The 72,089-nt window shown below is 42.7% G+C and overlaps 2 protein-coding genes across 6 annotated transcripts; both read left to right on the top strand.

Moving 5' to 3' along the window:
* Positions 1-10,078: 10,078 nt before the first annotated feature.
* On the top strand, positions 10,079-13,478 carry LOC121537881 (neurogenic differentiation factor 4-like). Its single transcript, XM_041845516.2, has 2 exons — positions 10,079-10,299; positions 11,475-13,478. Exon 2 carries the CDS (start codon positions 11,481-11,483, stop codon positions 12,564-12,566), a length of 1,086 nt encoding a protein of 361 aa, XP_041701450.1. The 5' UTR covers positions 10,079-10,299; positions 11,475-11,480; the 3' UTR covers positions 12,567-13,478.
* A 15,165-nt stretch (positions 13,479-28,643) lies between these two features.
* LOC121537880 (myosin light polypeptide 6) lies at positions 28,644-52,442 on the top strand. 5 transcript variants are annotated; one of them, XM_041845511.1, is made up of 7 exons: positions 28,644-28,841; positions 31,309-31,336; positions 32,714-32,857; positions 42,556-42,729; positions 47,024-47,101; positions 49,166-49,206; positions 51,613-52,442. In XM_041845511.1, exons 1-6 carry the CDS (start codon positions 28,659-28,661, stop codon positions 49,192-49,194), a joined length of 636 nt encoding a protein of 211 aa, XP_041701445.1. In that variant the 5' UTR covers positions 28,644-28,658; the 3' UTR covers positions 49,195-49,206; positions 51,613-52,442. The 5 variants fall into 5 exon arrangements, with proteins under 5 accessions (XP_041701445.1, XP_041701444.1, XP_041701449.1 ...); XM_041845514.1 differs by lacking the exons at positions 28,644-28,841; positions 31,309-31,336 and adding exons at positions 30,308-30,549; positions 31,005-31,032; XM_041845510.1 differs by lacking the exon at positions 49,166-49,206.
* The last annotated feature ends 19,647 nt before the right edge of the window (positions 52,443-72,089 follow it).

The following is a 72,089-nucleotide window of genomic DNA, read 5'->3' as shown; positions in this document are numbered from 1 at the left end:
TTCGGGGACTCCTATAAATAATGAAATTATACCAATTCCCCCAAACTGTCTTACAAAATCCCTTTCTGCCCTCCTGGTCGCACAAAATCTCCAAACACCTGATTTATTTTTAATGTTATTATACCCTCTGTCGGCTGTATCATGGTAATCATCAACTGCATGTCCCAAATGGCACCCTAATCCCTATATAGTGCACTAGCACTTACCAGAGCCCTGGTCAAAAGTAGTGCACTACATGGGGAATAGGGTACCATTTGGGATGCTTCCCAGACTTCTCCATGCAGCTGCCTCTAGATCACATTAGCCAAGCTTAATATTGACTGTGTATGCCAAGGTGCTGGGGCGAACTAAATAATGAGATGAGGGGACCGGGATCTTAGAGGGCTATGGAAGCACAGGCCCAAACAATAGTTAGACTGCCGGGATGTAGAGGAGGTGTTAAACCCACTATGCTGAAGTTCCTTATCAGGAGGATCAGTCCTCCATCATTACCTGCTGGGCACAGAAGTCGGTTCAATGTCTAGTTTTGATTTACATTGGTTGAGTTGTCAATTAATATAAATTCAACGTGAAAAAAATAATCACCATGTCATTGGATTTAGGTTAAAAGTTGGGCGAAAAAAAGACCAAATGCCCCATTGATGACTTTCTGAAAAATCCAATTTGTTGTCCATGTTGATTCAATGTCACCACAGTGATTTGTTTTAGGGGGGGGGGGAACAACGTTGATTCAACCAGTTTTTGCCCCAGTGGTTAAGCTTCTCATTCCTAGGCCTGTACATCTTTACCCACTCAGAAAGCTTCCCTCCAGACATTTTTGTCATGCTCCCCAACATCAAAACTCAGATTGACTATTCATGTCCTGAGGACTTCGGGGAAATGCCTTCAAAACCGCCCATTAGGGGCAACAGTGAGTGCTATTACCATCAAGTAGGTGTTGTGGAGGGGTGTACTCCCATGACTGGGTCAGAAGGTTGTGTGTTTGATCCCAGTCGTTGGACACTTTTTTTTTTGTTTTTTTTGTTTTTTGTTTAACCCTATCCCAAACCTGAACCCTTAACCATTTGGAATAAGTACCTAAACTTAACCCTTAACTTGATGTTTGGATAAATGGAACGATACAGAGGAGCAGGAGCAACAAAAACACTTCGAAATGTGATGTTTGGAGCAACTTCGAAATGTGCAGTTTGGAGAACGTGGATGAACGTCTATTTCTGCAGTGAGACCGAGAGCTTGTTGCAGCAACCAGCACGCGAAGCGCTGCTTCTCTTTTATGAATTGAACACACAATCACTTCTAGTTTTTACATTAGTTTAGACACTCTACAGCTGTATTTTGTGGCCATCAATAGTGGGCCAGTCCTCTTAGAAAGGGGGAAAAAAGTGCTGAAGATGGGTACTCTACATGAGTGTGATTGGGATGAGACAAACCCAATCTATTGTAGTAATTTTGTGAGGACAGAATGCCTAATTCATCAGACCGATAAAAAAATTGTTGAAAATCCACAGAAAGTAAAACCTTTATCTCAATTTCTTTCGCCGTAATTACCTTACTAACCACGTTTTTATGCAAGTAAAGTCATGCCAAAAAAAATACAAAATAATACAAAATCATGATCGCGGGAAGTTTAGGTAAATTTTGTAAATGCTGACAGGTAATTAATTGGTCGTTTGATATGGTGGGCTCTCATTGTGTAGGTAAAATGACTTCTGCGAGAGATGGCAGCGGAGACGTTGTGATATGGTGTGGTCGATTTGGGAAACCATGCAGTTTTAGGCTATTGATTAAATACATGATGATGAACTTCACAGGGTGGTGAAAGTGAACGGTGATCTTGATGCTCCTTTCCAATAAATATCGAGGGTCTTATTCTGGTGACATGATGATCGATGCTTGACTGCCGTTTGACTAATACAAATATTCTTGCCCTTATCCATAATAATCTCATGTAGACTAGCCCATTGGTTCCCAACCAGGGGTACTAGGACCCCTGGGGGTACTTGGCCTATCCACAGGGGGTACTTGAGAAGACTCATGAGACCATAGGCTTACTGGTAAAATGCACATGAGGGGATACTTCAGGGGTACTCCGGGCAGAGCGAAATTCAGTTGGTGGTACAGTAACTGAAAAAGGTTGGGAACCACCGGACTAGCCTACCCGCACTGTATCTGCAAGCTATTTGCTTGAGCGCGCGTGCCAAAACCAGAGTAATACCAGGTGCTAGTAGGAACTAGGAAACTCTGACATTTACGACTTGCTAAGTGGTTGCAGTTATACACGTGCCACGTTCAATGAATCAGCAAGTCGGAAATGTCCTAGTTCCGACTTGCATGTGAACGCGGAATAAGCCCATTTGCTATTTAACGCAACAGTTGTGACAACTATAGGTAACGTTTCCTTTATGCAGATGTTTTAATATTCACATGAAAATCTGTCACCAATTGGAAGGAAACCTAGCTATTGTTCCTATTTTCACATTAATACATTCACAATACTTTTGTTATGCATAAGTATAAATGTAATCCATGTTTTTACACAATAAAATGATCAAATCAATAGAGTAATCTAATTTGATTAAAACACACTTATGCGTTGTACTAAATTAGGCTGCTGGCTTGTCTGGATGTTGCTGTATTTGTATGGTCACACAGCGAATCAGTGGCGCCACTTGTGGGACGCTAACTAATTGCTGTTTGGAGCAGTGGAAATGTTCCTAACCACTGTTTAGTTTGAGTGACATACAGATTACAGCCCTTGATTAGTGGATGGGTGTAATCTATTCAGGCCCTTCTCTCTCTCTCTCTCTCTCTCTCTCTCTGTCTCCCCTCCCTGTTCCCTTGCTCCCAAAACGCCTTGCGATATGCCAGTCTCCCCCAGGACTACTAGCATTGCAGATGGAACCTCCTCCCACCACTCACCCACCTCCCTCTCCCAGGACTCCCAGAAACAGTGCTGACGCACGAAAATACTCCTGCCACCTTTGTTTTATAGCTCTCTACTGTTAGATGTAGAAGCCACGAGGCAGAATCTCACTTCTGTACACTGCTGGCCACTTTACTGCGATTTAAATCCATGAACTGCCTTAGAGGAATTGCAAAAGGTATGTAAATATACTAAACAAAATTATAAACACAACATGCAACAATTTCAAAGATTTTACTGAGTTACAGTTCATATAAATAATTCAGTCAATTGAAATACATTTATTAGGCCCTAATCTATGGATTTCACATGACTCGGAATCACAGATACCTTGAAAAAAAAAGTAGGGCGTGGATCAGAAAACAGGTCAGTATCTGGTGTGATCACAATTTTCCACATGCAGCGTGACACATCTCCTTCGCATAGAGTTGATCAGGCTGTTGATTGTGGCCTGTGGTATGTTTTCCCGCTCTTCAATGGCTGTGCGAAATTACTGGAACACGCTGTCATACACGTCGATCCAGAGCATCCCAAACACGCTCAATCGGTGACATATCTGAGTATGCAGGCCATGGAAGAACTGGGACATTTTCGTCTTCCAGGAATTGTGTACAGATCCTTGCAACATAGCGCCATGCATTATCATGCATGAGGTGATTGTAGCGGATGAATGGCACGACAATGGGCCTCAGGATCTCGTCACGGTATCTCTGTGCATTCAAATTGCCGTTGTCCATAGCTTAGACCTGCCCATACCATAACCCCACCGCCACCATTGGGCACTCTGTTCACAACGTTGACATCAGCAAACCGCTCGCCCACACAATACGTGGTGTCGTTACACGTGGTCTGCAGTTGTGAGGCCGGTTGGATGTACTGCCAAATTCTCTAAAACTACGTTGGAGGCGGCTTATGGTAGAGAAATGAACATTCAATTATCTGGCAAACGCTCTGGTGGACATTCCTGCAGTCAGCATGCCAATTGCACACTCCCTCAAAACTTGCGATATCTGTGGCATTGTGTTGTGTGACAAAACTGCACAGTTTAGTGGCCTTTTATTGTGCACCTGTGTAATGATCATGCTGTTTAATCGGCTTCTTGATATGCCACACCTGTCAGGTGGATGGATTATCTTGGCAAAGTTGAAATGCTCATAGGGGTGTAAATGATTTATGCACAAAATGAGAGAAATAATCTTTTTGTGCATATGGAACATTTCTGGGATCTTTTATTTCAGCTCATGAAACATGGGACCAGCACTTTACATGTTGCGTTTATATTTTTGTTCAGTGTATAAAGGCTCAGTCTGTGCCACACTTGCCCAAAATATCCTATCCAGCCAACGTTCTATAAGGAAATGCGTATGGAAAAATAGCTTGACTGCACTTGCCCAATAACTCCTTGCAACCTGTTGTCTAAAAGTTTGACTGCTGGCCTGATTAAATCTATCTAACTCTATCTAATTCATGTCTCCCGAGTGGCGCAGTGGTCTAAGGCACTGCATCGCAGTGCTAGCTGTGCCACTAGAGATCCTGGTTCGAATCCAGGCTCTGTCGTAGCCGGCCGCGACCGGGAGACCCATGGGGCGGCGCACAATTGGCCCAGCGTTGCCAGGGTAGGGGAGGGAATGGCCGGCAGGGGATGTAGCTCAGTTGGTGGAGCATGGTGTTTGCAACGCCAGGGTTGTGGGTTCGATAAAATAATGTATGCGCTAACTGTAAGTCGCTCTGGATAAGAGCGTCTGCTAAATGACTTAAATGTAAATGTAACTCTTTGTTTGAGACATCTCTATTTACAGTACAGTAGGCCTACATCCATTTGATGTCCATCACACAAGTCTCTTCTGCCGAGTTGCTGCAGTATGTATTTGGAGGGGCTGCAGGTGATATTGTGTGGAAATTGCCAATTTTACGCCTCCAATTATGCGGTATATCTCCATATACAGTGCCTTCAGAAAGTATTCACACATTCACACCCCTTGACTTTTTCCAAATTTTGTTCCAAAGTGGGACTAAAATTGATTTAATTGTCTTTTTTTTGTGAACGATCTACACAAGATACTCATTCAAAGACGGGCGGCAGGTAGCCTAGCGGTTAAGGGCATTGGGCCAGTAACCGAAACGTCGCTGGTTGGAATCCCTGAGCAACTAGGTTGATGTGCCCTAGATCAAGGCACTTAACCCTAATTGCTCTTGTAAGTCGCTCTGGATAAGAGGGTCTGCTAAACTAAAATGGAAATGTAAGAAATTCAAACATTTGTAAAATATTCATGAAAAATAAAACGCTAATATATCTTGATTAGATAAGGATTCAACCCTGAGTCAATACATGTTAGAATGACCTTTGACAGCGATTACAGCTGTGAGTCTTTCTGGGTAAGTCTCTAGAGCTTTCCTGTAACTCGGTCACTCAGGAACATTCACTGTCTTCTTAGTAAGCAACTCCAGTGTATATTCGGCCTTGTGTTTTAGGTTATTGTTCTGCTGAAAGGTGAATTCATCTCCCAGTGTCTGGTGGAGTGCAGACTGAACCAGGTTTTCCTCTAGGATTTTGCCTGTGCTTAGCTCCATTACATTTTCTTTTTTTATCCTGAAAAACTCCCCAGTCCTTAACGATTACAAGCATACCCATAACATGATGCAGCCACCACTATGCTTGAAAATATGGATAGTGGTACTCACAGTAATGTGTTGTATTGGATTTGCCCCAAACATAACACTTTGTATTCAGGACAAAAAGTTAATTGCTTTGCCACATTTCTTTGCAGTATGACTTTAGTGCCTTGTTGCAAACAGGATGCATGTTTTGGAATATTTTAATTATGTACAGGCTTCCTTCATTTTACTCTGTCAATTAGGATAGTATTGTGGAGTAACTACAAGGTTGTTGATCCATCCTCAGTTTTCTCCTATCACAGCCATTAAACTCTGTAACTGTTTTAAGCTCACCATTGGCCTCATGGTGAAATCCCTGAGCGGTTTCCTTCCTCTCTGGCAACTGAGTTAAGAAGGACGCCTGCATCTTTTTAGTGACTGGGTGTATTGATACACCATCCAAATTGTAATTAGTAACTTCACCATGCTCTAATTCAGTGTTTCTTTATTTTTAATTTATTTTTACCCATCTACCAATAGATGCCCTTCTTTGAGAGGCATTGGAAAACCTCCATGGGTCTTTGTGGTTGAATCTGTGTTTAAAATCCACTGCTCGACTACAGATAATTGTATGTGTGGGGTAGTGAGATCAGGTAGTCATTCAAAATAATTGTACACGGGCCTCCCGAGTGGCACTGCATCGCAGTGTTTGAGGCATCACTGCAGACCCGGGTTCGATCCCAGGCTGTGTCATAACCAGCCGTGACCAGAGTCTCGAAGGCGGTGCACAATTGGCCCAGCGTCGTCCTTGTTAAGGGAGGGTTTGATTTACGCAGGAGCTCTCTTATCATTTTTGCCTTTTTCGATGTCACCAAGGGGACACTGAGATTGCAATGATAACGAGCCCGTTGGGGAGTTGCAGCGATGAGACAAGGTCGTAATTGGATCGCAATGGGATTTCACGAAATTGGGGAGAAAAAGGGGGTAAAGAAAAAAACACTATTACTATTATTGCACACAGTGAGCCCATGATATGAAACTTATGTGAACTTATTTAGGCGTGCCATAACAAAGTGGTTGAATACTTGACTCAATACATTTCAGCTTAATATTTTTTATTAATTTGTAAAACATTCGAAAAATATCATTCCTGTTTGACATTTGGGGGTAGTGTGTGTAAGCCAGCGATCAAAAATCTCAATTGAATCTATTTTAAATTCAGGCTGTAACGCAACAAAATGTGGAAAAAGTCAAAGGCTGTGAAATACTTTCTGAAGGCACTGTATCATAAAGGTTTGATTTACACATGGAGAGCAGGAGGCAGGAGCTCCCGTCTCATTTGTGCCCTCACGAAGGGGACGAAGGGGACGCTGAGTTTGTAATGATAACGAGCGTGCAGAGGTCAAAAGTCCTGTACAGTACAGTGTGTCTCCCCCCTGTGTAAGGCAGATTCAGTGGGAGTTAGTATTTCCCCAGGATAGCCTGTACGTTGCTATATTCAGCCTCAGTCATTAGCTAGTTGAGAAAGCTGAGCCCTGGTTTTTATAGCACACACACAGTTCCTGTACAGAGACGGATAGACCGACAACAAAACAGTCTGACAGAGTTTTTCAAGGAAAATGTAATGGCTGTCTTCAAAGAAAATGGATTCAAAACATGCAAATAAGGCAAACTGTTCAGTTCAAAACAATCGCACAACACCCCCCCCACACACACACACACACAAAAAAACTTCCTTAACACACATCCACGCTCCCTCTATCCTTTTAGGATTACTACAAGGGGCTCAGCTTTCAGCCCGGTGGAGGGAGCATGTGTGCACGGCTTTAATTCCTATTGTATTCGTGCAGTCTGTGTGCCAGTGTGTGTTTGTGTTTTAGCGAGCGATGGAGAGGGAGGGAGCGAGACAGGAACAAGGACCCATCTGTCAGAGTAGCGTAGAACCCCCACGCCCCCTCCCTCCCTCCCCTCTAAATCCATCCCAAGGGGGAAGAGTGAGAGACAACTCACTAGTGGTAGGTTTTTTTTGTGAGGATGGGGGACGCCGATGACAACAATCATAACAACAAAAGCAGCATTTAAAAACCTAATACAAACTCAAACCATCAAAGCTCCTTTCCTTGCCCACGTAAGTGGGACATTTTGTTATTGGTGGTTTCACCTAATATTTTTTTTCTCTAGTGATATTTGCCCAACTGGATATTTTAATCACAGAATTGGAGTAGGCCGGGGGAGGACTGTGGGAAGTTAAGCAACACTACTATTCATCATTCCCAGAGCTACTGTTCCCGGAGCAGGCTGCAGGTGTGATGACTAGCATGGACGCAGGGGTTACCTGGGGGACAGAGGTTACATGTGGGCTGTGGCATTTAGTGGGACCAGAGGGGTGAACATGGCAGACATTGGGTCTGGTTGCACATAGTGTTGACACACATGCAACTTCTGGTTTCCACATGGGGAGAGCTTGGGACTATATGGTTCTATCTGCATTTCTGTCCAAATGTAATTATTGACATAGCCTCGTTCTGTCCAATGTTCTCTATCTATATAGTACTCTAAATACCCCATTTCGTGTTAAGTTCAAAATAATACAATATAAAAAATTGCTGACACCATTCAAACCAATGAGGGTTTTGAACTTAAAAGCCAATTATCTCGGAATCATCTTTTTGCAGATAAAACCTTATAGTCCCACGCTCTCGATGGGACGATGCCATGCACACACACTCACGGTGCACCCAAGCACGGGCGCACACACAGAAACCAAACCATCCCATCCCCACTCATCCATTCGCCCCCATGCGCAATGCGCTGATGAGGAATGAAAAGGGCACGCGGGTATGGACGTTATTCCATTATGTGAGTGCTGTTTCAGCACGAGATACAACCCCCCTCCCTATATCGCTTCCTATATCTGACCATCTGTTCATCCAATGATCTGGACAGTCCTATAGCCTAGCCCGGCAACTTAGTGTCATGGGATTTTAAAATTCTCATTTTACTCAATCCTGCTGCAATATGTTATCTTTACAACATCTAAAAGATCAAGCAATGTTTTAAATCTGTTGGCCTACAGTGTGGACTGTCTGCATGAGGACATGGCAAGCATAACTTGTCTGTCTATGAAAAGTGACAAATGCATAGCTTACCTTATTTACCTTTGGCATGTGGAACATAAGCTAAAGATCAAACGGAGATGTAACTGTGATGTAAAGTTTGTTTTTTAGATGAGAGGTTGAGAGTGCAAGAAAGCCGGACAGTCGACTCACAAGCACAGATGTGAGCCTCTTGCAGCTCAATGGGATCAATGCGGGGGCACGTGCGACCCGCAAGCCTGGTCTGTCAATAGCATCCGACCACAATAGAGGCCCTACTGCGTCGCGGCTCGCCACGCACGGGTACATCACATGATGCTGCGTTTGTTATGCCTCGGCATTTGTTGTTAAATTGCAAAATGAAACGGATCTCAGACTAAATGATGTTAGGAGCAGGCAGGAATGATGTGTGCAAACAGGTTTACATGTTTAAAGGACTTTTTAAATGTTTAATTAAACGTTTAAAATACCCTTTAAACTACCACTTAAAACAATTAACTTTGAAAATGCGTTTTACTCCGTCTCAAAGCATCCCCAATTAAACATTAACATTTCAGTTTGTTTGGAGATTGGCCCTATTATTTTCAGTCAGATATGATTTAGTCTTGAGTTGTATATCAAATCTACTTTGTTTTCGTTTTACAACTTTTATTTAAATATTCTTATGATATAATGAATATAATTATATATATATATATATTTTAAATGTATGATATTCCCAGAGCATTCTGGTGCACCAACCGGTTGAAATCAGATAACTTATTTGCTGCTTGACTCATCCAACTGTTCCTGCGCACAGATACGAGGGAGTAGGGTATATGTGGCTAATAAGCGGAAGAAGCAAATGAATGGACGGGTGAACAACGCATACACCTGCTCTTACCACACCAAGCTGTCAAAATCACTTACACATACCGCGATAGATGAGCGTCCCTTCTTCAGACTGTGCGTAATTAAAATATCCAAAAGGCGCGCTTTGTAACATGATTCCAACCCATGATTCGTTCATTCAAGCGTTCTAATTTAATTAATATTTAAATTATTGTGCTGAATGTACTCCACCAATTGTTTACGAAACTTATGTACAAATTGGGTTACAGAACAACCGTAGCTATAGGCCTCTCACATTTCCAAAATACATCTCAATTGAGCCCCAAATCCGCCCTTTACAATGCATTGAATTGCTAAATAAATCTCATGGTTGCCTATTTCAATCTATGAGATATGCAATATATTTTTTTAAATGGGCAAAATAATAATGTGACAATTTTGGACAACTAGTATTGTGTCAAATAATTATGGAATTGTGGACATTTGCTCAAACTCTCTCTGGCGCGCGCACGCACACACGCATACATTGGTGACGCATGTGCGGTTATTTGGACAGGACACTTTGACCACGAGCCCGCCACGCGCGGTTTGGCTCAGCTGAACATTATGGGTGAGGCGCACGTGGGAGGGGCCAGTCCATCTCCTAAAGGCTAAACTCCGACATATTCATGCCAGTCGGAGATGAAAGTCTCACGCGTACTGATGGATAATTGAGGGAACGAAAGGGAACTTGGAAAGGACTGTGACACTGTGCGCAACAGAAAGAAACGGTTGAGTTAAGTCATTTTGGTTGGTAGTAGGACTTTGGAAGTTAGCCAGACGTCTGACAAATTTGGAAGTGCGAGTTGTAAACAGGTGAGTTTTTGAATGTTATAAAATAAATGCCTTTCGTGTGGTCCTGTTCCAGATAATTTAGTATTGATCACAGAGGATTTCTACAATGGGTGCCAACAGAAACAAAAACTGTAAACTGCATTTATATTCGATTTTTTACTATTTTCTATAACAGGAAAAGCAATGAATGAAGATGGCATTCTTCATAATAGGCCTATGCCAATGCCACCAAAAAATGTCGTATCATATCAACAAGAAAGTGAGATCACTATCTTTATCGGCCTAATATAGACATCATGTTATGGTTTCTATTTTACCATATGCAATAGGCTACTATTGTCAATGTCAAATACAGTTAGCCTACAATTGTAGTAAACTGTCCCACTTTTACGCACGACTTCACAATCACTAACTAGGACAACGTAGTTTTAGAACAATAGTGTTTGTCCTTATGCAGAGATTTAGGCTATTTGGTTTTTGGTGTGTTTGAGAAAGTTCACCCGAGTCCACAATTAACGTTTTATCTCCTATGGACTCAGAAAATAATATAGTGTAGTGGCATTTTCGATAACAATGCACGCAAAATTGGATTTCAACCGGTATTGATTCCGATCAGCAAATGAAATTAAGCTGTTAATGCAGGATATATTTGTTCCCGTGTTTGTTCACTCGTCTATATACCCTCAATTTAATCTGAGGGTTTTATATACCGGCCAAATCCCGTCGTGTCCCAGATTGACAGCGTCTCCAAAACCACGACATCAACAGCAAGGAACCATCGAGTTTATCCCCTAAGTGTCTCACGTTAGATCGACTACAAACGACAGAAATTATACTGTTTACTGGAAATTAAACACATTTTCCTCAATTCGTTTTCTGTCAGAGTTGACAGAAATTCTGTATCTGCTCAAATGTTCATCCATTCCGTTGGGATGGAAAATGAGCTTTCTGGGCTAGTGTGTGCTGTCCACACAGCAGTTCTGAAATGATTCTCTCATGTCTAGGCAACCAATATACTGGGAACAGTAAATAGGTAGACTAATTTCAATAATACTTAGCCTACTACATTAGGGATGGTGGTGCCATCCCTAATTGTCCATCTCAAAATGCATGTTTGCTCATATGAGCACTGTCCTGATTTCTATGGCTAACAGGAAACAATGTGTTTGACCAAATATGTGTTTTTATTTCTTCAGATCACAATGTCTAAACGTGGAGAGGTGTCTGAGCTGGTCAGTTCCCTGGGCTGGCTAGAGGAGGACATGAGTTCCCAGGATGGAGAGGCAGGTCCAGAGATGGGGGGCCGCTACATCCTGGGCCCTGAGGGCCTCGGAAGCATTGGGCAGGGCAGCGAAGACATTGAGGATCAGGAGGAAGAAGACAATTATAATGAGGGTGTTGAGGAGGCTGGAATGGACGGCGAGAACGAGGCTCCAAAACGGAGGGGCCCCAAGAAGAAGAAGATGACCAGAGCCAGACAGGAGAGGTTCAAGGCGAGACGCAGCAAAGCCAACGCCCGCGAACGCTCCCGCATGCACGGGTTGAACGATGCGTTAGAAGTGTTACGCAAGGTCATGCCCTGCTACTCCAAGACCCAGAAACTGTCCAAGATTGAGACCCTGCGGCTGGCCCACAACTACATCTGGGCCCTGTCTGAGGTGCTGGAGAGCGGTCAGTCCCCAGAGAGCCACGGCTTCATAGAGATGCTGTGTAAAGGCCTGTCCCAGCCCACCAGCAACCTGGTGTCTGGGTGTCTCCAGCTGGGGCCTTCAGCCCCCATGATGATCAACAAGCTGGATGAGAAGCCCTGTGGCGCTCCAGGAGTCGGGGGTGGTGTAGGGGGCCAGCCTTGTGGTCATCAACCACTGAGTGGTCACTACCCCTCTCCGGGCCTGCCTAGCCCTCCCTACGGTTCACTGGAGGCCTCCCACCTCCTCCACATGAAGAGCTTCAAGGGAGCACCCTACGAGCAGCACCCCTCCCCTAACGAGTGTAGTAGCAACGGCACCCCCCCTTACGACGGGCCCCTCACTCCCCCCCTCAGCATCAGCAGCAACTTCACCCTGAAGCAGGAGCCCTCCCCCCACGAGGCTGAGAGGAACTACCCCTCCCACTACCTCTCGTCCCTTCCCCATTTTCCCCCCTCCTCCCTGGGAGGGCTGCCAGGGCCTCAAGGCTACCTCTTCCAGGCCTCACGCTACGAACTGCCCCTAGACATCCAGGCCTTCGACTCCTTCCCTCCACCACACATGGTCAACTCACAGATGGGCACCATCTACAGCGAGTGAAGGGAAAAGTGAAGCCAGGGGAGAGAACCATACAGAGCCCTGCCTCTGGTCCTGCAATCCTGCTGCCCATATGTATAGGCCCATGGCTCTATGAACGACTGTGTAGAGAGACAATGATATGACATTTACACTGTCTGCTATCCTACTCTGGGAGAGTATAGAATGCTCAGAGAGAGACTCAACTCAACCTACCTGATCATAAAGAACTACTGAAAAGATAAAGATACACCCTTAATGGTATTATTAATTTATTCTCATTGTTTATTATTTGTATTGTCATTTCTTTCTGTCTGGATAAGTCCTCCCCCAGTTCCTATTATAGGCTATGTAGCTATATTACTTGTTATTGTTTACCAAATCAGATATGCAGGTATACGCACTGACTGCACACTGTCTCAGACATCCATGACCAGTGATTTTCACTAAAGGGCTCTACACGGTCTACACAAACAGAGCCTACTGAGGTCCGTTTGCGTCGCGTTCCAAAAATTCTGCTGGATAAATGTACGTAGAACTAGGTAGAGAGCGAGACTGTGTAGACCCCTTAAAACCTAGGAGTACTTGGGTAGAAAGTCCTCTGTGTGCCTGAGAATGGAGAGAAATGGCACAATGTTGTTCTACCCTCATTTCCTATAACTTCTGCACTTAGGCCAATACTGTAGCCAGTATGCTTTTAGCCATATGTCTGTTCCTTTTTTGCATTTTCTCAGCACTGTTTTTCGTTGTACTGTCTTCTTCGTGCAGTGCATTGTCAGTCACTGGCAGCTTTACTGATGAAGTATTTAAATTATTTATTTGAAGTACCTTTTAGGTATTTCTCCGTTTTGGTGTCGATCACTACTTTGTGATACTGTTTTTGTAAATATTTTTCTGTTTCGTACTTCATTGAATAAATCTTATTATTATATACTATTTCTGTAACAACACATTGTGGTTTGTTGTCTTTTCACACAAAGAAAATGAGGACAGATCAGATATAGGCTACCAGATACAGTATATCAGTTTCAGATGCACATGGTTTACTCCATAGTGCCATTAAATATGGATAGTTATATTACCACTGAAGGTCCCATATTAGGACAGAATATGTCTATCTGTTCCTCTGTTGGTTTAACAATCCCATAATAAAATATACAAATAGGACCAACTGTTATGGATCCCAGGGCTACCTGAAAACTGACTGTTTGTGGCTTATGGTAATATAATAGATAATTTACATTACTTCCATTTACATTCAGCTGATAACCTAAAAGACGAACGCTTGTTTTGATAACGGGGTCGTGTGGTTAATGTTGATGTGTGTGATGTCATTCCTGGGCTGTGCTACAGGGTTTCTCTGCTTCTGCCAGGTCATGAAGGGGCACAGCGGGTCACTGGGCCATGGGAATACAGGTGACTGTGTCATGGAAGCCTTTCATTCTCTCTTTCTCCCCATGACGCATTCTCCTATACATCTCATGCAAAAACATTTGGACCAACACCAAGTTTAGTAAACATCTTAATCAGAACATATTACAACATTTATTTATAAGGCTAAATAAAGAACTAATTCACCTCTCCTGGATCTACTGGGTAATATTATGGTAAAACTTAAAAACAACATTAAAAAAGTAAACTGAAGCTCAACTAAAATTATTTTTCACCAGCACTTCTGCTCAAATTCAGGCAGAGTGCAAAGATGGAGTGCTGAGAGAGAGTGTGAATGTGTGTACCATTGTGGTCCTTTAGGCAAGGAAAATAAAGAGGAAGGTGCCTCTGTGGCAGTTGTCCAAAAGCACTGGCCCTCCTCCTCCCCCTCCTTAGCGCCTTCTCATCCACCTCTCCTTAGGTTTGTGTCTTTTCCAGTCATCCAGTCCCAGCAGCACGATAATAAAGCTGGGGGTGGGGGGAATGGAGTGATTGTTTTAGTGGGCGCCACTAGTCCATTGTAAGTGCAGCCTGTTCTTTCTCTTGACCCCTGACCTTTATTCTTGTTCGTGCTTCTTGTTCCGAGAGGAAAGACAGCTGGGAGAACTACAGGGGGGTGATGGACAGCTGTGGCCAAATTGGAGCGAGGGAAGTGGAGGGCGAAAGAGAGAGAGGGGAAAAAAGAGGGAGGCAGAGAAGTGTGACTTGTGAATGTTCTATCCATTCACAAGTGTTCCCCTCTCTCCTATCTCCTCTCTCCTCTCACCTCTCTCCTCTCTCCTCTCTCCTCTCTCCTCTCTCCTCTCTCCTCTCCCCTCTCTCCTCTCTCCTCTCTCCCTCTCTCTCCCTCTCTCCTCTCCCCTCTCTCCTCTCCCTCTCTCCTCCCTCTCTCCTCTCTCTCCCTCTCCCTCTCCCTCTCTCCTCTCCCTCTCTCTCCTCCTCTCCCTCTCCCTCCTCTCTCCCTCTCTCCTCTCTCCCTCTCTCCTCTCCCCTCTCTCCTCTCCTCTCTCCTCTCTCTCTCCCTCTCCTCTCTCCCCCTTCTCCTCCCTCTCTCCTCTCCCTCTCCCCCCTCTCCCTCTCTCCTCTCTCCTCTCCTCTCTCTCCTCTCTCCTCTCTCCTCCTCTCTCCCTCTCCCTCCTCTCCCCTCTCCCTCTCTCTCCTCCCCTCTCTCTCTCCCTCCTCCCCTCTCCCTCTCCTCCTCTCCTCTCTCTCCTCTCTCCTCTCTCCCTCTCCCCTCCTCTCCTCCTCCTCTCTCCTCTCTCCTCTCTCCTCCTCTCCCTCTCTCCTCTCTCCTCCTCCCTCTCCTCTCCCCTCCCCTCTCTCCTCTCTCCTCTCTCCCTCTCCCCTCTCCCTCTCCCTCTCTCCCTCTCTCCTCTCTCCTCTCTCCTCTCTCCTCTCTCCTCTCTCCTCTCTGCTTTCAGCCTGGGCATAGGAATGACACATAGCTCCACACAGACGGACGGACGGACAGAAAAATGTGCTGGAAGAGTTGCTGTCTGGTTTACTGCTGCTGTTGCTTTGCGCCATTTTCCATATGGCTATTTTGTGTGTGTAAAGTGGTGGCAGAAGGGCTTGTGGATTATCATTGAACAAATTAGAATCTGTAGGGATGAAGACGGACTTAAGCATTATGAAATATCAAACAGCAATATCCAAAACATTATAAAATGTTATAAAATATAAAAAAGTGTTACAGGTCAGAGGTGAGACCGATAAAGCAAGAGAGAGCATAAAAGGGATTCACAGTATATTTTTTAAAATGATGACGTTGTGAGAGAAATATATGCTCACGAATGCCATCTTGGCCAGTGTGCAGGCAGCAGACTGCGACCTGTGGCTAGCCAGTTAGTCCCATGGGACAGATCATATGCCATTGTCATCTGTGACACAACTCAATCCACAGACATAGACTGATACACACAGGGCCATGGCCAACTACATCTTATAAAATGCTATAGGCACTGTCAGAAATCTGCCCTATGCATGTCCATGCCCAGGTTGTTATTGTAAATAAGAATGTGTTCTCTATTGATGTGCCTGGTCAAAAAAAGGTTAGATAATAATAATAATAATAATAAGAAGAAGAAGAAGAAGAAGAAGAAGAAGAAGAAGAAGAAGAAGAAGAAGAAGAAGAAGAAGAAGAAGAAGAAGAAGAAATACATAATTGAAAATATACAACATCTGAGGTATTTTGAACAATGAAGTCACATTATCAACAACACAAACGTTGAACTTTTAATCCAGCAGACAGGATCCCATTTCAGTTGTGATTAAAAAAAGAAAAAGTGACTGGATGATGAAGGGAACAGCAAAGTGCAGTCTCACCCTCTCTCTCTTCTTTTGTCTCTCAGCACAGCATCACTAATCCACTGGTCAAACAACAGCGTCCCCCACTAAAATGAAAGGTCCTGATCCATAGGGGCCAGCTAGATGGAGGGATGGATGGAGGGAGGAATGGATGGAGGGAGGAATAGATGGAGGGATGGATGGGGGGATAAAATATTGTGATTAAGATGCTATTAAGGGGTCCATAGGAGCTGCTGGAAGGCTTTAATCAGTGTCTGCACTGGGGTTAATCCCCTAGCCTGCCTTTAATCTGGGGCTAACACTGTGATCCTCCCTCCTCCACTCCCTTCACCCTCCTCCTATTTCTCTCCTCCTCTCCTCGCCACTTGGGTTGCAGTGTCACATACAAGGCAGGGAGAAGAGAGGTAAAGAAGGAGGGGAGGAGAGAGGGAAAGAGGAGGGGAGGAGAGAGGGAAAGAGAAGGGGAGGGGAGAGAAAGAGGAGGGGAGAGGTAAAGAGAAGGGGAGGAGAGAGAAAGAGGAGGGGAGGAGAGAGGGAAAGAGGTGGGGAGGAGAGAGGGAAAGAGGAGGGGAGGAGAGAGGGAAAGAGAAGGGGAGGAGAGAGAAAGAGGAGGGAGGAAGAGGAGGAGAGAGAAAGAGGAGGGGAGGAGAGCGGGAAAGAGGAGGGGAGGAAAGAGGGAAAGAGGAGGGGAGGAGAGAGAAAGAGGAGGGGAGGAGAGAGGGAAAGAGGAGGGGAGGAGAGAGAAAGAGGATGGGAGGAGAAAGAAAGAGGGGGGGAGAGGGAAAGAGGAGGGGAGGAGAGAGAAAGAGGAGGGGAGGAGAGAGGGAAAGAGGAGGGGAGGAGAGAGGGAAAGAGGAGGGGAGGAGAGAGAAAGAGGAGGGGAGGAGAGAGAAAGAGGAGGGGAGGAGAGGTAAAGAAGGAGGGAGGAGAGGCGAGAGAAAGGAGTGCAGAGGTGGAAGAGGTGGAGCAGGTCCTGAAACTGAGACTGCTGGGACCAAGGGTAGCAGCTGGGGAGAGAAAGAAAGAGGGATAGATGGAGAGAGGAAGAGATTTTGGGGAAAGAAAGAGGCAAACAATAAAGGAACAGGGGAGGCAGGACGAGGTTGGCATGGGGAGGAGGTGTGAGGGGCAAGGAGAAGGTGTGGGGGGAGGAGAGGAGATGGTGTGAGGGGGTGGCAGAAGAGTTGAGGGCGGGAGGAGAGGTGGAGGTCTGAAGGGGGAGGAGAGGAGGTGTGAGGGGGGAGGAGGTGTGGGGAAAGGTGGAGGTGTGGGGGAGGTGTGAGAGGGAGGAGAGGAGGAGCTGTGAGGGGGGATGGGACGTGGAGGTGTGAGGGGGTGGGCGAGGAGGTCATGTGAGGGGGAGGAGAGGCGGTGGAGGGGGAGGTGAAGAGGAGGTGTGAGGGGGAGGGGAAGAGGTGCTGTGAGGGGGAGGGGATGTGGAGGTGTGAGGGGGAGATGAGGAGGTGATGTGAGGGGGAGGAAAGGAGGTGTGAGGGGGAGGTGTGAGGTGTGAGGGGGAGGAGAGGAGGTGCTGTGAGGGGGAGGGGGCGTGGAGGTGTGAGGGGGAGGGCAAGGGGGGGTGTGAGGGGGAGGAGAGGAGGAGGTGTGAGGGGTATGGGAGGAGGTGTGAGGGGGAGGGGAGGTGGAGGTCTGAAGGGGGAGGAGAGGAGGTGTGAGTTTTTTTATTTTATTTAGATGTAATAGGATCCCCATTAGCAGACGCCAATGGCGACAGCTAGTCTTACTGGTGTCCGACATATAATGAAAAATACATTACAGACAAAATACTTTACAATTTACATACATTTTAAAACATTAACATGTAGTGTGTGTGCATCCATCAGAGGCATTGTGCCGTAAGGTGTTGCTTTATTTTTAATTTTTTATCAGGTTTGCTGTTCACTTGCGCTATATGAAATGGAAGGGAGTTCCATGCACTCTCTGTATAATACTGTACATTTCCTTGAATTTGTTCTGGACCTGGGGACTGTGAAAAGACCCCTGGTGGCATGTCTGTGCTGTGTGTAAGTTGACTATGCAAACAATTTGGAATTTCCAACACATTATTGTTTCTTATTAAAAACAAGAGGTGAAGCAGTCAGTCTTTCTTCAACTCTTAGCCAAGAGAGACAGGCATGCATAGTATTAATATTAGCCCTCTGATTACAATGAAGAGCAAGACGTGCCGCTCTGCTGTGGGCCAGCTGCAGCTTAACTAGGTCTTTCTTTGCAGCACTTGACCATATGACTGGACAATAATCAAGATAAAATAAAACTGTGGTGTCAAAAAAGCAGAGCATCTCTTTATTATGGACAGACCTCTCCCCATCTTTACAACCATTGAATCTATATGTTTTGACCATGACAGTTTACAATCTAAGTTAACACCAAGTAATTTAGTCTCCTCATATTGTTCATCAGCCACACCATTCATTACCAGATTAAGCTGAGGTCGAGGATTTAGGGAATGATTTGTACCAAATACAATGTTCTTAGTTTTAGAGATGTTTAGGACCAATTCATTACTGGCCACCCATTCCAAAATGGACTGCAACTCTTTGTTAAGGGTTTCATTGACTTCATTAGCTGTGGTTGCTGACGCGTATATGGTTGAATGCTTTGGTTAATGCCAGTGGCAGGTCATTGGTAAAAAATAGAAAAGAGTAGAGGGCCTAGAGCGCTGCCCTGCAGTACACCACACTTTACATGTTTGACAGTCAGTGAAAAAAAGTATGAAAATGTATGCACTCACTACAGTAAGTCGCTCTAGATAAGAGCGTCAGCTAAATGACTAAAATGTAAAATGTAAATGACAGAGAAAATTCCATTAATGAAAACCGTCTGAGTTCTATTACATAGATAACTCTGAACCCAAGATATGTCAGAGGTTGAAAAGCCATAACACATACTGTATGTTTTCTCAACAACAGGTTATGGTCAATAATATCAAAGGCTGCACTGAAATCTAACAGTACAGCTCCCACAATCTTCTTATTATCAATTTCTTTCAACCAATCATCAGTCATTTGTGTCAGTGCAGTACATGTTGAGTGCCCTTCTCTATAAGCATGCTGAATGTCTGTAGTTCATTTGTTTACAGAGAAATAGCATTGTATTTGGTCAAACAATTTTTTTTCGAACAGTTCGCTATGAGCTGGCAGCAAGCTGATAGGTCTGCTGTTAGAACCAGTAAAGGCCGCTTTACCACTCTTGGGTAGCGGAATTACTTTGGCTTCCGTCCAGGCCTGAGGACAAATTGGCAACATCAAATGGTTTTGTGATGAATAAGCCATTTGATTTGATGAAAGATGGAGTTGAATTAATCTTTCTGCCCATAATTGAATTTAAAGTACACAAAAGTTATTTTTTCCATCGTTCTTTATATCATTGATCTTGGCTTCATAATACAGTTTCTTCTTCTTTTTGTTGAGTTTAGTCACATCATTTCTCAATTTGCAGTAAATCGCCAGTCAGATGTGCAGCCAGACTTATTAGCCACTCCTTTTGCCCCATCTCTTTCAACCATACAGTTTTTCAATTCCTCATCGATCCATGGAGCCTTAACAGTTCTAACAGTCAGTTTCCTAACAGGTGCATGTTTATCAATAATTGGAAGAAGCAATTTCATAAATGCATCAAGTGCAGCTTCTGGATGCTGCTTATTAATCACATCAGACCAACAAATATCTGTAACATCATCCACATATGAGTCACAGCAATATCTTTTGAATGATCCCTTATACACTATTTTAGGCCCAGCATTTGGAACTATGGCTTTCCTGGATAAAGCCACTATATTGTCATCACTGCATCCAATGGGTACGGATACAGCTAAACTCCATAGAGTCAGAATTAATAAGTATGTAATGAACTGGGCTTGATACCACTAAGCTCTACATTACTCATTATGCACAAGCTATTACGTCACCAAACAACTCTAACAACACTTTTGTTTCCACCGTCTAAACTCATTTCAATGAACAAGAGTCAACATTTACCACTAGACAATTCTTCCCGTAAAAAACAACCATGTTCACCATTTCAAATACAATAACATTTCTCCAAATACACCAAGCACAACATAAACAATACTCCTGCCCATATGGAGTGACACAGGAGTATTTCAGTAGGGCTAGTGAGGAGAAAAAATGGGAAAAAACTGTTAAATGGAATAATGGGCCAAAAGAAACGTCAAGAAAGAGAGTTGGTATGGGGGGTGGAAAGAGAGCAGATTGCTGGACTTAATACGTATGTGAGTGGATATAAAAGGTTATATTGTGATCTTGGGATGAGGGGGTGGGGTCCTACCCCTCCCAGAGCTCTGAGTTACTAGGGTGTCAGAGTTAAAGAGATTGTAATGGGCTCTGGGTGCTGTTCTGTTTACCCTGGCCCCCCTCCTCACGCCCACTGCTTTGGGGAAGTTGGCCAGATTTGAGGCTCCCACAATGGGGCGAGTGGAGGGACAGATGGGGGTCTCTTTGGAGCCAGGGCACAAAAAGAAGGCAAGGTAGGAGGGCCCGGAGAGAGGGGGGACTCAAAGGGAGTTTTCTCTCTATTATGCAAGGAGTCACGTAGCGTAGGCTAAGCCAAGTGTTCCCTTGGTCTGCTTGTGTTGTCCTGTCTAGTCCTGTCCGGAGCAGAGAGCTCATGGGGGTCATGGAACTGTCCTGCAGGGTCAAGGCCACTGTGTCCCTTTGAGCTTTCTTGTTACATACGCTGTTGATTCTCTGGCCAATCGATGTTGGTCGCTGATAAGTATTCCAAACGGCTGGGTGAGCTTTCTTGAGGCCCTTTATCTGCTCTACTTTACTCTGACTTAAAAGGGATAGGTAAAGTTAGTTTGAGAGAACATTCAATGGGTGAATTAAGTTGTACTCTGAACATAAGTGATTAATTCGATGTGTTTTGTGAGTGAAACCAGAGCTGTATGGGAGCAGTGCAACAGGGAACCCATGGTGATGGATGAAGAAGAGGGGAAGGAGGAGGAAAGGAGAGGAGGAGAAGCGCCGGGAGAGGGTAGAGTAGGACTGGGAGAGGGTAGAGTAGGACTGGGAGAGGGTAGAGTAGGACTGGGAGAGGGATGGTAGGAGTGATGGAGGAGGAGAATAGAAAAGGCAGGGGAGGGCAGAGGGAGGAATGAGGCACAGGAGCAACAGATGGGGTCTAATGTGGAGTTCAGCTCAGGTTGTAAACTTTCTGTTGATAACATCTGTCCGTCTGTCCATCTGCCACTTTCACAACACTGTTTACATACAGGAGAACACTAGTTAGTTTAGTAGAGCCTGGTCAATTAGAGAGGAAACCCAATAGTGGTAACTTTAAAACTACAGAAGAAGCAAATAGTGGACATTAAAAAAAACTTTTATATAGACTAGAGATCATATAATAACTGATTCAACTGTTGTGGAAAGTGCTTTGCTGTTCATATTATTTAGAAATGTAATTTCTACATTATAAATAGCTTCCTTGAACCTCTCCCGGTTATAGTGGAATTGATGAGAGTTCTCAGAGATAATATAACATCTGTGCAAAAGATCACAATGGTCATCAACTGTCGTCATTTTCTGCACACTTTAATTAATTACTGGATTGGTTTAATAACTGGAATGTTTAAGCCCTGATTAAGGTTACATTAGCCATAACTGTAAGCAAATTATATATGATCTCTATGATCTATGCATGTATCTAAATACCTAACTCCTCTCACCTATTAAACAGGGTTCATAAGTGCTGGTTGAGCAATACTGACATCTAGTAGTATGTGCAGGTAACTGCATTGTGTGCAATGGATCAAACGAACAAGCAGAAAAAAAGCAATTACATACTCTCACAATCGACAGGATGACAGTCAACTCCATGTATCATAGAAGCTACTTCCATGCGTCATATAAAATACATTTTTAGTAAATTAACTTATATCGGAATCCTACAAATACTTTTTTTCTCAAATTACTTTAAATAAGAGTCACATCAAAAGTTAAATGTTCAATTTATATTACATGATTAGGTGGCCTAAACACCTTGCTGAACACAAAATGATTAATTAGTACCATATTCATGTTTGATAAATTATCTGCTTATCCTATGGAATAATACACAGCCAGTTTCAGGATTAATCATCCACACAGGGGTGAACTTGGACTTCCACTGAGCACAGTGTTTTTGAGAGCATCTAAATTGGGCACAAATCTTTTTTTTTTTAATACCTTGTTTATTGAATTTTCAGTACCAGCATTTAGTAAATAATTGCACTTGAAAGTTATTTGGTATGAATATGGAACAACAATTTGAAGACAACGATACAGCAAAACATAGAGAGACAGACATGAAAGAAAAAATAGGCATTGAATACATAAATAAGATAAAACACAAAAAAAAAAAAAAAAAAAAGGAAAAATATCTGTTTTGATCCAGTTGTTATAGGTCAGCTAGCACAGTTATTACCGTCCTTAACATCCGAGATGTCGTATATGCACATACCAGGCTTCTTACATCACCAATATATAAATATACATCACTCTGGAACTGCAGGGAAATTTATTCTTTTAACATAAGAAAAGAAGGAGCCCACTTTGCATAGAATTTGTCTACAGACCCATTGAGTGTCTGTTTTATTTTCTCCAACTTTATGCAATTCAAAATAGATTTAATCCAAAGAGCATGAGAAGGGGCTGCAGAGGATTTCCATCTAAGTAAAATTAATCGTCTCGCTAACAACGTGACAAAGGCAATTACATCCTTATTCATTTTGGTCAATTGTATTGTGGGTAAGGAAACTCCAAATAATGCAATGAGAGGGTCTGGCTCGATCTGTGTGCCGCTTAATTCTGAGAGTGTGTTGAAGATGTCTTTCCAGAAACCAACAAGAGATGGGCAGCACCAAAACATGTGCACATGATTAGCAGGGGACTGGTTACATCGAACACAATTAGGGTTCACATCCTTGTAAATTTTTGATAGCCTTGCTTTGGTCCAGTGGGCCCTATGAATGAGTTTGCATTGGATGAGGCCGTGTCGAGCGCAAATAGAAGAGCTATGTACCCTTTTGAGTGCCCCTTCCCATAGTTCATCAGATATTTCCTCACCCAGTTCCTCCTCCCAAGAGGATTTGATATTGTTTAATGAGATGGCTTGTAGTGAGCAAATTTGTCTATAGATTATTGACAATGTGCCTTTCTGATTAGGAAGTGGGGTGAGAAATGTGTCGAACTGTGTTCCACCAGAAAGGTTGGGGAATCCTGGATCTATGCTGCGGACATAACTCCGGACTTGTAAGAACCTAAAAAATGATGTCTGGGGAGACCAAATTTAGCTGATAATTGTTGAAACGTACTAAATGTATTGTTAGTATACAGGTCTCTGAATCTTTTAATACCGAGATTAGACCATGTTGAGAAAGCACCATCAATCATAGATGGGGGAAAAGCTGGGTTTGAGGCTACCGGAGCCAAGGAAGAGGTTGTTTGAAACCCAAAGTGGCGTCTAAATTGATTCCAGATCTTCAATGTTGTTTTGACACATATATTATTGGTGAAGGAGGAGTAAGGGCCTGTAATAGAGGAGTGAGCGAGGGAAGACAATGATGCCGGTGTAGACGAGGCAGCCTCCATCTCCAGCCAAGTTGGGGGTGGGAATATCACTCTGCTCTGCAACCAGTACTGAATGATCCTAAGGTTAGCGGCCCAATAATAGAATCTGAAATCTGGTAGAGCTAGACCGCCGTCTGGTTTGGGCCTCTGCAAGAGCTGTTTTCGCATCCTAGGAGGCTTTTTGTCCCATATAAAGGGTAGAATTAGGCCGTCGATCTTTTTGAAAAATGTATTGGGTAGAAATATTGGAAGGCACTGATAGAGGTATAAGAATTTAGGGAGAGTATTCATTTTAATAGAGTTAATTCTAGCAACTAAGGAGAGGTGTAGCAAAGACCACCGTTCCAAATCGTCCTTAGTACGGGTTAAGAGAGGAGCAAAGTTGGCTTGAAAAAGGTTTTCAAACCTAATTGTGACATGTACCCCGAGATAAATAAAACTACTGTGAGCTATTTTAAATGGCAAGTTATGTAAAGGGGATTTTTTTGCAGCCATGTTAAGTGGCATCAATTCACTTTTACTGAGATTTAGTTTATACCCTGATAAGTGACCGAAGGATGCGAAAGTGGCAAGGGCAGCAGGGACAGAGACAGAAAGATTGGATGTGTATATTAATAAATCATCTGCATATAAAGACAGTTTGTGTTCGTGCCCGTATCTGACTATGCCTTTGATGAGGGGGTTGGAGCGAAGTGCTATTGCAAGTGGCTCTATGGCGAGGGCAAACAGTAAGGGACTTAAAGGGCAACCCTGACGTGTCGATCTTTGCAAAGGGAAGCGATCTGATTGAGTGTTATTAGTCCTGACAGAGGCTTGGGGGATGAGTACAGAAGTTTTATCCAGGTCATGAATTTGGAGCCAAAGCCACATTTATTTAGAGTGTAAAAAGGTATTTCCATTCCACCCGATCAAACGCTTTCTCCGCGTCCAGGGATATAATGGCTTCAGAGGTATTGTCGATAGAAGGATTGTATATAATATTAAATAATCTTCGGAGATTGAAGAATGAGTGTCTATTTTTTATAAATCCTGTTTGATCCGGAGAGATAATTGATGGGAGGACTGTTTCTAGCCGCGTTGCCAGAATTTTGGCTAGAATTTTATAGTCCACATTTAGCAAGCTAATTGGACGGTATGATGCACAGTCAAGAGGGTCTTTGTTTTTTTTAAGAATAACACAAATGGTTGCTTGAGTGAGAGTATGTGGGAGAGCACCATTTACAAATGCATCATTGTACATTTCAATTATAATAGGGGCTATTTTGGTGATAAACTTTTTATAAAACTCTGTCGGGTAGCCATCAGGCCCTGGGCTTCTCCCAGATTGAAGGGATTTGACAGCGTTAGACAGTTCTTCAACAGTGATCGGCTGCTCTAATTTTTTAACCAAATCCCGGCCGACCGAAGGCACAGAAAGTGAGTGGAAGAAATCATCCAATTCCAGTGTATCCGCTTTACTTTCAGAGGTATATAGAGACTGGTAAAATCTCTTGAACTCCTCATTGATCCCCCCAGGATCTAATGATATCCCAGATGATGTACGAATTTTTGTAATCTGAGATGATGATGATAGTTGACGTAACTTGTGAGCTAATAATTTACTGGCTTTATCTCCTTGTTCATAGTAAGTGCTCCTAGACGACAAGCATTTCAGTAACCTGGTCTGTTAATAGTGTGTCAAATTCTGCTTGCAGAGTTAAACGTTCCTTATAAATATCCGGGGATGGTGAAACGGCATAAATGTCATCTAATTGGGCAATACAGCGTGTTAACATAGATAACCTATTCCTTTTCAATTTGTTCTCATGTGCGGTGTAGGAGATAATTTCACCTCTGATATAAGCTTTCAAAGTTTCCCAGAGAGTAGACGCAGAGATGTTTGGGGGTTCTATTTGTAATCATGAAAAAGTCGATTTGACTCAAAACAAAATTGACAAAGTGTTCATTACTGAGCAGTTGAGTTTTTAGTCGCCAAGGCGGTCGCTGATTGTCTACATTTTGAAAAGCTACTTCCATAGTAACAGGGGCGAGGTCAGATACAACAATTGGGTTATATGAACATGAAGATATGGAGTGGAGGAGCCGGTCATCAACAAGGAAGTAGTCTATGCGCGTAAAAGTGTGGTGAACCGATGAGAAAAAAGAGTATGCTTTCACAGCTGGATTAGCCATTCTCCAAGGATCTGAGATTGCGAATTCAGACATAAAGGTTCGAACAACTCTAGCTGAGGTTGATAAGGTGGTAGGTTTAGTGGAGGATCGATCCAATTGTGGGTCTAACCAACAGTTAAAGTCACCTCCTAAAATCAACATATGGGTGGACATATCTGGGAGTGTAGAGAAAACCGATTTGAAAAAATCACCATTGTCCCAGTTAGGAGCATAGATATTAACAAGAAGAACCTTTGTATTGAGCAGCCTACCACTGACAATTATATATCTACCATGGGGATCTGCGATCACCTTAGAACATGTAAAAGGTACCCGATCTGTGAAGTAAAATAGCCACCCCTCTCGCCTTACTCTGAAATGAGGAATGGAACACCTGACCCACCCATCTGCACCTAAGACTTGAGTGTTGTGATACCTTCAGATGAGTTTCTTGAAGAAAGATGATGTGAGCTTTCAAATGATGAAGATGGTGTAGCACCTTACTACGTTTAACTGGGTTATTCATGCCCCTGCAGTTCCAAGTAAGAAAATTAAAGCCATTCCCTCCAGCAGTATGGGCTACACTAGGCTGAGTCATATCTTAAGAGAGAGAGAGGATGTGTAAAGGACAAGGTACAATGTAAACTGAAGATCTTAGTTGAACCTAAAAGCGCAAATGTAAAAAACAAAAACAAGCGAAGAGGCACAAAAAACATATACAAACTATATACAAATAGAGAGTGAACAAACCCTTCCCTCACACCCGCCCTTGCCGAAGCATCTCCCCAAATGAGATGCAAGCAAAACCCTAAATACAAAGAAAGTTTAGAGCTAAGCATGATAACTCTTACTCTGTGCTACCTAAGATTAGTGACCATTTAACTAGAGTAAGCCAAACATGGATAGAATGGTCCCCAACAGAGTTTAAGGAAAATTATCCTCGATTAAGAGAGGTTTAACCTCGACGCAGATGGTAAATGAACAAACTGAAACAGCCATGCAGACCCCCAGATATTGGCATTAGAGGCAGCAAACCTGGGCTGGAAATAAAGAGATAAAAAAGAGAATGACATTCATATGTCGATGAACCCAGCAAAGATGGCTTCGTTAGTCACCCATTCGGCCTGCTAACTAGCCTGCTAGGAAGACCAGCCAGCCAACCATTTGTTACACACCATGCGGTACAACAGCCGCTTTCACGTTCTTGTTGATGAAATCTGCCGCTATAGCCGGGTCCTCGAATCTGTGCATGGAGCCGTCCGGTAAAGTCAGTCTCAAAACCGCAGGGGTAGATGAGGCCGAACTTCACGCCCGGACAGGCGTGTAGTTGGCGTTTCACAGCTCCAAAGCTAGCCCGCCTCTTAGCCACAGCTGTTGTGTAGTCCGCAAATATCGAGACTCTTTTACCCTTATGTAGAAGAGGGGATGCTTCTCCCGATCTTCTCAGTATGTCGTTGCGGACGTGAAAGAAATGCACCCTGATGACAAATGGTCGTGGGGGTTCTCCATCCCTGGGTCGGCTACGCAGAGTGCGGTGAGCCCGGTCTAGCAATGGCTTCTCCTCTAGCCCGAGTAGCTCCTGAAGTAGCTGGGCCATGTACTCCGTGGGCCTTGGGCCCTCCACTCCCTCCGGTATTCCCAGTAGACGAATGTTGTTCCTCCGCATTCTACTTTCCATATCTTCGCATCTATTATCGAGGAATGCCACCCTAGTTGTCAATGAGCCGACGTTAGCCTCTAGCTCGCTAATGCGAGTGCTGTGGTCTGTAGCACCAAAATATAACATTCTGTTATTAGCTTACTGGCTGTATCAAGTCTTATTTTATACACAAATAGACACACACAAACAACATACACAAACCCCTTCAAAATATAATTAGCGGCAGGTGTATTGGTGATGTGTGTAATAATAATTGAATATTGAGCTCACTTATACAAACAAGCATACTCACTGACTCACCCACACATGCGCCTGCTTTTCTGACCCACATAAAGCATGTGCTTGGAGTCATACAGCTTGGCTTTCTCTCTCTAGCTGCACCCCCTCCTCATTCTACTCTCCCTCTTATCTCCACTCCTACGCCTCAGCCTCAGCCTCAGCCTCAGCTTCAGCCTCAGCTTCAGCTTCAGCCTCACTCACATGTTCTTCTCTTCTATACAACCACCTCTGCCGGATCTTTCCATATCTCTCTCACACTCTTGCTCTCTCTCTCTCTATAGCTCTCTTTCTCTCTCTGTCTCCATCTCTCTCCACTATCTCCCTATCTATATTGATCTCTATCTATCTATCTATCTATCTATCTATCTATCTATCTATCTATCTATCTATCTATCTATCTATCTATCTATCTATCTATCTATCTATCTATCTCTCTCTCTCTCTCTCTCTCTCTCTCTCTCTCTCTCTCTCTCTCTCTCTCTCTCTCTCTCTCTCTCTCTCTCTCTCTCTCTCTCTCTCTCTCTCTCTCTCTCTCTCTCTCTCTCTCTCTCTCTCTCTCTCTCTCTCTCTCTCTCTCTCTCTCTCTCTCTCTCTCTCTCTCTTTGTGCATCCACTCTTCTCAGCATCCACATTAGTAACCACCAGCAGAGTAAAAAACAGAGAGAGGACGATAGAAGAGCACTGTTCCGGACTCCAGGAATGGCCCCTAAAAGAGAACCGTCCATTAAGAAGTCTCCATCGCCTGTAGCCCAGCAGCCCAGACTGGGGCCTCCATTCCCCTGCCTGCCCTCAGCTAACCCTGCCCAGCCAAGGTCAGCTCCAGAGCAGAAACCCAGGATGCTGCGACCCTCTGACTCTCCATTTGACCCCAGCACCATGGAGGTGAGTGGAGGTGCTTGCCACAGCACCCAACTCTCTCTCTCTCTGTGTGTGTGTGTGTGTGTGTGTGTGTGTGTGTGTGTGTGTGTGTGTGTGTGTGTGTGTGTGTGTGTGTGTGTGTGTGTGTGTGTGTGTGTGTGTGTGTGTGTGTGTGTGTGTGTGTGTGTGTGTGTGTGCGTGTGTGTGTGCAGCATTGGCAGGGCTAATGTGGGACGCAGGCTTAAAAATACAAGACAGAATGACTAATATGGCTTTATTAGGGTGTGCTGAAAATGCTCCCATCTTATAATAGACTGAAAAGCAGGCAAAGTGATAGCCTGTATCTTGAGATGCAAACAATCAATCCATTTTGAAAATATGCACTTTATTACTATTGTTTTGTCATAGGAAATTTTTAAGCTACAAAGCATCTCAAATCATGTTTCTCAATATTATGATGTGCTTACAAAACGGATGACACAAATCCTCTTTCAAATCCTCTTCCTATTGTTTTATCAGAGACTAATAGGAACCAAATTACCAGTATCATTCTGGGATAAAGGTGAGTTGAAAACTAGGGCACCGCTATAGAAGCTGTCTGTGACTGACTGACCTCCTCTGGGAGGAGGGAGTGTGCTCATTTCTCTACAGGAGACGTTCAGATTGAACCTTCCGCATTTTCATATGTATTTCCTGAGAGGAAGATTATAAAAAGGTTTGGTTAGAAATGTAAAATCACAGATTGGTAGGGCTATATTTAGTCACCCACATTAGCACTGTCACTCTGTTGTGAAACGTCCATAGCTTCGCTCTCATCAATGCTACTTACTTTGCTATAGAATTAGTCAGTGCTTGACTTGGACTGAAACTGGTGCCGGTACTCATTTTGTTTATATTTAGGTACAGGAGCTCCACTACTTTTGAGCTAATATTCTATTAGAGGAAAATGAGCTCAAGCAGCAGAAAATGTGAGGTGCCAGTACTCAGCTCCGGTGAGATTCGGCCCAAGTCATCCACTGGAATTAGTGTTCTGCTGCATGTGTCTGTGTTGGGAGAGTTTATAAAGGGGTCAATAAACCCCTAGACTATATACACCCCTTGGCACTTCGTCCTCATTGATCAAAGAACTAGACAGATTGTGGCCCATATATCTGTTCGACTAGGTATGCAACTCAATGAGATAATCGCTGGACCTAAGGAATCCAACACCATTTTTGTCACAGGCCAAAATTAAACACAACTGTAGTGTAGCTTGGCCTATAACAGTTTCCAACAGTGTTACCATGGACAGGGGCCAGGGCACGGGCCACTGCTACCCTGCCCTGTCCATGGTTATGCGTACTGCGCAGATGCAGAAAAGAGCTATGACGCGCAAGTAAACACTTCTGGGGCTGTGCTAGTACTATGGTGCTTTCAAGACAACTGGGAACTCGGATAAATCAGATGTAAAATCATGACGTCAGTGATCTTCAGGACGGAAAGTGGGAGCGCTAGAAAGAGGCCCGAGTTCCTGACTAGGAAATCCCGAGTTAGATGACCAGTCTAAACGATTTTTCCCAGTCCAATATCGTTTGTTTCCGAGTTCACAGTTGTCATGAATGCACATGAAGTCGGAATTCAGAGATCTCCGAGTTCCCAGTTGTTTTTAACGCGGCATTAGTTGGGCTTTCCCTCACCTCCGACCAGATTCATTCCTCCACCTCCCGGTATCTTCGACACAGCCACAGATATGGTGGGTTCTTCAATAACCTGGATTAAATAGATAGCTATCTAGCTTGCTACTCGAAATGGTATTCTTATATGGGAATTGTGTGTCGAACTAGATAACAGGTTGTTAACTTTACTTGCTAGCTAGCCAGTTTGCTTGAGCAGAGCCAGCTAGCAAGTTATCGTAGCTAGATAACGTTAGTTGCTTAACAGTACTCGCCAGTACTGTATAGTAGCAACCCTAACTCCTTGATATACGTTGTCATACCAGTAACTATATTTGCCACTGTCTCCAAATGTCGCCCGGATGTTAGTCTTTTTCTTACTGACTAGTAACTAGTTCCTAGCTAGGTAAGGTGATAGAAAGTTGTCTGGCTAGTTAGCTAACATTAGTTAGCTGGGTTAACTAGCCAGCCACTGCCTGGTCCTTGCCCACAGGGTTTAACAACATCATAGCTAACTTAATCTTTCTTTGAACAGTCCGACTTCTCAGAAGATCAAATCATGGGTGAGTTACAAACTAGTTAACTAGATTAGCTAGCTAACTACTGTAGCTAGTTAATTTCCAAAAACGTTAACTATACCAACTCTTGCATGCTGCGGTCCTCAACTCAGAGACCGATGCAACTTTCCTTTTCTTCCTTGCTCGTCTGACGTTTTCCTTTTCTAGTTATCATACGCTTTATGCTTTGTCTGTCATTCCTCTATAGTAGCAAAATTACCACTCTTTTCTTTTTGTCCTTGCTTTTTTCTCACTCCATATGCAACTGGTTGTTCTTTCCAGATTGAGTTTAACCTGGATCAAATACACGGTGAGTTATTGGTGAAGGACCCTAACATTTGGCCCTTGAGTCTGGGACCTTAATTAACAGTGTTGAAAGGCATGTTGTTGGTCTGATACGGTTTCGATAGGCACACCATGGATGTTAGCCTACAAGTACAGTGTGTCACTGGTATATTTCATGACACTCAGTGAGCATAACCTATTATTTTAGCCCATTGTGTCATGTCTATTTCCTGTTTTTACTGTCAATAGTTGGGATTAAACTAGCTATAAACAGACTTTCTATCTATGTTAGTAAGCTCAGGTCTAGTATGTGAGGTAGTAATCGGCTCCTCGTGTGTGTTGGTGCATTTCTATAGACAGAGAATCCACCTTTTGCATACCATATGCAAGTTTTTTTTTTTTTTTTTTTTTTTTTTTCACCTTTATTTAACCAGGTAAGCCAGTTGAGAACAGGTTCTCATTTACAACTGCGACCTGGCCAAGATAAAGCAAAGATACAATTAGGCTAGTTAGTAGTGTGTTTGCATCAAACTGCATGCATTCCCAATTGTCCCATTCCCATGTACCATAAAAGTTTCCATGCGATCTAAACTAGCTTGTCATCTCCCCTGGAGAGTTCCCTTTCCTTTTGTGGAGTTAGAAACAGACTAGTAGATTGGTCTTCTCTGCTCCCTGGCTTGTTTAATCATTGTTGGCATAATACAGCTCTCCCTCCCACTCTCCTCCACTACCTTATATGGTGTTGGGAAATGGAACTCAGCGGGCCAGGAGTGAAGAGGGAGGCACATTCCTGAGAACAGGAAAAAGTTCCACAACAGACTAGTGTTGTCTGCCTACTAGAGTTCCGAAGGGATATCCCATAGACCTACTCTGAAGGGTTGCGATCAATCCATTTAAATTCAGTTCATTTGGGAAATAGGCTATATTGAAATGTATCACTTTTTTAAAGGGTGCCATTTAAGGTGTCAACCCCCCCAGCTAGTCCCTGAACTCAATTAAACTAAACAATAGACCCAATTATCCTGGGTAGACACATTCAGTGAGATGCCACAGCAGTGTGTGTGCTAGCTAAGCAGTTATTTTAGCAAAAAATATGTGACGTGATACACATTATCAGTTGTTGGGCTATAGACTGACTGGTGCTCATTTTTTCCCAGCAGTTTCTAGCATGTTTGCATTTTCCCCCCTTTTTTTTTTTTTTCCCCTCCTAGCATGTAACATCTTCTTTTACACACTCACTCATTTCGTTTCCCCTCCAATCCTCACCTCACTCTCATTGGAGAAGAGGATCCAATGACCCTCCATTGGCCTTCCTCCAATGAGCTGTGAGAGGGAGGTGAGGCATTGAGGAAAAAGGATGGTCAGACAGACAGTCACCCGTCCCTCTCTCTCCCTCCTCCAGAGTTTAAGGAGGCCTTCCTCCTCTTCGACAGAACCGGGGATGGGAAGATCAGCTACAGTCAGTGTGGTGATGTCATGAGGGCGTTGGGACAGAACCCTGTCAACGCTGAGGTCCTCAAGGTCCTGGGCAACCCCAAGGCTGAAGGTGAGGTTGAGATACAATTAGGCTTGGGAGGTAGACCGTGGACCGTTGAAACTATTTATTTGAAGTTTTTCAAAGCATTTAAATATTTGTAGCTAATTTTTAAGTAAATACCTGCAGTTAGGAGATAAAGCAGATTGCTTTCTCCATTTCCCCGTCACATTATTTTACCTTATGAAGCTTACCATAGTTCCCCAGAACAGTTGAGCCAGTCACGTGTTTGTTTGTAAATAGCACAACGGGAGAAAGCGGTGGCAGGTAAGTCCAGTCAAGGGTCGCTTTTATATTGAAAGTCAAGTGTTTTTTTAGCTTCAATAGAGTGATCAGGGACGTATAACTATAGTTTTCCTTCACAGAAAATGCATCAGTGCAACACATTTGGCAGAAAATATCTTAATTGTCATCAGATTACAACAGAAGTGCAACGCTATTTGGCTAGCACGTAAATGAGCTTACAATGAAAAAGCAAGGTATTTCTTTGCAAAAACGATGCATTGCCATAATATTTCTAATGTGTACCTTAGAAACTACAACTACATTTCTTAAGGTTTTGCTTAAAGTTCATCTTGCATTTTACTGGAGAAAAGTAGAATGCCCTTTGGTAAATTCTCATCCAAGTGGAGAAGTGCAACTGAAGCACAAAATGTGTCTGATGCCGAGCAGAAATTACAATAAGCATTTTACATCTACAAAACGCAGCAAGATATTTCTTATGTGTCGTATCTTTTTCCCCTGTGAAAAACGAAGAATTCTGCATTAACGCGACCTCTAAATTGAACTTGCTAGTTATCTAAGTAAGTGACTGAATTAATAAGGTGACAGGGCAACATATTGTGTTAAATTTCTGCTGTGTTTGAGAAGTCAAAGCCCTTTGGATTATTTATCTATACAGCTGCCACTGCAGCTTGATTTCCTTGCATTTTTTTCTCCTCTGTTCTCAGTGCAGACAGGCCCGTTGCCCTAGCGACTCCAGACTCCACACAGACACAGCGTGTACACATGCTGCTCCAGAACCCGTACTGTTCTTTCCTCAGACAAGCATGTGTCAGAACCTTGTTCATTTGCACAATGGCTCTCGTTCACATTGCTTGTAATTGTCCAGAATCACCAAACATGACATTCGGTAGCTCCTACCTACAGTGGGGAGAACAAGTATTTGATACACTGCCGATTTTGCAGGTTTTCCTACTTACAAAGCATGTAGAGGTCTGTCATTTTTATCATAGGTACACTTCAACTGTGAGAGACGGAATCTAAAACAAAAATCCAGAAAATCACATTGTATGATTTTTAAGTAATTAATTAGCATGTTATTGCATGACATACAGTGAGGGGAAAAAAGTATTTGATCCTCTGCTGATTTTGTACGTTTGCCCACTGACAAAGACATGATCAGTCTATAATTTTAATGGTAGGTTTATTTGAACAGTGAGAGACAGAATAACAACAAAAAAATCCAGAAAAACCCATGTCAAAAATGTCATGAATTGATTTGCATTTTAATGAGGGGAAATAAGTATTTGACCCCTCTGCAAACATGACTTAGTGGTAAAACCATTGTTGGCAATCACAGAGGTCAGACGTTTCTTGTAGTTGGTCACCATGTTTGCACACATCTCAGGAGGGATTTTGTCCCACTCCTCTTTGCAGATCTTCTCCAAGTCATTAAGGTTTCGAGGCTGACGTTTGGCAACTCGAACCTTCAGCTCCCTCCACAGATTTACTATGGGATTAAGGTCTGGAGACTGGCTAGGCCACTCCAGGACCTTAATGTGCTTCTTCCTTTGTTGCCTTGGCCGTGTGTTTTGGGTCATTGTCATGCTGGAATACCCATCCACGACCCATTTTCAATGCCCTGGCTGAGGGAAGGAGGTTCTCACCCAAGATTTGACGGTACATGGCCCCGTCCATCGTCCCTTTGATGCGGTGAAGTTGTCCTGTCCCCTTAGCAGAAAAACACCCCCAAAGCATAATGTTTCCACCTCCATGTTTGATGGTGGGGGTGGTGTTCTTGGGGTCATAGGCAGCATTCCTCCTCCTCCAAACACGGCGAGTTGAGTTGATGCCAAAGACCTCGATTTTGGTCTCATCTGACCACAACACTTTCACCCAGTTCTCCTCTGAATCATTCAGATGTTCATTGGCAAACTTTAGACGGGCCTGTATATGTGCTTTCTTGAGCAGGGGGACCTTGCGGGCGCTGCAGGATGTCAGTCCTTCACGACCTAGTGTGTTACCAATTGTTTTCTTGGTGACTATGGTCCCAGCTGCCTTGAGATCATTGACAAGATCCTCCCGTGTAGTTCTGGGCTGATTCCTCACCGTTCTCATGATCATTGCAACTCCACGAGGTGAGATCTTGCATGGAGCCCCAGGCCGAGGGAGATTGACAGTTCTTTTGTGTTTCTTCCATTTGCGAATAATCGCACCAACTGTTATCACCTTCTCACCAAGCTGCTTGGCGATGGTCTTGTAACCCATTCCAGCCTTGTGTAGGTCTACAATCTTGTCCCTGACATCTTTGGAGAGCTCTTTGGTCTTGGCCATAGTGGAGAGTTTGGAATCTGATTGATTGCTTCTGTGGACAGGTGTCTTTTTATACAGGTAACAAGCTGAGATTAGGAGCACTCCCTTTAAGAGTGTGCTCCTAATCTCAGCTTGTTACCTGTATAAAAGACACATGGGAGCCAGAAATCTTTCTGATTGAAAGGGGTCAAATGCTTATTTCCCTAATTAAAATGCTAATCAATTTATAACATTTTTGACATGTGTTTTTCTGGATTTTGTTGTTGTTATTTTGTCTCTCACTGTTCAATTAAACCTACCATAAAATTATAGACTGATCATTTCTTTGTCAGTGGGAAAATGTAAAAAATCAGCAGGGCCCTCACTGTAAGTGTTTGATCACCTACCAACCAGTAAGAATTCCGGCTCTCACAGACCTGTTAGTTTTTCTTTAATAATAATAATAATATGCCATTTAGCAGACGCTTTTATCCAAAGCGACTTACAGTCATGCGTGCATACATTTTTATGTATGGGTGGTCCCGGGGATCGAACCCACTACCTTGGCGTACAACCTCCTTCCCTCAGTAAGAGCATTGAAGATGGGTCGTGGCTGGGTCTTCCAGCATGACAACGACCCGAAACACACAGCCAGGGCAACTAAGGAGTGGCTCCGTAAGAAGCATCTCAAGGTCCTGGAGTGGCCTAGCCAGTCTCCAGACCTGAACCCAATAGAAAATCTTTGGAGGGAGCTGAAAGTCCGTATTGCCCAGTGACAGCCCCGAAACCTGAAGGATCTGGAGAAGGTCTGTATGGAGGAGTGGGCCAAAATCCCTGCTGCAGTGTGTGCAAACCTGGTCAAGACCTACAGGAAACGTATGATCTCTGTAATTGCAAACAAAGGTTTCTGTACCAAATATTAAGTTCTGCTTTTCTGATGTATCAAATACTTATGTCATGCAATAAAATGCAAATTAATTACTTAAAAATCATACAATGTGATTTTCTGGATTTTTGTTTTAGATTCCGTCTCTCACAGTTGAAGTGTACCTATGATAAAAATTACAGACCTCTACATGCTTTAAGTAGGAAAACCTGCAAAATCGGCAGTGTATCAAATACTTGTTCTCCCCACTGTATATACAGCTGTGGAAAAAATTAAGAGACCACTGCAAAATTTTCTTAAATCAGCATCTCTACATGTATGACAGCCATTCCATTCCAGTGTCTGTTGAATTCCAACACAGGCACACCTCATTCTCCTGAATTAGGTACCGATTAGGCGATCACATGAACCAAATCTTATTTAACGAGAAAAAGTATAAAAACCACTGCTGTGGTCCTCACTATCCTCTTGCAATAGGACCAGCTGGATGGCATAAACAGTGCTAAAAGTACCTCAAAAGTAATATTAATTTTTAAAAAATACTATTGACCAAGCCAAAAGAGTTGAAAAGGAAAGTTTTGAGTGAGGAAAGGAAGGGTTCAATTCTGGCTTTACTGGCAGAGGGATACAGTGAGCGTCAGGTTGCTTCCATCCTTAAAATTTCAAAGACGGCGCTTCATAAGAACAAGGTCAAACAGCAGACATTGGGGACAACAAAGCTACAGACCGGCAGACGGCGAAAACGACACTCTACTGACCGGGATAACTGCCAACTAATTCGAATGTCACTCAACAACCGTAGGATGACATCAAGTGACCTACAAAAAGAATGGCAAACGGCAGCTGGGGTGAAGTGCACGGCGAGGACGGTTCGAAACAGGCTCCTAGGGGCAGGACTGAAGTCGTGCAAAGCTAGAAAAAAGCCCTTCATCAATGAGAAGCAAAGAAGAGCCAGGCTGAGGTTTGCAACAGACCATAAGGATTGGACCGTAGAGGACTGGAGTAAGGTCATCTTCTCTGAGTCCAATTTTCAGCTTTGCCCAACACCTGGTCGTCTAATGGTTAGACTGAGACCTGGAGAGGCCTACAAGCCACAGTGTCTCGCACCCACTGTGATATTTTGTGGAGGATCTGTGATGAACTGGGGGTGCTTCAGCAAGGCTGGAATCGGGCAGATTTGTCTTTGTGAAGGACGCATGAATCAAGCCATGTATAAGGTTGTCCTGGAAGAAAACTTGCTTCCTTTTGCTCTGACATTGTTCCCCAACTCTGAGGATTGGTTTTTCCAGCAGGACAATGCGCCATGCCACACAGCCAGGTCAATCAAGGTGTGGATGGAGGACCACCAGATCAAGACCCTGTCATGGCCAGCCCAATCTCCAGACCTGAACCCCATTGAAAACTTCTGGAATGTGATCAAGAGGAAGATGGATGGTCACAAGCCATCAAACAAAGCAGAGCTGCTTGAGTCTTGGCGCCAGGAGGAGCATAAAGTCACCCAACATCAATATGAAAGACTGGTGGAGAGCATGCCAAGACACATGAAAGCTGTGATTGAAAATCAGGGTTATTCCACCAAATATTGATTTCTGAACTCTTCCTAAGTTAAAACATTACTATTGTGTTGTTTAAAAATGAACATGAACTTATTTTCTTTGCATTATTCGAGGTCTGACAACACTGCATCTTTTTTGTTATTTTGACCAGTTGTCATTTTCTGCAAATAAATGCTCTAAATAACAATATTTTTATTTGGAATTTGGGATAAATGTTGTCAGTAGTTTATAGAATAAAACAAAAATGTTATTTTTACCCAAACACATACCTATAAATAGTAAAATCAGAGAAACTGATAATTTTGCAGTGGTTTCTTAATTTTTTCAGCAGCTGTATGTATGTATGTATAACTTTATGAGCTGGATTGCCTGTTTTTGCTAATCTTTTATTTTCATTTGCTCTCGTTAGCATATTTAGCTAGCAGCCTCCATGGAAATGTGCTATTACTTGTGCTAATTGTTAGCGTTGGTATTTCTGTATTTTCTGTAGATGTTATAACCGTGTATTGCTACCACTGTATCATCAAAGGTATTATCTAAGTTAGTTTCAGAGATAGTCAGAATATAAATGTAATCTGTTACTAGCAAGTTACTAATTTCATGAACCTTGTTTCTTAATCTATATATGTTAACGTGGGCTATTTTTAGCAAATTTCTGGGATGCTTAATTGTTTTCATTGCTTTACTGGTAAGTTTAGCAGAGGTAGACATGCTCATGTTATTTATGTTAGTGCAGGATGTGCTGCACATAGTGGACTTCCTACTAGGGCACACCACCTCAGTGCTAACACTAACTATGGTTCATAGGCACATGATTACTGCATACAATAGCTGTGGGATCAGCAGAGGCATTCGGGGCAGTTAGAGGGACATAAATCAGGTTACTTACATTGTGTCTACCAATGACCCTGGTATAATGTACATTTGCTGAAGCATTATGACAACTCAGCGACACAATGGTTGAGATTAACTGAGCTGGGCTTGGGTCATTTGGCCTGTGGAATGTTGTCCCACTCCTCTTCAATGGCTGTGTGAAGTTGCTGGATATTGGTGGGAACTGGAACACCCTGTTGTACATGTTGATCCAGACCATCCCAAACATGCTCAATGGGTGACATGTCTGGTGAGTAAGCAGGCCATGGAAGAATTGGGACATTTTCAGTTTCCAGGAATTGTGTACAGATCATGTGGCTGCAGTTGTGAGGCCGGTTGGACGTACTGCCAAATTCTCTAAAACGACGTTGGCTTATGGTAGAGAAATTAACATTACATTCTCTGGCAACAGCTCTGGTGGACATTCCTGCAGTCAGCATGCCAATTGCGCGCTCCCTCAAAACTTGAGACATCTGTGGCATTGTGATGTGTGACAACTGCACAGAGTGGTCTTTTATTGTCCCCAGCACAAGGTGCACCTGTGTAATGATCATGCTGTTTAATCAGCTTCTTGATATGCCACACCTGTCAGGTGGATGGATTATCTTGGCAAAGGAGAAATGCTCACTAACATGGATGTAAACACATTTGAGCACAACATTTGAGAGAAATAAGCTTTTTATGCGTATGGAAAATTTCTGGCATCTTTTATTTCAGCTCATGAAACATGGGACTAGGGCTGTTGCGGTGACCATATTATCGGCACACCGGCGGTCATGAAGGCAGTGAAATTCCACGTGACCGTTTAGTCACGGTAATTAGGCTTCTCCAAGCTCAGATGCTGCTGCTGGTCATTAGTAGCCTACCAAACATGCTAACTGCCTGGTACTCTACTCTATTGTCCCTCTAATCACTCTGACAACAATGCAAATGTACCGAAAATCTAATCAAACACCATGACAGCTCATGTTACGCAACATTTCTATAGGCTATGCAATTGCGTGAGAAAACCGAGTGATGGCATCTACTGAAAAGAGGAGGATCCCATCAGCTTTCTATAGGCTAGGCCTACTATATTTATTTCTCAATTTTCCTAATATTAAGCACATTGCTTATATTTTCTATAAAAGTATAGCCTACCACGGGAAAAGTGTCCTCCGTTCGCTATTTAAGTGCATAGATGACATGTCTTTTTTTCTCGCTGCCCCTGTATCGATACAGGTGCATGATAATGGTCCATTCTAAATTAAAACAAATTTCATAGGGGCCTCCCGAGTGGCGCAGCGGTCTAAGGCAGACCCGTGTTCATTCCCGGGCTGTGCCTCAACCGGCCGTGGCCGGGAGTCCCATAGGACGGCGCACAATTGGCCCAGCGTCGTCCGGGTTAGGGGAGAGTTTGGCCGGTGGTGCTTTACTTGGCTCATTGCGCTCTAGCGACTCCTTGTGGCGGGCCGGGTGCCTGCAGGCTGACCCCGGTCGCCAGTTGAACAGTGTTTCCTCCGATACATTGGTGCGGCTGGCTTCCGGGTTAAGCTGGCGGGTGTTATGGAGCGCTGTTAGGTGGGTCATGTTTTGGAGGACGCATGACTCCACCTTCAACTCTCCCGAGCCCGTTGGGGAGATGCAGCGAAGAGACAAGATCGAAAAAGGGGGTAAAATATAAAAATTAATTCACACATATATTATTTAGTATATGAAAAGACAAGATTAAATCAAGAATAGTCTGATGGGTGACTTAACCTATCACTTGTGAATGATATATTATCACTTGTGAATGATGCCCAGCATAAGAAACAATGCCTTTAGCGATTTCTTTCAATCTTCTTCTAATCATAGTCACACACCTCATGTAGCCTAGCCCACAGGCCTATACATTTTTTATTTTACCTTTATTTAACTAGGCAAGTCAGTTAAGAACAAATTCTTATTTATAATGACGGCCTACACCGGCCAAACCCGGACGACGCTGGGCCAATTGTGCGCCGCCCTATGGGACTCTAAATCACGGCCGGTTGTGATACAGCCTGGATTCAAACCAGGGGGTCTGTAGTGACGCCTCAAGCACTGAGATGCAGTGCCTTAGACCGCTGCGCAACTGTTTTGATAAGGTTTGTATCACAACTAAAGTGGCCAAATAACTTCTTTAAAATTAAGCACATTAATCCGCTTTACAAGGGGTGTAGAGCGTAACTGGCATACATAAGCAGCGCGTGACTTTCTAGTTTGTGGTAGATTATTTTCACCATAAAAAGGCACCTTTAAATAAAAGCATTACATGCATAATTGCATTTACGGTCACTTTTGGAACATTCACGCTTATAGCCTACTACCATGTGCGCATCGCTGCGCTTATAATGTGAAGAAATAGCCTAATAGTTTATCAACATTTTTAAGCTAAACGTTCTGATCTGTTGCGTCAGCCACATTGCGTAAAAAAAGTTTTTGGGATACTAGTGGTTGTATTAATTTGGGATCTATCGCATCCCACAACTGTCCCAGACTGTTTTGAAATATTTATTTCTCGCACAGAATAGAATAGGTCGACTTTTGTACTATGGGTGATAGTAGATTGACATAGGCTAGTGCTTTTGCTGTTCGTTAGGCCTACTCATCTTGTTGGCTGATGAAAAGTAAATGTGAACAGTTCTTCCAATATCTTCAATATGCACCTCGGAATTGGATAAGGACGCGCGCAGTAGCATCCCCAATGTGGTTGTCTTCACTTGTAGCCTGTGAGAAAGACCCGATCACATGATGGAGAGCCATGTGAGTGAGAGATGATTCGGAGCGCGCAGCACTCAGGGAGAAGAGCACAACGGCCACTGGCCGCAAAAGGCATGGATTTGTTTAGGGTGCATTACGGCCACACAAAGGGGATGCCGCCATGAAATTCTAGGCATTATCAAGTACTTGTCAAATTGTGAATGAGTGACTGATGTAGTGTGTACAGCCTTCGCAACAAACAAAGCAGAACTCATGCCTTTCAAGCGACTTTTTTCAAATCATCATTAGAGTTGCATCATGCAGCCTTACAATGTATTACAAATCAAAACATATAGCCCAACGTTTGTAGAACAACTACAGTTACATTAATAACTCTAAATTAAGCATATAGGAATACCTATTTCTTTGTTAACTGCTCAACACAGAATAGCGGCATGTGCGCACTGCCTCAAATAGTTTGGAGAAAATATCCTTTCTATTTTATTCAGCTTTGTTCAATTGTATTCTTCATACTATAAAATAATGCCACAGAATTCTAAGCAAATCTTGTCTGCTAAATGAACTAGTGTAGCCCACAGCCATTTGTTATAGCCAGATAAGGGACCTAACATAAGGATTTATTAGACTTTGTAAAATGTAGATGTTCCGAAGGTCTGTATCAGTGGCATGTAGGCTATGTGTGGAAGCCAGGAGATGCTAAATGTGTTTATGTTAATTAACGGTCAATTACTGTGAGAACGACAGTTATTTGCTTGACAATCACCAGCTGACGAAATTTTGTGACCGCCACTTTTTACATGTGGCATTTTTATATTTTTAAGTATATTTTATTCTGTGCACTACTGATTGCACCAATGCGTCCCTGAGAATCTCAAATCATATCATTTTCTTTTACAAGAATGAGAAACAGGAACTGTTTTTAGGTTGTGCTTTCTAAGACGTCTACATGAAAGTTAGTTTGGACAGCCATCCTTTACCGGTCCCTGTATGTCTCTACAAGAACTTGTTTGGACCTGGGTTCTTTCAGTTTTCACACACAAGGGCCTTATCAGGTGCCCAAATCCACTGACCACCATTTTACCAGTGATGACTCATGGCTAAAAGGGTTATGAGTTTATACCCGTGTTCATTCATATCATCCATTTCTACTTTTTCAGAGATGAACCACAAAATGCTTGACTTTGAGCAGTTCCTGCCCATGCTGCAGGCCATCGCTAAGAATAAGGACCAGGGCTCCTTTGAGGATTTCGTTGAGGGACTGCGTGTCTTCGATAAGGAGGGCAACGGAACTGTAATGGGGGCAGAGCTACGTCACGTCCTCACCACACTAGGTGTGTTAGACTCTTTTACTCTTTCAGATCTGAGGGAAAGATATTTTTAGAATGTGTGTTTTTATCCACAACATTTAAATCCCTGCTCAAAATAATCCAATTTGGAAGTTGACTCAAAATAAATATAAAAAATATTGCCAAAATATTCTGCAAGGTTCACTCCTCAGTGATGAATTAATTGTTTATCACTACACAAATATGTAGCATGAACCAGACATTTTCTGGTAAAATAATATTTTCAAACTGAAAACTGCTGAACATGAGGCTCTTGAACAGTGTCTTCTGTAGCTCAGTTGGCAGAACATGGCTTACAATAATGGGTTTGATTCCCTGCATCACCCATACGTAAAATATATATGGACTCATGACTGCAAGTCCCTTTTGGATAAAATCGGCTGCTAAATGGCATATACACTATATACAGTTGAAGTCTGAAGTTTACATACACTTAGGTTGGAGTCATTAAAATTCATTGTTCAACCACTCCACACATTTCTTTTTAACAAACTATAGTTTTGGCAAGTCAGTTAGGACAGCTATTTTGTGCATGACACAAGTAATTTTTCCAACAATTGTTTATAGACAGATTATTTCACTTATAATTCACTGTATCACAATTCCAGTGGGTCAGAAGTTGACTGTGCCTTTTAAACAGCTTGGAAAATTCCAGAAAATGAAGTAATGGCTTTAGAAGCTTCTGATAGGCTAATTGACATAATTTGAGTCAATTGGAGGTGTACCTGTGGATGTATTTATAGCCCTACCTTCAAACTCAGTGCCTCTTAGATTGACATCATGGGAAAATCAAAAGAAATCGGCCAAGACCTCAGGAAAAAAAATGGTAGACCTCCACAAGTCTGGTTCATCCTTGGGAGCAATTTCCAAACGCCTGAAGGTACCACGTTCATCTGTACAAACAATAGTACGCAAGTATAAACACCACGGGACCACGCAGCCATCATACCGCTCAGGAAGGAGACGTGTTCTGTCTCCTAGAGATGAACGTACTGTGGTGCGAAAAGTGCAAATCAATCCCAGAACATCAGCAAAGGACCTTGTGAAGATGCTGGAGGAAACGGGTACAAAAGTATCTATATCCACAGTAAAACGAGTCCTATATCGACATAACCTGAAAGGCTGCTCAACAAGGAAGAAGCCACTGCTCCAAAACCGCCATAAAAAAGCCAGACTATGGTTTGCAACTGCATACAGTGGGGAAAAAAAGTATTTAGTCAGCCACCAATTGTGCAAGTTCTCCCACTTAAAAAGATGAGAGAGGCCTGTAATTTTCATCATAGGTACACGTCAACAATGACAGACAAATTGAGAAAAAAAAATCCAGAAAATCACATTGTAGGATTTTTAATGAATTTACAATTATGGTGGAAAATAAGTATTTGGTCACCTACAAACAAGCAAGATTTCTGGCTCTCACAGACCTGTAACTTCTTCTTTAAGAGGCTCCTCTGTCCTCCACTCATTACCTGTATTAATGGCACCTGTTTGAACTTGTTATCAGTATAAAAGACACCTGTCCACAACCTCAAACAGTCACACTCCAAACTCCACTATGGCCAAGACCAAAGAGCTGTCAAAGGACACCAGAAACAAAATTGTAGACCTGCACCAGGCTGGGAAGACTGAATCTGCAATAGGTAAGCAGCTTGGTTTGAAGAAATCAACTGTGGGAGCAATTATTAGGAAATGGAAGACATACAAGACCACTGATAATCTCCCTCGATCTGGGGCTCCACGCAAGATCTCACCCTGTGGGGTCAAAATGATCACAAGAACGGTGAGCAAAAATCCCAGAACCACACGGGGGGACCTAGTGAATGACCTGCAGAGAGCTGGGACCAAAGTAACAAAGCCTACCATCAGTAACACACTACGCCGTCAGGGACTCAAATCCTGCAGTGCCAGACGTGTCCCCCTGCTTAAGCCAGTACATGTCCAGGCCCGTCTGAAGTTTGCTAGAGTGCATTTGGATGATCCAGAAGAGGATTGGGAGAATGTCATATGGTCAGATGAAACCAAAATATAACTTTTTGGTAAAAAGTCAACTCGTCGTGTTTGGAGGACAAAGAATGCTGAGTTGCATCCAAAGAACACCATACCTACTGTGAAGCATGGGGGTGGAAACATCATGCTTTGGGGCTGTTTTTTCTGCAAAGGGACCAGGACGACTGATCCGTGTAAAGGAAAGAATGAATGGGGCCATGTATCGTGAGATTTTGAGTGATAACCTCCTTCCATCAGCAAGGGCATTGAAGATGAAACGTGGCTGGGTCTTTCAGCATGACAATGATCCCAAACACACCGCCCGGGCAACGAAGGAGTGGCTTCGTAAGAAGCATTTCAAGGTCCTGGAGTGGCCTAGCCAGTCTCCAGATCTCAACCCCATAGAAAATCTTTGGAGGGAGTTGAAAGTCTGTGTTGCCCAGTGACAGCCCCAAAACATCACTGCTCTAGAGGAGATCTGCATGGAGGAATGGGCCAAAATACCACCTACAGTGTGTGAAAACCTTGTGACGACTTACAGAAAACGTTTGACCTGTGTCATTGCCAACAAAGGGTATATAACGAAGTATTGAGAAACTTTTGTTATTGACCAAATACTTATTTTCCACCATAATTTGCAAATAAATTCATAAAAAATCCTACAATGTGATTTTCTGGAGAAAAAAAATCTCTTTTGTCTGTCATAGTTGACGTGTACCTATGATGAAAATTACAGGCCTCTCTCATCTTTTTAAGTGGGAGAACTTGCACAATTGGTGGCTGACTAAATACTTTTTTTCCCCACTGTATGGGGACAAAGATCGTACTTTTTGGAGAAATGTCCTCTGGTCTGATTAAACAAAAATAGAACTGTTTGGCCATAATGACCATCGTTATGTTTGGAGGAAAAAGGGGAACGCTTGCAAGCCAAAGAACACCATCCCAACCGTGAAGCACGGGGGTGGCAGCATCATGCTGTGGGGGCGCTTTGCTTTTTACTAGGATTAAATGTCAGGAATTGTGAAAATCTGAGTTTAAATGTATTTGGCTAAGGTATATGTAAACTTACGACTTCAACTGTATATACAAAGGTATGTGGACACCACTTCAAATTAGTGGATTTGGTTATTTCAGCCGCACCAGTTGCTGACAGGTGTATAAAATCGAGCACACAGCCATGCAATTTCCATAGACAAACATTGGCAGTAGAATGGCCTTACTGTAGAGCTCAGTGCCATCAATGTGCACCTTTCCAACAAGTCAGTTTGTCAAATTTCTGCCCTGCTAGAGCTGCCCTGGTCAACTGTAAGTGCTGTTATTGTGAAGTGGAAGCGTCTAGGAGCAACAACGGCTCAGCCGCGAAGTGGTAGGCCACACAAGCTCACAGAATGGGTCTGGCGAGTGCTGAAGCGCGGTTGCAACACTCATTACCCAGTTCCAAACTGCCTCTGGAAGCAACGTCAGCACAATAACTGTTTGTCGGGAGCTTCATGAAATGGGTTTTCATGGCCAAGCAGCCACACACAAGCCTAAGATCACCATGCGCAATGCCAAGTGTAAGTTGAGTGGTGTAAAGATCGCAGCCATTTGACTCTGGAGCAGTGGAAACGCGTTCTCTGGAGTGATGAATCACGCTTTGCCATCTGGCAGTCCGACGGACTAATCTGGGTTTGGCGGATGCCAGGAGAACGCAACCTGCCCGAATGCATGTTGCCAACTGTAAAGTTTGGTGGAGGAGGAATAATGGTCTGGGGCTGTTTTTCATGGTTCGGGCTAGGCCCCTTAGTTCCAGTGAAGGGAAATCTTAACGCTACAGCATACAATGACGTTCTAGACGATTCTGTGCTTCCAACATTATGGCAACAGTTTGGGGAAGGCCCTTTCCTGTTTCAGCATGACAATGCCCCCGTGCACAAAGCGAGGGCCATACAGAAATGGTTTGACGATCGGAAGAACTTGCCTGGCCTGCACAGAGCCCTGACCTCAACCCCATTGAACACCTTTGGGATAAATTGAAACGCCGACTGCGAGCCAGGCCTAATTGCCCAACATCCGTGCCCAACCTCACTAATGCTCTTGTGGCTGAATGGAAGCAAGTCCCAGCAGCAATGTTCCAACATCTAGTGGAAAGCCTTCCCAGAAGAGTGGAGGCTGTTATAGCAGGAAAGGGGGGACCAACTCCATATTAATGCCCATGATTTTGGAGTGAGATGTTTGGCGAGCGGATTTCTACATACTTTTGGTCATGTCCTGTATATTTTCCCTGCTTTTTATAACTCTGTATGTCTTTCAGGGGAGAAGATGACAGAGGAGGAGGTAGAGACACTTCTTACGGGACACGAGGACGCTAATGGCTGTATCAACTATGAAGGTGAGCGGGAAAGAGAGTAGAAACAGAGAATGATGGATGGAGATGGGAGACAACAGGATGATATAACCGGACTAATCAGGTTAATGTGTTTTAATGAACCCACCACCCTTACACCACTACTACACCTCTTAAGTAAGTAACACCAAAATACAACCCAGAGAGCTAGCACATCTGGTTATGCAACACTGCCCTTGCATGACAGTGCATGTTTCCTTGCTGTGTGTGGATCGGTAATGTAGAGTAATATGGAAGCTGTCAGGGGGAGCTTGCTGGGGTACAGTGTGTACAAAATTAAGATGCAGCTATAGCTGTTTTTAGAGCCTGCTTAAATGGACAACTAAGGAAGTGCCTGCATTGACGGTTGAGTAGTCAAATACTGGTATTGTGTACTGATGAAACAGTCAGCTGAAGACCTGGACTGAGGTGGTGATTAGTACAGTCGTGGTCAAAAGTTTTGAGAATGACACATACTAATTTTCACAAAGTCTGCTGCCTCAGTTTTGATGATGGCAATTTGCATATACTCCAGAATGTCATGAAGAGTGATCAGATTTGTCATGAAAATGAACTTAATCCCCCAAAAAACATTTCCACTGCATTTCAGCCCTGCCACAAAAGGACCAGCTGACATCATGTCAGTGATTCTCTCGTTAACACAGGTGAGAGTGTTGACGAGGACAAGGCTGGAGATCACTCTATCATGCTGATTGAGTTAGAATAACAGACTGGAAGCTTTAAAAGGAGGGTGGTGCTTGAAATCATTGTTCTTCCTCTGTTAACCATGGTTACCTGCAAGGAAACACGTGCCGTCATCATTGCTTTGCACAAAAAGGGCTTCACAGGCAAGGATATTGCTGCTAGTAAGATTGCACCTAAATCAACCATTTATCGGATCATCAAGAACTTCAAGGAGAGAGGTTCAATTGTTGTGAAGAAGGCATCAGGGCGCCCAAGAAAGTCCAGCAAGCACTAGGACCGTCTCCAAAAGTTGATTCAGCTGCGGGATCGGGGCACCACCAGTGCAGAGCTTGCTCAGGAATGGCAGCAGGCAGGTGTGAGTGCATCTGCACGCACATTGAGGCGAAGACTTTTGGAGGATGGCCTGGTGTCAAGAAGGGCAGCAAAGAAGCCACTTCTCTCCAGGAAAACATCAGGGACAGACTGATATTCTGCAAAAGGTACAGGGATTGTACTGCTGAGGACGGGTAAAGTCATTTTCTCTGATGAATCCCCTTTCCGATTGTTTGGGGCATCCGGAAAACACCTTGTCTGGAGAAGACAAGGTGAGCGCTACCATCAGTCCTGTGTCATGCCAACAATAAAGTATCCTGAGACCATTCATGTGTGGGGTTGCTTCTCAGCCAAGGGAGTGGGCTCACTCACAATTTTGCCTAAGAACACAGCCATGAATAAAGAATGGTACCAACACATCCTCCGAGAGCAACTTCTCCCAACCATCCAAGAACAGTTTGGTGACGACCAATGCCTTTTCCAGCATGATGGAGCACCTTGCCATAAGGCAAAAGTGATAACTAAGTGGCTCGGGGAACAAAACATTGACATTTTGGTTCCATGGCCAGGAAACTCCCCAGACCTTAATCCCATTGAAAACTTGTGGTCGATCCTCAAGAGGCGCGTGGACAAACAAAAACCCACAAATTCTGACAAATTCCAAGCATTGATTATGCAAGAATGGGCTGCCATCAGTCAGGATGTGGCCCATAAGTTAATTGACAGCATGCCAGGGTGGATTGCAGAGGTCTTGAAAAAGAAGGGTCAACATTGCAAATATTGACTCTTTGCATAAACTTAATGTAATTGTCAATAAAAGCCTTTGACACTTATGGAATGCTTGTAATTATACTTCAGTATACCATAGTAACATCTGACAAAAATATCTAAAAACACTGAAGCAGCAAACTTTGTGAAGACCAATACTTGTGTTATTCTCAAAACTTTTGACCATGACTGTACTATAATACAACAAAATGTCTTGTTGGTTAATGGTTGATTTGTGAATACAAAGAGTTTGTAACATGCTGTGTAACTTTTCTATCTCCACAGCCTTTGTTCGTCATATCATGTCAGGCTGAGAGCCGCTACAGGTCAGGCTGAGAGGGTATAACATCATGTCAGGCTGAGAGCCGCTACAGGGTATAACAGTGCTCTACCCAGGCTGTCCTGCTTAGCCTGCTAAACTACCCTTTAGAACATAGAACACACTGCTAAACTACCCTTTAGAACATAGAACACACTGCTAAACTACCCTTTAGAACATAGAACACACTGCTAAACTACCCTTTAGAACATAGAACACACTGCTAAACTACCCTTTAGAACATAGAACACACTGCTAAACTACCCCTTAGAACATAGAACACACTGCTAAACTACCCTTTAGAACATAGAACACACTAGCTCTTAGAAGACAGTAAGCCAACATCAACTCTGTGTGTAAATTAATTCCCTGCTGTCACAGATCATCCTTGCATTACTGTTTTGCACTCCTGTACCACACATTTAATAGACAATCAAAGTAAGAATTTCTCTCCTGATCTAGGGTCCCTTTTGGTAGTATCAAGCAGTTAAAGTGTATTTGCCAAATATAATAATTATTGCGGTGGGAAAGCCTGGTGAGAGCCCTGTTGTGTGGTCTGGACTAGAGGTTTTGACTCATGGTGGACTGAGACTGTCTCTCTGCCCATGGCTGCTGAGGCATGCTCCTCTCTCTGCCCCTGGCTGCTGAGGCATGCTCCTCTCTCTGCCCCTGGCTGCTGAGGCATGCTCCTCTCTCTGCCCCTGGCTGCTGAGGCATGCTCCTCTCTCTGCCCCTGGCTGCTGAGGCATGCTCCTCTCTCTGCCCCTGGCTGCTGAGGCATGCTCCTCTCAATGCCCCTGGCTGCTGAGGCATGCTCCTCTCTCTGCCCCTGGCTGCTGAGGCATGCTCCTCTCTCTGCTGAGGCATGCTCCTCTCTCTGCCCCTGGCTGCTGAGGCATGCTCCTCTGTGTCTACACCTCGCTTCCTCTCACCTTGGACCTTCACCTCCAATGTGTTTTGAGAAGGAGGCGAGGAGAGCGGACTCAAGGAAATACAATTGAGATTCCCCCTTTTTTAGAGGGGTAGTTTTTACATGCTGAGCAGAAGTGGTTGTTTTACTCGGTGTTCATACCTTGCTGGATAATGCTAATGTAATTTGACCGCCTTTGCCATGTGTAATTAATGCAAAAAATATATATTTGGGCTCTCGCGTGAATGCCATGACGGGCGGGACCAAAATAGGCCTTGGTTTGCCATGGAGTTTTTATGTGAAAGCCCCATTTCATACTTTACACAGACAATCTGGACCATGTTTCCCCCTGTTCTCCCATAGACCAGTCACTCCTTCCTTTACTTCTGCTAACTACAGAATTACAGTGAAGCTGTAGCTGGATGCTAAGATCTCCCTGTACTTTAGCTCCCCCTGATCTGTGTTTTGCCTGATGACTCTCCAGAATTTAATTCTGCTGCTCTGTTGATCGCTCCATACATTGTCTGAAGCTGTTATCCTAGAAGTTGTTGGTGCTGACGTCAAAATGAGGGCCGTTGTACAAAACAAATTCATCAGCGATTGGATCGTCTCTAACCTGTCAGAGTATCAAAGCCAATGACGTGATTCATGATTTGGGTAGGCCGGCTCTGACCCAACTCATCGGTTTCTGGGACCAATCAGAACAGTCAGAATGTGTTTGCATTCTACAAGACGTCAGGGAGGAAAGCAAATCTAGACTCATGGTGGAGAAGATACCCTAGTGGGTGTGGCGTTGGGCCAGAACCATGTGGCTAATCTGTCTACCTCTTGTATAGAAAATAAAGCAGGTAGATGGCTTTATTCTCTTCTAGACTCTTCTTGGATCATCATAGACCTGTCCTCCTGGCCAATTCTAGGAGATAGATACTGTAGTAGAGATGATCTCATCCTCTGTCTTGCTCCCTTCTTCCTCTACTGATGAGGGATCTATCTACCTCTTACTACAACGTCACACTGAGGGATCTACCTCTTACTACAACGTCACACTGAGGGATCTACCTCTTACTACAACGTCACACTGATGAGGGATCTACCTCTTACTACAACGTCACACTGATGAGGGATCTACCTCTTACTACATCGTCACACTGATGAGGGATCTACCTCTTACTACAACGTCACACTGATGAGGGATCTACCTCTTACTACAACGTCACACTGATGAGGGATCTTCCTCTTACTACAACGTCACACTGATGAGGGATCTACCTCTTACTACAACGTCACACTGATGAGGGATCTACCTCTTACTACAACGTCACACTTGGGTTGATTGTGAAATAAGCTGGATGAGAAGGTTTTTTCAGCTGGAGATGGGGTAGTTTGTCCCCAATTACCTGTGAATTGTCATTCTAATGTGTCATTTCTCTCTTACTCCCATATCTTTCTCTTCCCCCCCTCTCATCTCTTTCCCCCTCTCATCTCTTTCCCTCTCCGTCACAGAACTTGTCCGGATGGTCATGAGCGGTTGAAGACCAAGAAGAACATTCCTTCCTTTTCTTTGTTAGTTTATTTCACCTTGTTTATTTCTGTTGACATATTCCCCCTTCTCTTTGCCACTATCTTCCATCCCTCTCCTCCTGCCTGCTCCCTTTGTTGTCGTATTATGTCTTCACGTCTTTTATTTTCCAAAGTGCCTTTACATTCCCACGTTAAGACCATGATGACCCAAGTTATGTTAATGGCCCAGCCTGGCCCTTTGGTCCATTGAATTAAGAATGAGACCAACTTGCATGTAACTAGATGCTTGTGTGCTGCTGGAGTGACCTGCAATAACATTCCCAGATACAGCAATTAAATCCTACCCTGTCTGGTTCCAGATCTGTTTGTGCTGTCTTGGGACCAGGGTACTTAATAATACCTATCCTTGGACAATGATTATTGTTGATGCAATACATGGCTTGGCTGTGTCAGTGGGGAGGGACAATGTTGTGGTGGTGGGTGACCAATGACCTATTATTGGCTAAGACTTAGCCTGGGTCCCAGACTGGTATGTGCTATCTTGCCAACTCTGTCATTGGCATGACGTTGACAGCAATGGCGTTGGCAAGACAGCACAAACCGATCTGAGACCAGGCTAGCGAAGACTTGCTTTGGCTGGGAATGTCTCCCTTCCTATTGCTGCCAGAGCTGTGCAGTTAGTTAGCCTAAATGTATATGAAGCTATATAATCATGCCGATGTAGAAATGCAATGAACAGTTCAGTGGATTTCTGTTTTATTCTCCCTTTATTTGTTGCAGCATTCAAATAAATGATTTTCTGAAAACGAAAAGTTGTTTTTTACTTTTTTTTTCTATCAAACATTAAACTTCTAAGATAACAACATGATTTGACAGGGTGAACTTAATCAGCTATGGATATTTGTGGTCAAATCATTTTAAAAGACAAAATGTGTCAGTTAACTACTGTTTTGTGTTCAGAAATGAAATGTGTAGCATTATATTAGGCGGACACAAGATGGCAGTGCTGTCTATTTTGGCAAAAATACCCTTCATACTTGGCACACCCTGGCAACTTGTACTGTATGTTTTATGAATGATAGGCAGTAACCATAACAAAACAACTCCGTTAATGACCATTTCTAACAGTCTGCTTTTGATTGAATAGTGGCTTAATGACTTTTCACTGTAGTGAAGGCATGCTCTAACTCAACGGGAGTAGTGTTCACTTCATGTAACACTTTTTTTCTGTAGTTCCACAGTTGTCTTATGACCAGTGTTAGAATAATTATCTAACACTCTTTAAGAGATTTCATAATGTATTTTAGAACCACTTCAATCTTCAACCTTTCTTGGCACTGATTCTTATATTGAAATTGTACAGTTGTTAATTGTCAGTCAGTATGTGATCCTGTATGACAGTGTTCTAGTTTGGAACATGGAACTGTATGACCGTGTTCTTGATTGGAACATGGAATGACAAACTGACCAGGTGAAAGCTATGATCCCTTATTGACGTCACTTATTAAATCCACTTCAATCAGTGTAGATGAAGGGGAGGAGACATGTTAAAGAAGGATTTCTAAAGCTTGAGACAATTGAGACGTGGATTATGTATGTGTGCCAGTCAGAGGGTGAATGGGCTAGACAAAACAGCATATGGTAGTAGGTGCCAGGCGCACCGGTTTGTGTGAAGAACTGCAACGCTGCTGGATTTTTCACACTCAACAGTTTCCTGTGTGTACTGTATCAATAATGGTCCACCACCCAAAGGACATCCAGCCAACTTGACACAACTTTTGGAATTATTGGAGTCAACATGGGCCAGCATCCCTGTGGAACGCTTTCGACACCTTGAGGAGTCCGTGCCCCGACTAATTAAGGCTGTTCTGAGAGCAAAATATTAGGAAGGCGTTCCTAATGTTTGGTATACTCAGTGTATCACAGTGTTCTAGATTAGAACATGGAACTGTATGATAGTGTTCTAGAAACATCTCCAGTAGAATCCTGTATGTTATGTTGCTCAGTGTGCCGAGACAGATTCCTCTCTACTCCACGCTTCCTGACCTTTTCCTAATTCCCTTCACAACCAGTCACTACTACTACCTCTCATTAGGTACCACCAGAGCTATCGGAGTGTGTGTGTGTGTGTGAAATGTAAGGTATCATAGCCAAGTGGTGAATAGGTTGTCCACTAATTACTGAGTGTCTGTGTGTGTACGTGCATGGGCCTTTGTGTGTTTGTGATGGATGGAAGTGTATTGATTATTTGAATCCTGCTATTTGTGAGTGTGTGATCCTCTGCATTCGACAGGGGAAAATCTAATGGCTTCAGTGCAAACCTACCTCATACCCTCTCCTCCACCAATTAACTTTACACTGGAATCTATCTGCCAGGACTACTGTAGAGACCAAGCAAGGGGGCTGGGCACACACACACAGTCTTATACACACTCACACAATCTTGGATATGCACACATACACACTTTCAGATTTTTTGACATTGTGAAGCTACAAATTCAGGATCTCATTTAAATTACAACATTTACACAATAACAATTATGGCATTTAGAGCGTAACAATTATAGTTTGTAAATTCTCCATGTATATAATTCTTGTAAATGATCATTCCCCTTGATTATGAGGCTTAGGTGTTGATTTAAAGTGACAGAATGATGCATGGGGCTGACTATTGATACAATTCCAGTTCAATAAACTGCTGATAATGGTGTACATTTCAACTCTAACTAATCATGTTTTTGACATTCACTTGTTATTCAAACAGAAATAAAGATCACTTGATCACTTCCGATATAATGTATTGGTATGCTGTTTGTTTTGATCAACCATGTTTCCAAAGGCTGTCCATCCAAAAATTTCAGCAACTGAAGAGTAACCATCATTAGGGTACACTTTATGGCCATTTGGGACACACCATATTTCCAATTTGACACAAATAGCCCAAGAGCAAGAGCCAAATGGCAAGTCACTCCAAATGAATGTCAAATTAATTGAACAAAGAGGGTTCTCTCGGTGGTGGGTGTGTGCGCACATATGTACCCTGAGTGTACAAAACATTAGGAACACCTGTTCCTTTTTTATATATATATATATTAGGAAGGTGTTCCTAATGCTTTGTACACTCAGTGTATGTTATTTATCCAGTTAAAACAGTAGAAGACAGAGCATTTGATCCTTTAACTAGTGAATGTTACCCCAATGATGTACGAAAATTAAAGTGAAAAAAAACTTATGTTAGCTCCAAAAGCTAATTCCTTAGGCTTTAGCTCAGTGGGCTAACATGATCTTGCATTACACACTCACAATCCGAATGTAATTTGTCACACTCCGAATGTTGAATGTGTAGGAATGAGGATTTTGGTTGTACTGTAGGTACAGTTCACAATGCATGTAGAAGAGACTTGGTATATGCTGTATGTTTCAATGTATCAGAGTTAAAGTGTTAGTGCACCTATAATGTACATGTTCTGATATCCTTACTTGCACACACTCTGAAATGTCAACACACACGAGGGGTTAAGAAATGCACTTGGTCGTGATTGGCTCAATAACACTCAACTCTCTCCACACACATTTATAAAAACATACTCAGTCCCCGTCCTTTCACTTTGTTGCCATTTCAGTATGTGTACTGTATGTACAGTGGGGAGATCAAGTATTTGATACACTGCCGATTTTTCAGGTTTTCCTACTTACAAAGCATGTAGAGGTCTGTAATTTTTATCACAGGTACACTTCAACTGTGAGAGACGGATCTAAAACAAAAATCCAGAAAATCACATTGTATGATTTTAAAGTAATTAATTTGCATTTTATTGCATGACATAAGTATTTGATACATAAGAAAAGCAGAACTTAATATTTGGTATAGAAACCTTTTTACAGAGATCATACGTTTCCTGTAGGTCTTGACCAGGTTTGCACACACTGCAGCAGGGATTTTGGCCCACTCCTCCATACAGACCTTCTCCAGATCCTTCAGGTTTCGGGGCTTTCTTTGAGACTTTCAGCTCCCTCCAAAGATGTTCTATTGGGTTCAGGTCTGGAGACTGGCTAGGCCACGCCAGGACCTTGAGATGCTTCTTACGGAGCCACTCCTTAGTTGCCCTGGCTGTGTGTTTCGGGTCGTTGTCATGCTGGAAGACCCAGCCACGACCCATCTTCAATGCTCTTACTGAGGGAAGGAGGTTGTTGGCCAAGATCTCGCGATACATCCTCCCCTCAATACGGTGCAGTCGTCCTGTCCCCTTTGCAGAAAAGCATCCCCAAAGAATGATGTTTCCACCTCCATGCTTCACGGTTGGGATGGTGTTCTTGGGGTTGTACTCATCCTTCTTCTTCCTCCAAACACGGCGAGTGGAGTTTAGACCAAAAAGCTCTATTTTTGTCTCATTAGACCACATGACCTTCTCCCATTCCTCCTCTGGATCATCCAGATGGTCATTGGCAAACTTCAGACGGGCCTGGACATGCGCTGGCTTGAGCAGGGGGACCTTGTGTGTGCTGCAGGATTTTAATCCATGACGGCGTAGTTATGGTTTTCTTTGAGACTGTGGTCCCAGCTCTCTTCAGGTCATTGACCAGGTCCTGCCGTGTAGTTCTGAGCTGATCCCTCACCTTCCTCATGATCATTGATGCCCCACGAGGTGAGATCTTGCATGGAGCCTCAGACCGAGGGTGATTGACCGTCATCTTGAACTTCTTCCATTTTCTAATAATTGCGCCAATAGTTGTTGCCTTCTCACCAAGCTGCTTGCCTATTGTCCTGTAGCCCATCCCAGCCTTGTGCAGGTCTACAATTTTATCCCTGATGTCCTTACACAGCTCTCTGGTCTTGGCCATTGTGGAGAGGTTGGAGTCTGTTTGATTGAGTGTGTGGACAGGGGTCTTTTATAGAGGTAACGAGTTCAAACAGGTGCAGTTAATACAGGTAATGAGTAGAGAACAGGAGAGCTTCTTAAAGAAAAACTAACAGGTCTGTGAGAGCCGGAATTCTTACTGGTTGGTAGGTGATCAAATACTTATGTCATGCAATAAAATGCAAATTAATTACTTAAAAATCATACAATGTGATTTTCTGGATTTTTGTTTTAGATTCCGTCTCTCACAGTTGAAGTGTACCTATGATAAAAATTACAGACCTCTACATGCTATGTAAGTAGGAAAACCTGCAAAATCGGCAGTGTATCAAATACTTGTTCTCCCCACTGTATGTGTGTGTGTGTGCGTGCTAGTGTGTGTGTGTTGTATTCTGCGCCTTCCGTCCTCCCTCAGCCTCATGGTGTGATGGTGTCCTCCTCATGGTGGGATGGTGTCCTCCTCAGCCTCATGGTGTGATGGTGTCTTCCCTCAGCCTCATGGTGTGATGGTGTCCTCCTCATGGTGGGATGGTGTCCTCCCTCAGCCTCATGGTGTGATGGTGTCCTCCTCATGGTGGGATGGTGTCCTCCTCAGCCTCATGGTGTGATGGTGTCCTCCCTCAGCCTCATGGTGTGATGGTGTCCTCCCTCAGCCTCATGGTGGGATGGTGTCCTCCTCAGCCTCATGGTGTGATGGTGTCCTCCTCATGGTGTGATGGTATCCTCCTCATGGTGTGATGGTGTCATCCCTCAGCCGCGTGGTGTGATGGTTATAGAAGGTCAACCATCTGTGACCAGATGTGATTTACTTTGAATACTGTGTTCATTTTATTTTGTTATCAAATCAAAATGTATTTGTCACATGCGCCGAATACAATAGGTGTAGACCTTACCGTGAAATGCTTACGTGCAAGGCCTTAACCAACAATGCAGTTCAAGAAATAGAGTTGAGAAAATATTTACTAAATAAAGTAAAAAATAAAATAAAAAGTAATACAATAAAATAACAATAACGTGGCTATATACAGGGGGTACCGGTACCGAGTCAATGTGCGGGGGTACAGGTTAGTCGAGGTAATTTGTACATGTACAGTGAGGGAAAAAAGTATTTGATCCCCTGCTGATTTTGCACATTTGCCCACTGACAAAGAAATGATCAGTCTATAATTTTAATGGTAGGTTTATTTGAACAGTGAGAGACAGAATAACAACAAAAAAATCCAGAAAAACGCATGTCAAAAATGTTATTAATTGATTTGCATTTTACTGAGGGAAATAAGTATTTGACCCCCTCTCAATCAGAAAGATTTCTGGCTCCCAGGTGTTTTTATACAGGTAACGAGCTGAGATTAGGAGCACACTCTTAAAGGGAGTGCTCCTAATCTCAGCTTGTTACCTGTATAAAAGACACCTGTCCAAAGAAGCAATCAATCAATCAGATTCCAAACTCTCTACCATGGTCAAGACCAAAGAGCTCTCCAAGGATGTCAGGGACAAGATTGTAGACCTACACAAGGCTGGAATGGGCTGCAAGACCATCGCCAAGCAGCTTGGTGAGAAGGTGACAACAGTTGGTGCGATTGTTCGCAAATGGAAGAAACACAAAATAACTGTCAATCTCCCTCGGCCTGGGGCTCCATGCAAGATCTCACCTTGTGGAGTTGCAATGATCATGAAAACGGTGAGGAATCAGCCCAGAATTACACGGGAGGATCTTGTCAATGATCTCAACGCAGCTGGGACCATAGTCACCAAGAAAACAATTGGTAACACACTACGCCGTGAAGGACTGAAATCCTGCAGCGCCCGCAAGGTCCCCCTGCTCAAGAAAGCACATATACATGCCTGTCTGAAGTTTGCCAATGAACATCTGAATGATTCAGAGGAGAACTGGGTGAAAGTGTTGTGGTCAGATGAGACCAAAATTGAATTCTTTGGCATCAACTCAAATCGCCGTGTTTGAAGGAGGAGGAATGCTGCCTATGACGCCAAGAACACCATCCCCACCGTCAAACATGGAGGTGGAAACATTATGCTTTGGGGGTGTTTTTCTGCTAAGGGGACAGGACAACTTCACCGCATCAAAGGGACGATGGACAGGGCCATGTACCGTCAAATCTTGGGTGAGAACCTCCTTCCCTCAGCCAGGGCATTGAAAATGGGTCGTGGATGGGTATTCCAGCATGACAATGACCCAAAACACACGGTCAAGGCAACAAAAGAGTGGCTCAAGAAGAAGCACATTAAGGTCCTGGAGTGGCCTAGCCAGTCTCCAGACCTTAATCCCATAGAAAATCTGTGGAGGGAGCTGAAGGTTCGAGTTGCCAAACGTCAGCCTCGGAACCTTAATGACTTGGAGAAGATCTGCAAAGAGGAGTGGGACAAAATCCCTCCTGAGATGTGTGCAAACCTGGTGGCCAACTACAAGAAACGTCTGACCTCTGTGATTGCCAACAAGGGTTTTGCCACCAAGTACTAAGTCATGTTTTGCAGAGGGGTCAAATACTTATTTCCCTCATTAAAATGCAAATCAATTTATAACATTTTTGACATGCGTTTTTCTGGATTTTGTTGTTGTTATTCTATCTCTCTGTGTTCAAATAAACCTACCATTAAAATGATAGACTGATCATGTCTTTGTCAGTGGGCAAATGTACAAAATCAGCAGGGGATCAAATATTTTTTTCCCTCACTGTAGGTAGGGGTAAAGTGATTATGCATAGATAATAAATGTTTTCAAGTGTTTTTATGTCCTTCCTTGTTATAGCTGAAAATCAAGAAACAATTTATCATAAAAAAGTAGTAGAGTAACATTGTTCTGGCCTATATTATAAACAACAGGGATTATACTGGACTTTGAAACAAAAGGGGTATTTTATTTTGAAACAGCAGGGGTCTTTTATTTTGAAACAGCTTGGGTCTTTTATTTTGAAACAGCAGTGGACTCTTATTTTGAAATGGCAGGGGACTTTTATTTTGAAATAGCAGAGGACTTTTATTTTGAAACAGATGGGTGATGTTATTGGGACATTTCAGAGTGACTAAACAGTGTGAACTACTGAACTGTTGACTGGGTCAGAGGGGGGTGAAGTGTAGCAGAAGTTGAACTGCTTTAATATTGCAGACAGATTGTAACTTCCATCAATGTAATTGTCTGCATCACTTCCAATCCCCCATATGTTTTTTTTCTTTTCAAATATATATATATATATATATATATATATATATATATATATATATATATATATATATATATATATATATATATATATACATGCATACATACATATACATTTCCTTTTTAAAAATATATTTCCCTTTATTACTTTCCACCCCTTCCCTAATTGGAGTAAACTAGTGAACAACAATGCTTAGGCCTCTACTTCCAGCTTATACATACTATATAAATTTTATGGACACAGTCAATTTTACAATAATTCTATTTTGTTTGTTTTTACTCCTGAAATTCCTCTACCCTCAACCTCTCCGATCATTTTCATGATGTCCATCCGGTTTGCTTCTATATGCCATATCTTTCTAACTGTGCTATTTCACAAAAGCTCTCAACCTATAACCTATATACTTATTATGGACACAGTATGCTTACATTATTAGTTATCTTGTTGTTATTAGTTTTTGTTAGTTTTTATTAGTCCCATCCTTCAACTCCATTCAACACCACCCATCTATCTCTTAACACCATCCATATTGGATTTCTATTTGCCATATATTTTTCAACTGTACTGTGGTGTTTTACAAAAGTTCTGAACCTTTCTATTCTCATTGTTTCTACAGATTGTGAATTAAAAATAAACATTTTTGCTAAAAGTATTATTATATTATTGATCGATTGACTATGACTTTTCAGATCACCCAGTAATGCTATCTGCAGGGTTAGCTCCAGGTAAATATTGCAATCCTTTAGCCATTCCTGGACCTGTGTCCAAAAACAAGCTACAAATGGACAAGACCAAAACAAATGATCTAATGATTCTGTCTGGGAAGATTGTATCCCCCATATATATAACATTCTATTGGTAGCAAGAATTGTATATAATAATTTAAATGGAAAAATTCTAAGTTTTGAATCCAGCGTCGTTTTGCGTATCAGTTCATAAACACTATGCCATGGAATCGGTACGTCAAAAATCTCTTCCCAACTATTTTGCAATCTATATGGGACGGCTGTCTATCCTTTGGTCCTTAAATGAAACTGATATACTTTGTTATTTATCACAGTTTTCTTTAACCAATTATGTTCTTTAATGCAAGGCCGACAGACAAGTTCCTTACATTTTCCCCCTTCCACTTTCTTCTTCAATTTTTGCAGTAATGCTGCAATTATTTGGTTGTAATTTTGGGTAGAGCAGACATTTCCATATGTTTTTGTTAGCTGCATGTGCGACATAACTCCACCAGTCCTACCGATGATATTATTTACGAAGATCATACCTTTTTTAAAACGTTTTTTTATCAATTAGTATATTTGAATTTAACCACAATATTTGTTGCATTATTTGTTCTGTAGTTTTTGGAGGATTAAATTGAAAATGCAGCCAACTGTCTATGGCTTGTTTTAGAAATAGTGATATTTGGGAGATTATTTCCTTTTCAAATAACTGAAAGTGTGAGGTTGTAATCTGAATAAAGGGAAAAAGGCCATTCTTGAACATTGGGTGAGACAATCTTACTAATTTGCTAGAGAACCAGTTCGGATTTAAGTATAACTTTTGTATGACTGAAGCTTTTAGTGATAGGTCTAATGCTTTAATATTTAATAATTTCTGTCCTCCGAATTCATATTCATTATATAAATAGGCCCGTTTAATTTTGTCTGGCTTGCCGTTCCAAATAAAATGGAATATTTTTTTCACATATAATTTTATAAAACTGTTCGCTAGGCGTAAGCGAATAGGTAAACTGGGATAATACTAAAGAGTTAATCAGGGTGATTTTTCCACAAATTGACAGGTATTTACCTTTCCATGGTAGCAAGATCTTATCTATTTTTGCTAACTTTCTATTAAAATGTATTCGAGTGAGATCATTTATTTCATTTGGGATATGTATTCCGAGTATATCCACATCACCATCAGACAATTTTATTTGTAAACTACATGGTAATTTACATTTTTAATTTTTTTGTGATCCAATACGTAATATAGTACATTTATCATAATCAGATTGTAATCCAGAGAGGTTAGAAAATGTATCTAGATCCTCTATGAGGCTGTGGAGGGATTCAAGTTGTGGATTTAAAAGAAAACATGAATCATCAGCGTACAATGACACCTTTGTTTTTAAGCCCTGGATTTCTAATCCTTTGATGTTATTGTTGGATCTGATTTTAATAGCTATTTACACCTAGGGTTACTATACATGATTTTAACCCATTTTATAAGAGATTCTGCAAAATTGAAATGCTCCAGGCATTTATATATAAACCACAGTCGTACTTTATCAAATGCCTTTTCGAAGTCTGCTATGAATAGCAGGCCTGGTTTCCCAGATTTTTCACAGTGTTCTACTGTTTCCAGTACTTACCTTATATTATCTACAATGTATCTTCCATGTAAAAAACCTGTCTGATTAGAATGAATAATGTCCGACAATACCTTTTTAATTCTATGAGCTATACATTTAGCTGGATCCTTATATTTTCCACTTGTATCCTGTTTCAGTAATAATGAAATCAGACCTTCTTCTTGAGTGTCTGATAATCTACCATTTACATAGAGGAGTGGTTAAAACATGCTAATAATGGTCCTCTGAGTATATCAAAAAAGGTTTGGTATACCTTGACTGGTATGCCATTCAACCCTGGAGTTTTCGCGGACCTGGAGTCTTTAATTGCATCCAGAAGTTCCTCCTCTGTAATTTCCCCTTCACATGAGTCTTTCTGTATGGCTGTTAATTTTACATTATCAGTAAAAATAAATCTCTACAATTAGCTTCAGTTATAGGAGATGGAGGCGACTGAAATGAAAACATATGCTTAAAGTACTTTGTTTCCTCCTTCAAAATATCATTTGGTGAATTATGGGTGACTCCGTCATTTGTACCAGTTTCAGTAAATTATTTTTGGTAGCATTCCTATGCTGAAGATTAAAAAAGAATTTGGTGCATTTTTCAACCATATTCCATCCAGTTTGCTTTATTTTTATAATATATTACACTTGATCTTTCTTGAATAAGTTTCTCCATTTCTTTTTGTTTTTCCTCTAATTTATTCTGAGCCTCTATGTTACAGTTTTTATTGCTATCTATCTGTTCTGTTAGACCTTCTATTTCCTTTGTTAGTATGGACTCTTTTGACCTAAATTGCTTTTGTTTTTCGAGATGAGTACTGAATTGCATGGCCTCTAAAGGCACATTTAAAGGTGTCCCATACAATAAGGGGATTTGCTGTACCTATGTTATGTCGGAAAAAATCAGTTATAAATTCCTCTGTCCTAGTTAAAAACAAGTTATCATCCAATAGGCTTTGATTAAATTTCCAATATCCTCGCCCACGTGGAAATTCAGTAAGAGTAATGTATATGCCAATTATATGATGGTCCGACCACATTCTGTCCCCGATCAACACTTTTTAAACTTTTGGTGCCAATGAGAATGACATAAGAAAGAAGTCAAGACAACTAGCTTGATTGAGTCTCCGCCATGTATATCTCACTAGATCAGGATATTTAAGCCTCCATATATCTACTAGTTCTAATGTATCCATGACATTCATGATTTCCTTAAGAGCATGAGGGTGATAGTTTGTAGTGGGATTTCCTTTATGGTCCATTGAGCTATTTAAAACCCACCATAATAATAGAGTCTTGAATTGCTTGCAGGGTTGATCATTTATTATATATATTGTCAAAGAAGTGTGGATCATCATTATTTGGTCCGTAAAGGTTAATGAGCCATATCTGTTTGTGGTCCAATAACATCTTTAAAATAATCCATCTACCTTGCGTATCTGTTTGGACAATTTGCACATTCAGATCGAAATTACTGTTAATTAATATCATCACCCCTTTTGAGTTTCTTTGCCCATGGGAGAAGTATATTTTGCCCCCCCATTCCTTTTTCCACGCAACTTCATCTAGAATTGTTGAATGAGTTTCCTGTAAACAATAGATATTATATTCCTTCTCTTTGAGCCATATAAATATTGTTCTTCTTTTGTTATTATCTGCTAAGCCATTACAATTATAACTGGCTATACTTATTTCACCATATACCATAATGAGATACAAGTTTCAAAACGATTTATCATTATATATGTTTGTAAATTTACCAATTATTTAGTAGCAATATTTGCATTGCTACTAAGTAACCCTCCAATTGTTCTCCACTAATTCCCCCGCTAAAACCCCTCCCCGTCCCAAGTTGGGCTGTCATCCCAGTGATCGGCATACCACCCCTGTCCCTCCGGATCCCTAGGGCCCCGAGAGGCCAGGACCCATCCATCGAAAACAGCACACAGTGCCACCCACAAAACAGAAGCAGGTCAACCGCCAAAAGCATTTTCAATGCTCTCACCTCAATATATCTATATAGCTATTTAAAAATATATACAGTGAGGAAAAAAAGTATTTGATCCCCTGCTGATTTTGTACGTTTGCCCACTGACAAAGAAATTATCGGTCTATAATTTTAATGGTAGTTTTATTTGAACAGTGAGAGATAGAATAACAACAAAAAAATCCAGAAAAACGCATGTCTAAAATGTTATAAATTGATTGGCATTTTAATGAGGGAAATACGTTTTTGACCCCTCTGCAAAACATGACTTAGTACTTGGTGGCAAAACCCTTGGTGGCAATCACAGAGGTCAGACGTTTCTTGAAGTTGGCCACCAGGTTTGCACACATCTCAAGAGGGATTTTGTCCCACTCCTCTTTGCAGATCTTCAAATCAAATCAAATCAAATGTTATTGGCCACATGCGCCGAATACAACAGGTGCAGACATTACAGTGAAATGCTTACTTACAGCCCTTAACCAACAGTGCATTTATTTTAAATAAAAAAGTAGAATGAAACAACAAAAAAGTGTTGAGAAAAAAAGAGCAGAAGTAAAATAAAATGACAGTAGGGAGGCTATACAGTGGGGAGAACAAGTATTTGATACACTGCCGATTTTGCAGGTTTTCCTACTTACAAAGCCTGTAGAGGTCTGTAATTTTTATCATAGGTACACTTCAACTGTGAGAGACGGAATCTAAAACAAAAATCCAGAAAATCACATTGTATGATTTTTAAGTAATTAATTTGCATTTTATTGCATGACATAAGTATTTGATACATCAGAAAAGCAGAACTTAATATTTGGTACACAAACCTTTGTTTGCAATTACAGAGATCATACGTTTCCTGTAGGTCTTGACCAGGTTTGCACACACTGCAGCAGGGATTGTGGCCCACTCCTCCATACAGACCTTCTCCAGATCCTTCAGGTTTCGGGGCTGTCGCTGGGCAATACGGACTTTCAGCTCCCTCTAAAGATTTTCTATTGGGTTCAGGTCTGGAGACTGGCTAGGCCACGCCAGGACCTTGAGATGCTTCTTACGGAGCCACTCCTTAGTTGCCCTGGCTGTGTGTTTCGGGTCGTTGTCATGCTGGAAGACCCAGCCACGACCCATCTTCAATGCTCTTACTGAGGGAAGGAGGTTGTTGGCCAAGATCTCACGATACATGGCCCCATCCATCCTCCCCTCAATACGGTGTAGTCGTCCTGTCCCCTTTGCAGAAAAGCATCTCCAAAGAATGATGTTTCCACCTCCATGCTTCACGGTTGGGATGGTGTTCTTGGGGATGTACTCATCCTTCTTCTTCCTCCAAACACGGCGAGTGGAGTTTAGACCAAAAAGCTCAATTTTTGTCTCATTAGACCACATGACCTTCTCCCATTCCTCCTCTGGATCATCCAGATGGTCATTGGCAAACTTCAGACGGGCCTGGACCTGCGCTGGCTTGAGCAGGGGGACCTTGCATGCGCTGCAGGATTTTAATCCATGACGGCGTAGTGTGTTACTAATGGTTTTCTTTGAGACTGTGGTCCCAGCTCTCTTCAGGTCATTGACCAGGTCCTGCCATGTAGTTCTGGGCTGATCCCTCACCTTCCTCATGATCATTGATGACCCATGAGGTGAGATCTTGTATGGAGCCCCAGACCGAGGGTGATTGACCGTCATCTTGAACTTCTTCCATTTTCTAATAATTGCGCCAACTGTTGTTGCCTTCTCACCAAGCTGCTTGCCTATTGTCCTGTAGCCCATCCCAGCCTTGTGCAGGTCTAACATTTTATCCCTGATGTCCTTACACAGCTCTCTGGTCTTGGCCATTGTGGAGAGGTTGGAGTCTGTTTGATTGAGTGTGTGGACAGGTGTCTTTTATACAGGTAACGAGTTCAAACAGGTGCAGTTAATACAGGTAATGAGTGGAGAACAGGAGTGCTTCTTAAAGAAAAACTAACAGGTCTGTGAGAGACGGAATTCTTACAGGTTGGTAGGTGATCAAATACTTATGTCATGCAATAAAATGCAAATTAATTACTTAAAAATCATACAATGTGATTTTCTGGATTTTTGTTTTAGATTCCGTCTCACACAGTTGAAGTGTACCTATGATAAAAATTACATGATTTGTAAGTAGGAAAACCTGCAAAATCGGCAGTGTATCAAATACGTGTTCTCCCCAATGTATATACAGGGGGGTACTGGTGCAGAGTCAATATGCGGGGGCACCGGCTAGTTGAGGTAGTTGAAGTAATATGTACATGTGGGTAGAGTTAAAGTGACTATGCATAAATAATTAACAGAGTAGCAGCAGCGTAAAAAGATTGGGTTGGGGGGCAGTGCAAATAGTCTGGGTAGCCATGATTAGCTGTTCAGGAGTCTTATGGCTTGGGGGTAGAAGCTGTTGAGAAGTCTTTTGGACCTAGACTTGGCACTCCGGTACCGCTTGCCGTGCGGTAGCAGAGAGAACAGTCTATGACTAGGGTGGCTGGAGTCTTTGACAATTTTGAGGGCCTTCCTCTGACACCGCCTGGTATAGAGGTCCTGGATGGCAGGAAGCTTGGCCCCAGTGATGTACTGGACCGTACGCACTACCCTCCGGAGGCCAAGCAGTTGCCATACCAGGCGGTGATGCAAACAGACTTCTCCAAGTCATTAAGGTTTCGAGGCTGACGTTTGGCAACTCAAACCTTCAGCTCCCTCCACAGATTTTCTATGGGATTAAGGTCTGGAGACTGGCTAGGCCACTCCAGGACCTTAATGTGCTACTTCTTGAGCCACTCCTTTGTTGCCTTGGCCGTGTGTTTTGGGTCATTGTCATGCTGGAATACCCATCCACGACCCATTTTCAATGCCCTGGCTGAGGGAAGGAGGTTCTCACCCAAGATTTGACGGTACATGGCCCCGTCCATTGTCCCTTTGATGCGGTGAAGTTGTCCTGTCCCCTTAGCAGAAAAACACCCCCAAAGCATAATGTTTCCACCTCCATGTTTGACGGTGGGGATGGTGTTCTTGGGGTCATAGGCAGCATTCCTCCTCCTCCAAACACGGCGAGTTGAGTTGATGCCAAAGAGCTCCATTTTGGTCTCATCTGACCACAACACTTTCACCCAGTTCTCCTCTGAATCATTCAGATGTTCATTGTCAAACTTCAGACAGGCAGGTACAGTTAAAGTCAGAAGTTTACATATACCTAAATATGCCATATACCCAAAAAAAAGTTACTCATTTTTTCAAAATTCCTGACATTTAATCCTAGTAAATATTCCCTGTCTTAGGTCAGTTAGGATCATCACTTTATTTTAAGAATGTGAAATGTCAGAATAATAGTAGAGAGAATGATTTATTTCAGCTTTTATTTCTTTCATCACATTCCCAGTGGGTCAGAAGTTTACATACACTCAATTAGTATTTGGTGTCATTGACTTTAAATTGTTTAACTTGGGTCAAACGTTTCGGGTAGCCTTCCACAAGCTTCCCACAATAAGTTGGGTAAAAATTGGCCCATTCCTCCTGACAGAGCTGGTGTAACTGAGTCAGGTTTGTAGGCCTCCTTGCTCGCACACGCTTTTTCAGTTCTGCCCACACATTTTCTATAGGATTGAGGTCAGGGCTTTGTGATGGCCACTCCAATACCTTGACTTTGTTGTCCTTAAGCCATTTTGCCACAACTTTGGAAGTATACTTGGGGTCATTGTCCATTTGGAAGACCCATTTGCGACCAAGCTTTAACTTCCTGACTGATGTCCTGAGATGTTGCTTCAATATATCCACATAATTTTCCTTCCTCATGATGCCATCTATTTTGGGAAGTGCACCTGTCCCTCCTGCAGCAAAGCACCCCCACAACATGATGCTGCCACCCCCGTGCTTCATGGTTGGGATGGTGTTCTTCGGCTTGCAAACTACCCCTTTTTCCTCCAAACATAATGATGGTCATTATGGCCAAACAGTTATATTTTTGTTTCATCAGACCAGAGGACATTTCTCAAAAAAGTCAGATCTTTGTCCCCATGTGCATTGCAAACCATAGTCTGGCTTTTTTATGGTGGTTTTGGAGCAGTGGGTTCTCCTTGCTGAGCGGCCTTTCAGGTTATGTCGATATGGGACTCGTTTTACTGTGGATATAGATACTTTTGTACCTGATTCCTCCAGCATCTTCACAATGACCTTTGCTGTTGTTCTGGGATTGATTTGCACTTTATGCACCAAAGTACGTTCATCTCTAGGAGACAGAACGTGTCTCCTTCCTGAGTGGTATGATGGCTGCGTGGTCCCATGGTGTTTATACTTTCGTACTATTGTTTGTACAGATGAATGTGGTACCTTCAGGCGTTTGGAAATTGCTCCCAAGGATGAACCAGACTTGTGGAGGTCTACCATTTTTGTTCTGAGGTCTTGGCTGATTTCTTTTGATTTTCCCATGATGTCAAGCAAAGAGGCACTGAGTTTGAAGGTAGGCCTTAAAATACATCCACATATACACCTCCAATTGACTCAAATTATGTCAATTAGCCTATCAGAAGCTTCTAAAGCCATGCCATCATTTTCTGGAATTTTCCAAGCTGTTTAAAGGCACAGTCAACTTAGTGTATGTAAACTTCTGACCCACTGGAATTTTGATACAGTAAATTATAAGTGAAATAATCTGTCTGTAAACAATTGTTGGAAAAATTACTTGTGTCATGCACAAAGTAGATGTCCTAACCGACTTGCCAAAACTGTAGTTTGTTGACAAGACATTTGTGGAGTGGTTGAAAAACAAGTTTTAATGACTCCAACCTAAGTGTATGTAAACTTCCGACTTCAACTGTATATGTGCTTTCTTGAGCAGGGGGACCTTGCGGGCGCTGCAGGATTTCAGTCCTTCACGGCGTAGTGTGTTACCAATTGTTTTCTTGGTGACTATGGTCCCAGCTGCCTTGAGATCATTGACAAGATCCTCCCGTGTAGTTCTGGGCTGATTCCTCACCGTTCTCATGATCATTGCAACTCCACGAGGTGAGATCTTGCATGGAGCCCCAGGCCGAGGGAGATTGACAGTTATTTTGTGTTTCTTCCATTTGCGAATAATCGCACCACCTGTTGTCACCTTCTCACCAAGCTGCTTGGCGATGGTCTTCTAGCCCATTCCAGCCTTGTGTAGATCTACAATCTTGTCCCTGACATCCTTGGAGAGCTCTTTGGTCTTGGCCATGGTGGAGAGTTTGGAATCTGACTGTTTGATTGCTTCTGTGGACAGGTGTCTTTTATACAGGTAACAAACTGAGATTAGGAGCACTCCCTTTAAGTGTGTGCTCCTAATTCCAGCTCGTTACCTGGGAGCCAGAAATCTTTCTGATTGAGAGGGGGTCAAATACTTATTTCCCTCATTAAAATGCAAATCAATTTATAACATTTTTGACATACGTTTTTCTGGATTTTTTTGTTGTTATTCTGTCTCTCACTGTTCAAATAAACCTACCATTAAAATTATAGATTGATCATTTCTTTGTCAGTGGGCAAACGTACAAAATCAGCAGGGGATCAAATACTTTTTTCCCTCACTACCTCAATTTCCTCGTACCCCTGCACATCAACTCTGTACTGCTACCCCGTGTATATAGCCAAGTTATCGTTACTCGTGTATTTATTCCTTGTGTTTTTTATTTCTATAATTGTTATATTTTTCTCTCTGCGTTGTTGGGAAGGGCCCGTAAATAAGCATTTCACTGTTAGTCTATATGTGTTGTTTACGAAGCATATGACAAATACAATTTGATTTGATCCGATTTTTTGACAGAGACTATGGCTGACATGTGCCTCCTCTCTAATCATGGTGCGCAAAACGCATAAATCAATATTTTACCTTGACTCCTTTTCAGCAAGTAAAATACAAACGTACAAAATCAGCAGGGATCAAATACTTTTTTCCCTCACTGTATCTATTCAAATATCTTGCATATCTTATTTTCCATCATTTCGGCAGTTCATGCGTAGGATTTTAACCTATAACCCATTACATTTTTGACAAGCAATTATTATTTTAGCAAACAATTATTGTGGTTCATCCTATATTCTCCCTAACATCCTTACCCCCCTTGCAACAGATGTGGGATAAACACACACGCACATACTCCAACACACTCAACCCCTTTCCTCCACAATCAACCATAAAATCAGATGCTCAACGGTTGTTACATCCCAGAGCCCAACTCAAGAAAGGACCTGATTTACGAATGCATATACAGTTACAGCTGTTTGAGAAAGCATGCAAGATTGAGCAAAAATTGACAACAATGTGAGATTTGATTAATCTATTTAATCTATGTCAAGTCCTAGGTGATGGAGTTCAGATCCACCCTCTTCACCTGAAACACAAACACTCTGGTCCACCGTTGTAACCATTTTCCCCAAGCATCTCCGTGCAGTCAGACCTTTGATTATTTTGTGCCACCTGGGCCACAATGATAAGCTCCCTCTCTGAATGCTCAATGGGTAGGATTGATTATCTTAGTTAAACTGGATGTACAACAATGTAAGTAGACGTGACATGGAATATGCTGTATATTTTAATGCAACCTTTTGCTCACCTATTCTGTACATGGTCTGATGTCCATATTTCCACACACACGAGGGGTCAGTAAATGCGCTTGTTCATGATTGGCTCAATAACACTCAACTCACTCAACACACACGAAACACTTCTTCATTTGAAAAACCACACTCAGTCAGTCCACGTCCTTTCAGTTTGCTGTGTGTGTGTGTGTGTGTGTGTGTGTGTGTGTGTGTGTGTGTGTGTGTGTGTGTGTGTGTGTGTGTGTGTGTGTGTGTGTGTGTGTGAAACAGAGAAAAAGAGTGAGAGAAAGAGAGAGAGAGAGCATCTGTACGAGAGAGTGTTAAGTATGCGTATGCATGTACTGCATGAATGTATGTACATATGTATGCAAGTTTTCTATGTTTGTGTGTGTGTATGTACAGTGCTATGAAAAAGTATTTGCCCCCTTTCTAATTTTCTCTACATTTGCATATTTGTGATACTGAATGTTATCAGATCTTCAACCAAAACCTAATATTAGATAAAGGGAACATAAGTGAACAAATAACACAACAATTACATATTTATTTCATAAACAAAGTTATGCAACACCCAATTCCCCTGTGTGAAAAAGTAATTGCCCCCTTACACTCAATAACTGGTTGTGCCACCTTTAGCTGCAATGACTCCAACCAAATGCTTCCTGTAGTTGTTGATCAGTCTCTCACGTCGCTGTGGAGGAATGTTGGCCCACTCTTCCATGCAGAACTGCTTTAACTCAGTGACGTGTGGGTTTTCAAGCATGAACTGCTCGTTTCAAGTCCTGCCACAACATCTCAATTGGGATTAGGTCTGGACTTTGACTAGGCCATTTCAAAACTTCCAATTTGTTGCTTTTTAGCTATTTTCATGTAGACTTGATTGTGTGTTTTGCATCATTGTCTTGCTGCATGATCCAGCTCCGCTTCCACCATGCTTGACCTTTGGTATGATGTTCTTACTGTGGAATGCAGTGTTTGGTTTACGCCAGGCATAATGGGACCCATCTCGTCCAAAAAGTTGACTCAAGTTTGCCAAAAAGCACCTGGATGATAATCAAGACTCTTGGAAGAACGTTCTATGGACAGATGATTCAAAAGTATAACTTTTTGGAAGACATGGTTCCAGTAATTCCTGGCGAAAACCAAACTCTGCATTCCACAGTAAGAACATCATACCAAAGGTCAAGCATGGTGGTGGTGGTGTGATGGTTTGGGGATGCTTTGCTGCCTCAGGACCTGGACGACTTGCCTTAATAGAAGGAACCATGAATTCTGCTCTGTATCAGAGAATTCTACAGAAGAATGTCAGACCATCTGTCTGTGAGCTGAAGCTGATAGGTCATGCAGCAAGACATTGATCCAAAACACACAATCAAGTCTACATGAAAATTGCTAAAAAGCAACAAATTGGAAGTTTTGGAATGGCCTAGTCAAAGTCCAGACCTAATCCCAATTGAGATGTTGTGGCAGGACTTGAAACAAGCAGTTCATGCTTGAAAACCCACACGCCACTGAGTTAAAGCAGTTCTGCAT

Source organism: Coregonus clupeaformis, chromosome 24, assembly GCF_020615455.1.
Source record: "Coregonus clupeaformis isolate EN_2021a chromosome 24, ASM2061545v1, whole genome shotgun sequence".
In the NCBI taxonomy this organism is placed as follows: domain Eukaryota; kingdom Metazoa; phylum Chordata; class Actinopteri; order Salmoniformes; family Salmonidae; genus Coregonus; species Coregonus clupeaformis.
The sequence above is the reverse complement of the archived record's forward strand: the minus strand, read 5'-3'. Positions and strand labels throughout refer to the sequence as shown.

Coding starts and splice junctions, on each gene's coding strand:
- LOC121537881 (XM_041845516.2), top strand. CDS start 11,481: ATGTCTAAACGTGGAGAGGTGTCTGAGCTGGTCAGTTCCCTGGGCTGG.
- LOC121537880 (XM_041845510.1), top strand. CDS start 28,659: ATGGCCCCTAAAAGAGAACCGTCCATTAAGAAGTCTCCATCGCCTGTA. Junction 28,842..31,308: donor TTGACCCCAGCACCATGGAG/GTGAGTGGAGGT, acceptor TGTTCTTTCCAG/ATTGAGTTTAACCTGGATCA. Junction 47,102..51,612: donor TGGCTGTATCAACTATGAAG/GTGAGCGGGAAA, acceptor TCTCCGTCACAG/AACTTGTCCGGATGGTCATG.